Raw genomic sequence first — 72,089 nt, 5'->3', positions numbered from 1 at the left:
TCTCCACACAAACCCTTCCAGACTCGGCCTTCATAGTCAAGGCTTTCCAGAAAGCTGAAGCTTTTAGATATGGTCCAGCTGCAATTAACTATCAGTAATGGGCGGCATCGTGGCGCAGTAGTTAGCACTGCAGTCTCACAGCTCTAAGAACCGAGGTTCGATTCTGAGTACTGCCTGTGGGGAGTTTGCAAGTTCTCCCTGTGACCGTATGGGTTTTTGCCGGGTGCTCTGGTTTCCTCCCACAGCCAAAGACTTGCAGGTGATAGATAAATTGGCCATTGTAAATTGCCCCTAGTGTAGGTAGGTGGTAGGGAATATGGGATTACTGTAGGGTTAGTATAAATGGGTGGTTGTTGGTCGGCACAGACTCAAAGGGCCTGTTTCAGTGCTGTATCTCTAAATAAATAAATATTCCCACCTAAACACAGTCCATTCTATAACAAGGAACCTCCTCAGTAACATCACCATTTCCACACACATCCGCTTCCAGCAGTTTACAAACACCTTATTGCAGCTGTTTGGGGTATCTCCTGTGTTAAGATTGGAGTTGGAAAGCGGCCTTCACCCAGCAGTGTTACCATCACACATTGAATTTGCCAGACATCCTGTTGATCTGCCTTGTTCCCCTCTGTCTCTCTTGACTATTACATGGCACGGGTAGTATTTCAGAAAGATCTACAATGGAGGGAGTGCTGGGGACTCTGGGCCAATCCTGGAAGGATGGGGAAAACATCTTTAGAAATTCCCTGGAGAGAAATGTGATATGACAGGTCTCCAGGGACAGACCAAGGAGAGGATGTGTACATTGAATGGAAACATGGCAAAAAGAGTTGGGGATTCAGAACACAATCCTCTCTGATGGGTTACAGCCTCCCCTCGGGGTAAAGCAGCCTCAGTGGCCATGGGTGGGACAGGGAATATAGAGACAGAGAACCAGGACTCTGGTCACTCTCCAGTGATGGCTGCTGGAAAGTGTCTGTGGATTGGATGATGCCGGGGGCCCATGCAGAGGGGAAGGGGGTGGGGTGATGGAGTGAGGAGGTGGAGAGGGAGTGTTCGTGGTGTTACAGCCAACCCCCTGCCCAAACCAAACACCCACATCCCCTATCACAGCATTAGAATGGCCAATTCATGGAGGCGGAGGATGGCGATTCCCGTTGGATTAATTTCTAATGTTCGGCATCTTATACTGATAAAATCACCAGTTCTGAAGGAGGCCATTCTGTACTTATTCTCAGGTCATCGAGGGGTCATCTTTCCCTTTTCAGCTCCTGACTGCTGGTATTTTTGCTGTTAAATATGAATAAAATGCAATGTATGTTTGCAGCTGTTTCTGCCCTGTTGCAGTCATAGGAACATAGAAATGGGGGTAGGCCATTCAGCCCCTCTAGCCAGCTGCACCTTTCAATTAGATCCTGGCTCACCTGTATCTTAACTCCAGCTACCTGCTGTGATTTCATAAACCCTCAGACCGTCACTGGATAAACATCTCTCAATCTCAGGTTGGAAATTGTCAATTGACCCTCAGGTTTATCTCCTTTTTTGGGGAGAATTCCAGGTTCCCACTACCCTTTGTGTGAAAAAGTGCTTCCCGGCAATATTCCTGAAAGGTAGAACTCTAATTTTTGAGTTCTCCCTCTTTGTTGTGGAATTGCTTGTTTACAGCTCAGACCGAAGTCCACACCGCAGAACAAACAGCTAATCCTCTGATCCTGTCACTTCAGCTTTGGACTTGAAGTTCATGCCTCTTTCCATGATGATTCTTTGTGCCCTATCTCTGTAAATGGCTATGCCTGTTTTTTTGTGGGGTATGTCAAACATTCCTTTTCCCAGTCCTACTCAGGACCCCACCCCCAGCTCTTTTTCTGGTACAATGATGACTGTATCAGTGCCATTTCCTGCTCCTGCCCTGAACTGGAAAACGTCATCAAATTCGTTTCCAATTTCCACCTTTCTCTCATCTTCACATGATCCATTTCCGACACTTCCCTTCCTCGGCTTCTCTGTCTCCATCTCTGGGGATAATCCTGTTCACTAATATTCATGAGAAGCTCACGACTCCCACAGCTACCTCAACTACACTTCATCACACCTGCTTCCTGTAAGGACTCCATTCCATTCTCTCAGTTTCTCCATTTCTGACACATCTGTTCTGATGATGTAACCTTCAACAACAGCGCTTCTGATATGGCTTCCTTTTTCTTCAACTGAGGATTCCCGCTCACTGTGGTTGACTGTGTCTGACCCATTTCCTGAACTTCTGCCCTCACCCCTTCCCTTCGCTCCCAGAACAAGGGCTTCCCTTGTCCTCACTTTCCACCCCACCTGCCTGCACATCCACCATTTCCGCCACCTCCAGCCTGTTGCCACAACCAAATGCATCTTCCCCTCCCCTGTCAGCATTCAGAAGGATCCTTCCCTCTGTGACACGCTGGTCAACTCCTCCATTAATCCTGACACCTCCCATGCAAACGCAAGAGGTGTAATACCTGCCATTTTACCTCCTCTCTCCTCACCATCCAAGGCCACAAACAATCCTTCCAGGTGAAGCAGTGATTTAATTGTACTTCTTTCAATTTAGTATAGTGTATTTGCTGCTCACAGTGCAGTTGCTCTACACTGGGAAGACCAAACACAGATTGGGTGACCGCTTTGCAGAACATCTCTGCTCAGTCCGCAAGCAAGAACCCAAGCTTCCGGTTGCTTGCCATTTCAATTCACCACCCTGCTCTCATGCCCACATTTCTGTCCTTGGCCTGCTGTAGCATTCCAGTGAAGCAAGCTCGAGGAACAGAACCTCATTTTCTGACACATTTTTAGACATTTGACAGCCTTCCAGACTGAACATTGAGTTCAATAATTTCAGAGCAGACTGGCCCTTTTTTAATTATTTTATTTTATCACTTTTTTTAACCATGTGCCTGCCTTAAACTTGGTTTTTCAAGTATGTGCTTTTGGTCAGAACTGTTGTTTATTCTGTCATTAACACTCTCTCTGCACTAATACTTTGTCTTTCACTACACCATTAGCACACTCCCTTTGCCTTTGCCCCATGACCTCCTTGTCAGTTAATCTCTCTTGCCCTCTTACACACCTTCCCTTTTGTTCTCTTCCCCCTCCCCCCCCCCCCCCCCACCTTCACTAGCTTAAAACCTATTACATTGAGCGTGGGACCAATTCCATCCATCTTTTGTACTCTATGCAATTAATTTTGACATGCTTCCTGGTACATTATGTGACAGCGAGTTTAATTCTATATCTAGCTGTCTGTGCTACTGTGTCTGAGTATGAGATTATTTTAGTGTCAGTCTATGGAACTAAATCTGATTGTGTGATTCATTCTGTATGTCAATCATGAGTATTGTATGTGAATGTGTGGCAGCTTCTGTATCTATCTGCTACTGTGGCTGAATGTGGATACCATTCTGTATCTGTCAGTGTCTGGAACTAAATGTGACTGTGAGATTCATTCTGTATGCACCAGGCTTACAGTCAGAATGTGTGATTCATTCTCCATGTGTCAGTCTAAGGTACTATATATGCATGTGGTTTTAATTATGTGTCTGTCATTTTATGTGAGTCATTTTATGGTCTCACTGTATATCTGTCAATCTCTGGTTCTTTCTGTGACAGTGAGATTAATTCTCTATCTGCTGATCTCTGAAATTAATTGATTTTGTGATTCACTCTGTCTGTCAGTCTATGATACTGTGAATAAGTGGGGGATATATATGGTGTCTATCTGAAGTTGGTATCGAGTATGATTGTAGGATTCATTGTGTATCTATTAGTTTCCAGACTGAATGAGAAATAAGGTTCATTCTGTACGTGAAAATCTCTGGAATTCTATGGAAGTGAACTCGAATGTGCCTGTCTGTCTTTGACACAGTATCTGATTATGGGATTGACTCAATACCTTTCAGACTTTGGTACTATGCATATGTGTGGTTCAAGTTCTGCATGTCAGTCTCTGTTACTCTATGTGAGTGTGGATATCCTTTATGTATCTGTCAGTCTCTCGCAATGAATGCAAGTGTGGGATTAACTCTCTTTTCAACAGTATCTGGTACTGACTGTGAACATGTGACTCCTACAGTATCTGTCAGTGTTTTCTATTGTATGTGACTGTGCAATTCTTCTGATGTCTTTCAGTGCCTAGAAAAGTGTGTATGGGATTCATTATGTACCTGTCAGTATCTGGTACTGAATGAGATTGTGGGACTCATTGTGTTGTTTGTCAATCTCTGCTAATGTACGTGAGTGATATCTGTTATGCATATATTATTTTCTGGTACTGGAAGTGAATATTGTATTTTTACTTTCCCTGTTAGCCTCTAGTACTACGTATGAGTGTGGGTCTCATTCTGTATCAGTCAGTTTCTGGTACAGTCTGCGTGTGCATATCCAGGGCTCCTTTTGCATTTGGCAGTCTCTGGTACTGAATGTGTGTGACAATTTATTGTTTATGTGTCTGTCTCTAGGACAGTCCATTACAGTGGGATTAATTTTGTATCTCTCAGCTGCTGGTATTATCTGCAAGTGTACATTCTGTATCTATGTGACGCTGGTGCTGTATGAGTGTGGAATTCTTCTGGATCTGTACTTAATATGTATCACAGGGATGATATTGAGAACTATTTGTTTAACGCCATAATGTCTCATTATTTGCTGGTCACATTGGTATTTTAAAATATAAATCACTGCACATTTTAACTGTGTGTTTTACTCAGTTGTGGTCTGAGCTTTTTGGCCTAGTATTTAGTCTGTAACTCTGTGAACACATTTGTGAATGACAACGTATATTTCAAACTCACACATGGCATGCTCAGTATCATCAGAATCATTCAATTGATAAGATATCATTCAGTACAGCTCTTGCAGAGATTATTGGATTGGTATGTAATGTGTAGTGCAGTGTGCACTAATTGACATAATACTGTAACTTTCCTTTTGATACTGTATCAGATGTTTGTACGACATTGTAATCTGTCACTCAGTCTGCAGTCTGGGCTACATGCTAAGGATTCATTCTGTACCTTTCCATCAGCTGCTCCACCTGATATTTAATTTGTAGCTTAGGGTGCACTCTTGTGGGATTGATCCGGTGCTTTTCAATCTGATAGTCCATGTCTCCGTTATAAAGACGTCTGCAAACGCGACATGAAATCGTGTGACATTGATCACAAGTCGTGGGAGTCAGTTGCCAGCATTCGCCAGAGCTGGCGGGCAGCCATAAAGACAGGGCTAAATTGTGGCGAGTCGAAGAGACTTAGTAGTTGGCAGGAAAAAAGACAGAGGCGCAAGGGGAGAGCCAACTGTGCAACAGCCCCAACAAACAAATTTCTCTGCAGCACCTGTGGAAGAGCCTGTCACTCCAGAATTGGCCTTTATAGCCACTCCAGGCGCTGCTTCACAAACCACTGACCACCTCCAGGCGCGTATCCATTGTCTCTCGAGATAAGGAGGCCCAAAAGAAAGAAGTGGGTGTGATTTTGAACTAAGATTGATGTACCTAGCTTTCAGCAGTACTGAGTTGGGGTGAATTGGAAACAACTTCTGCCTCTCCTGCTTTGTTTGATTGTCTGCTGGATTGAAAATTCTCTCTGGAACTTGGGATCAGTGTGAGTCTGACTACTTCTGCTCTCTGTGACTGTGGAACTCATGGCCTGTCTGTGTCTCTGTTCTCTGGGAGTGATAATGTACCTACTCTGTGTTAGAAGGAGTGGACTGTACATATCCTTGTGCCAGGGAATCATCACAATCCTTCTGGTTCCTTCAAGTATTTGCCGACAGAAAGAAAGAAAAATATCTCTTGTAACTCAAGATCAATTGAAGTGGAAACTAGAAAAGACATGAATGTAATATTTCAATTAATAATCATTATGACCAACCACACAGGATGATCAGTAATACAAAGAGTGTCAGTGTCTGATTCCACTGCAGCACTCAGCTTCTGCTGATCAGGTTTTCTTTGGTAGTTTTATAACAATTTAGTGACATCCAGGAACAACCCAACATCTGCACTGCTCCATGAATGGGAATACCTGCTGGAGCAGGGATATTTGCACAAGTCAGGTTTTTAATTCCACCTGGCATTATAATGTAAGAACATAATAACTAGGAGCAGGATTAGGCCATTTTGCCACTCGAGTCTGTTCCAACATTTAATAAGATCATGGCAGATCTGATCATAGTCTCAACTCCACTGTCCTGCCTGCCCCCATAACACTTCACTCCCTTGTAAATCAACAGTCAGTCTAACTCAGCCTTGAATATATTCAATAACCAGCTTCCACCATCCTCTTGGGTAGAGAATTCCAAAGAACAACAACCCTTTGAGAGAAGATATTCCTCTTCAATTGCATCGAAAATGGCAGGCCCCTTATGTTGAAACTGCTCCCCCCAGTTCTTGATTCCCTTATGAGGGGAAACATCATCTCAGTAAATACCCTGTCAAGTGCCTTCAGTATCTTATATGTTTCATAAGATCACCTCTCATTCTTCTAAACTCCAATGAATGTAGCACAACCAGATCAAACTTTCCTCATAAGACAACACCTTCATCCCTGGAATCAACCTGGTGATGTTTGCCCGAACTACCTCCAATGCAAGTATTTTCCTCATTACATAAGGAGACCAAAACTGTATACACACTCAAGGTGTGGCCTCACCAACACGCTGGACAGTTGTAGCAAGACTTCCCTATATTTCTACTCCATCCCCATTGCAATAAAGGCCAACATTCCAATAGCTTTCCTAATTACTTGCTGTACTTCCATGCTAACTTTTTGTGATTCATATACAATGACACACCCAGATCCCTCTATACCACAGCTTTCTGCAGTCTCTCTCTATTTAAATAACATTCTGCTTTTCTCTACATCATACCAAAGTGGATAACCTCACATTTTCCCACAATATACTTCATGTGCCAAATTTTTGTCCACACGCTTAACCTGTCTTTATCCCTTTGCAGACTCTTTGTGTCCTCCGCACAACTTGCTTTCCCACCTATCTTTGTATCAACAGTAAATTTAGTTACAATACACTGGATCCCTTCATCCAAACCATTAATATAACTGTAAGTAGTTGAGGCCCCAGCACTGATCCCTGTGGCACCCCACGAATTACAGTTTGCTAACTTTAAAATGACCCATTTAACCTAATTCTCTGTTTCTTGTTAGTTAGCCAAACCTCTATCCATGCTAAAGTATTACTCCTCAACACCATGAGCTCTTACCTTGTGTAGTGACATTTTACCTAGCACTTTATCGAATGCCTTTTAAAAATACAAATACACGACATCTACTGGTTCCTCTTCATCTACCCTGCTTGTTACATCCTCAAAGAACGCTAAGAATGTTGACAAATCTGATTTCCCTTTCATAAATCCATATTGACTCTCATATCCATACTCCTCACAACTCACTTTCCTCCCCAGCTTTGTGTCGTCTGCAAACTTGGAAATGTTCCCTCACCCAAGTCATTAATATATATTGTGAATAGCTCGGACCCTGTGGTACCCCACTCGTCACTGCCTGCCACCCGGCAAAATAGCCATTTATTCCTACTCTCTGTTTCCTGTCTGTCAACCAATTCTCAATCAATGCCAGTATATTACCCCCAATCCCATGTGCTTTAATTTTGCACACTAACCTCTTATGTGGGATCTTATCAAAAGCCTACTGAAAATCCAAATACACCACAACCACTGGTTCTCCCTTATCTATTCTACTAGTTATAACCTCAAAAAACTCCAGTAGATTTGTTAAACATGATTTCCCTTTCGTAAATCCATGCTGTCTTTGTCCAATCCCGTTTATGCTTTCCAGGTGTTCTGCTACCACATCCTTTATAATAGACTCTCGCATTTCCCCCACTACTGATGTAAGGCTAACTGGTCCGTAATTCCCTGTTTTTTCTCTCCCTCCTTTTTTATATAGTGGGGTTACATTTGCCACCCTCCAACCTGTAGAACATTTAGAAAATTATAGTACAATCATGCGCTCCAATGTGATTTGGACAAGTTGGGTGAGTGGGCAAATGCATGGCAGATGCAGTATAACATGGATAAATGTGAGGTTATTCACTTTGGTTGTAAAAAGAGAAAGGCAGATTATTATCTGAATGGTGACAGATTGGGAAAGGGGAAGGTGCAACAAGACCTGGGTGTCCTTGTACACCAGTCGCTGAAAGGAAATATTCAGGTACAGCAAGCAGTTAGGAAGGCAAATGGTATGTTGGCCTTCATTGCAAGAGGATTTGCGTACAGGAGCAAGGAAGTCTTACTACACTTATACAGGGCCTTGGTGAAACCACATCTGGAGCATTGTGTGCAGTTTTGGTCTCTTTATCTGAGGAAGGATGTTCTTGCCATGGAGGGAGTGCAAAGAAGATTTACTAGGCTGATTCCTGGGATGGTAGGATTGAAGTATGAGGAGAGATTGGGTTGACTAGGCCTATATTCACTAGAGTTTAGAACAATGAGAGGGAATCTCATAGAAACCTATAAAATTCTAACAAGACTAGACAGGCTAGATGCAGGGAGGATGTTCCCGATTGCTGGGGAGTCCAGAACCAGGGGTCACGGTCTCAGGATACGGGGTATGCCATTTAGAACCGAGATGAGGAGAAATTTCTTCACTCGGAGGGTGATGAACCTGTGGAATTCTCTACCGCAGAAGGCAGTGGAGGCCAAGTCATTAAATATATTCAAGAAGGAGATAGATATATTTCTTAATGCTAAAGGGATCAAGGGATATGGGGAGAAAGCGGGAACAGGGTACTGAATTAGACGATCAGACTTGATCATTTTTGAATGGCAGAGCAGGGCCGAATGGCCTCCTCCTGATCCAATTTTTCTATGTTTTCTGCGATGACTGACTTAATCATTGGTTCCAGCATTTTGTCAATGGCAGACATTAGGCTAACAGGCCTATCGTTGCCTGCTTTCTCTTTACCACTTTCTTGAACAGGGACATTACATTTGCAGTTTAATATCCACTGGAACTGTTGCAGGATCTAGGGAATTTAAGAAGATTACAACCAATGCATCCACTATCTATGCAGACACTTCTTTTAAACCTTAGAATGTAGGCCATCAGATCCAAGGGATTTGTCAACCTTTAGTCCCATTAATTTTCCAAACATTTTTTTTTCTCGCGATGGTGATTGTTTTAAGGTCCCCCCTCCTTACTCCCCTTGATTTTCTACTATTCTTGGGATGTTTTTTGTGTCTACTTCTGTGAAGACAGATGCAAAATTCTTGTTCAAAGTATCTGCCATTTCCTTGTTTCTCTTGGATCAATCGTTCAACGGAAACCGACAGCTGCTGTTTAAAATGTTTCCTTGACACTTCTCACCTGGTGCCAGCAATAGGTGTTGTTTGCATAACTGTCCCCATCCCTACTGTCCGGCTCTGTTCCCTCTATTCACTGCTCAATAACAACACAGTGTGAAACTGGAGCTAAACCAGGAACATGCATTACAGGTTTGAGGAGAGAAAACAACAATGATTTTCAATAGCAGCTTCTTCCCATTCTGCCTCCCTCACCTTGTCCACAAACAGCCAGAGAAAGACTTCTCCATCCGTCAGCAGTGCAAGGAAGTATTGTCAATTGTGGCTGCTTGAGCTCTGGGTTTGGAACTTGAGCAGCAGCTGGAGACACTGCTGTGCATTCGTGAGAAGAGAGTTACATGGAAAGCATGTTTATAGATGTGGTCACCCCACAGCTTAAGAGTACGCAGGGAGAGACGGAATGAGGGACCACCAGGCAGTCAAAAAGAATCAGGCAAGTAGTGCAGGACACCCTGAGCGTATCACACTCTCCAACAGATATTCAGTTCTGAATACGGAGGACAGTGATTAGATTAGATTAGAGATACAGCACTGAAACAGGCCCTTCGGCCCACCGAGTCTGTGCCGAACATCAACCACCCATTTATACTAATCCTACGCTAATCCCATATTCCTACCAAACATCCCCACCTGTCCCTATATATTTCCCTACCACCTACCTGCACTAGTGACAATTTATAATGGCCAATTTACCTATCAACCTGCAAGTCTTTTGGCTTGTGGGAGGAAACCGGAGCACCCGGAGAAAACCCACGCAGACACAGGGAGAACTTGCAAACTCCACACAGGCAGTACCTGGAATCGAACCCGGGTCCCTGGAGCTGTGAGGCTGCGGTGCTAACCACTGCGCCACTGTGCCGCACTGTGGTGCTTCATCTGGGGAGTGCAGCCAGAGCCAAATCCATGGCACCATGGGTGACTCAGCTGCAAAGGTGGGTACAGGGAAGATTGGAAAAGCCATCGTGATAGATGATTCAATAGTGAAGGGAACAATCAGGTGTTTCGGTGGCCACAGACGTGAATCCAGGAATGGTGTGTTGCCTCCCTGGTGCCAGGTTCAAGGATATCATTGAGCAGTTACAGAGCATCCTGAAGGGGGAGGGTGAACAGCCAGCAGTTGTGGTCCACATCGGAACCAATGACATCAGTAGAAATATGGATGTTCTCCTGCAGTCAGATTTTATGGAGCTAGGTAAGAGATTAGCAAGCAGGGCATCAAAAGTAGTAATCTCCAGATTATTCCCAGTGCCACGCGCAAGTGAGTACAGGAATAAAAGGATAAGACAGATGAACGTGTGGCTGGAAAGATGGTGCAGGAGGGAGGGTTTTAGATTCTTGGGACAGGTTGGACGGATTGCAGTTGAACAGAGCCTGGATGGAGTTCCTTGCGGGACATTTTACTTGTGCTGTTGGCGAGGGTTTAAACTCATTTATCAGGGGGATGGGAACCGGAAGGTAGAGTCAGATGGGACAAAATCGGAAATGAAAATGGAAGTCAGAAAATTAATGGATGAGTCTGGAAGAAAGAGGAAACAAAGGTTAGAAAATTTAAAAAGAGTTTGGCAGTGCTCAAGCATATCTATTTCAATGCAAGGAGTATAGAAAATAAAGCAGATGAGCTGAGGGCACAAATAGACATGTGGCAGTATGATATCACAGCTATTACAGAAACATGGCTTAAGGAGGGACAGGAATAGCAGCTCAACATTCCTGGTTACAGGGTTTTCAGATGCGATAGGGAGGGAGATAAGAAAGGAGGGGGAGTGGCAATTTTGCTTAAAGTAAGTATTACAGCTGTGAGGAGGGATGATATGTTGTAAGGTTTATCAAATGAGGCCGTATAGATTGAGCTAAGGAACAAAAAAGGGGCAATCACACTGCTGGAAGTGTGCTATAGACCCCTAAACAGTCAGCGGGAGATAGAAGAGCAGATATGCAGGCAAATCTCTGAGAAGTGCAAGAACAATCGAGCAGTAATAGTCGGGGATTTTAACCACCCCAACATGAACTGGGATACTTTAAATATGAAAGGAATTGAGGGAGCAGAATTCCTGAGGTGCATTCAGGAGAACTTTTTTTTAGCCAATATGTAGCAAGTGCAACAAGAGAGGGTGCAGGCTTAGATGTAGTTTTCGGAAATGAAGATAGGCAGGTGGAAGGAGTGGCAGTGGGAGAGCATTTTCGTGGTAGTGATCATAATTCAGTCAGTTTTAACATAATTATGGAAAGGACAAGGATAGAACAGGAGTTAGAGTTCTCAATTGGGGCAAGGACAACTTTAATAAACTGAGGAGTGAGTTAGCAAAAGTGGACTGGAAACAGGTACTTGAAGGTAAATCAATGTCAGAGCAGTGGGAAGAATTCAAAGGGGAGATTCAACGGGTTCAGAGTCAACATGTTCCCACAAAGAAAAAGGGTGGGAAGGACAAATCTAGAGTCTCATGGATTTTATAAGGTAGTATTATAAGGCAGCAACGGAAAGTTTATGCCCGACACATAGAACTCAATACTACTGAAAGCCGAGAGGTGTATAGAATGTGGAGGGGGGGAAATCAACATTGAAATTAGGAAAGCGAAGAGAGGGCATGAAAGAATATTGGCAATCAAAATCAAGGTGAGCACAAAGATGTTTTATCAATACATTAACAGAAAAAGGATAACTAAGGAAAGAGTAGGGCCCATAAAAGATCATGAAGGTAACCTATGTGTAGGGGCAGAAGATGTTGGCATTGTTCTTAATAAATACTTTGCAATTGTCTGCACAAAAGAGGGGGATGATGCAGAGTTAAGGAAGAAGGGTGTGAAGTATTGGATGTGATCAACAGAGGGAGAGAGGACATATAAATGGGATTAGCGTATTTGTAAGTTGATAAATCACCAGGGAAAGATGAAATATATCCCACTCTGTTAAAAGAAGCAAGAGAGGAAACAGCGGAAGGTCTCACCATTGTTTTCCAGACCTCACTGGATACAGGTGTGATGCTGGAGGATTGGAGGACTGCTAACATTGTACATAGAACATTACATAGAACATTACAGCGCAGTACAGGCCCTTCGGCCCACGATGTTGCGCCGACCTGTGAAACCATCTGACCTACACTATTCCATTTTCATCCATATGTCTATCCAATGACCACTTAAATGCCCTTAAAGTTGGCGAGTCCACTACTGTTGCAGGCAGGGCGTTCCACGCCCCTACTACTCTCCGAGTAAAGAAACTACCTCTGACATCTGTCCTATATCTATCACCCCTCAACTTAAAGCTATGTCCCCTCGTGTTTGTCATCACCATCCGGGGAAATAGACTCTCATTATCCACCCTATCTAACCCTCTGATTATCTTATATGTCTCTATTAAGTCACCTCTCCTCCTCCTTCTCTCTAACGAAAACAACCTCAAGTCCCTCAGCCTTTCCTCGTAAGACCTTCTCTCCATACCAGGCAACATCCTAGTAAATCTCCTCTGCACCCTTTCCAAAGCTTCCACATCCTTCCTATAATGCGGTGACCAGAACTGCACGCAATACTCCAGGTGCAGCCGCACCAGAGTTTTGTACAGCTGCAGCATGACCTCGTGGCTCCGAAACCCGATCCCCCTACTAATAAAAACTAACACACCATATGCCTTCTTAACAGCCCTATTAACCTGGGTGGCAACTTTCAGGGATTTATGTACCTGGACACCAAGATCTCTCTGCTCATCTACACTACCAAGAATCTTCCCATTAGCCCAGTACTCTGCATTCCTGTTACTCCTTCCAAAGTGAATCACCTCACACTTTTCCGCATTAAACTCCATTTGCCATCTCTCAGCCCAGCTCTGCAGCCTATCTATGTCCCTCTGTAACCTACAACATCCTTCGGCACTATCCACAACTCCACCGACCTTCGTGTCATCCGCAAATTTACTAACCCACCCTTCTACACCCTCATCCAGGTCATTTATAAAAATGACAAACAGCAGTGGCCCCAAAACAGATCCTTGCGGTACACCACTAGTAACTAAACTCCAGGATGAACATTTGCCATCAACCACCACCCTCTGTCTTCTTTCAGCTAGCCAATTTCTGATCCAAAGCACTAAATCATCTTCAATCCCATACTTCCGTATTTTCTGCAATAGCCTACCGTGGGGAACTTTATCAAACGCCTTACTGAAATCCATATACACCACATCCACTGCTTTACCCTCATCCACCTGTTTGGTCACCTTCTCAAAAAACTCAATACGGTTTGTGAGGCACGACCTACCCTTCACAAAACTGTGCTGACTATCGCTAATGAACTTATTCTTTTCAAGATGATTATAAATCCTATCTCTTATAACCTTTTCCAACATTTTACCCACAACCGAAGTAAGGCTCACAGGTCTATAATTACCAGGGCTGTCTCTACTCCCCTTCTTGAACAAGAGGACAACATTTGCTATACTCCAGTCTTCCGGCACTATTCCTGTCGACAATGACGACATAAAGAGCAAGGACAAAGGCTCTGCAATCTCCTCCCTGGCTTCCCAGAGAATCCTAGGATAAATCCCATCTGGCCCAGGGGACTTATCTATTTTCACACTTTCCAAAATTGCTAACACCTCCTCCTTGTGAACCTCAATCCCATCTAGCCTAGTAGTCTGTATCTCAGTATTCTCCTCGACAACATTTTCTTTCTCTACTGTAAATACTGACGAAAAATATTCATTTAACGTTTCCACTATCTCCTCTGATTCCACAAACAACTTCCCACTACTATCCTTGATTGGCCCTAATCTAACTCTCGTCATTCTTTTATTCCTGATATACCTATAGAAAGCCTTAGGGTTTTCCTTGATCCTATCCGCCAATGACTTCTCGTGTCCTCTCCTCGCTCTTCTTAGCTCTCCCTTTAGATCTTTCCTGGCGAGCTTGTAACTCTCAAGCGCCCTAACTGAGCCTTCACGTCTCATCCTAACATAAGCCTTCTTCTTCCTCTTGACAAGCGCTTCAACTTCTTTAGTAAACCACGGCTCCCTCGCTCGACAACTTCCTCCCTGCCTGACAGGTACATACTTATCAAGGACACGCAGTAGCTGCTCCTTGAATAAGCTCCACATTTCTATTGTGCCCATACCCTGCAGTTTCCTTCCCCATCCTATGCATCCTAAATCTTGCCTAATCGTATCATAATTTCCTTTCCCCCAGCTATAATTCTTGCCCTGCGGTATATACCTGTCCCTGCCCATCGCTAAGGTAAACCTAACCGAGTTGTGATAACTATCACCAAAGTGCTCACCTACATCTAAATCTAACACCTGGCCGGGTTCATTACCCAGTACCAAATCCAATGTGGCATCGCCCCTGGTTGGCCTGTCTACATACTGTGTCAGAAAACCCTCCTGCACACACTGGACAAAAACTGACCCATCTAAAGTACTCGAACTATAGTATTTCCAGTCATTATTTGGAAAGTTAAAGTCCCCCATAACAACTACCCTGTTACTCTCGCTCCTGTCGAGAATCATCTTCGCTATCCTTTCCTCTACATCTCTGGAACTATTCGGAGGTCTATAGAAAACTCCCAACAGGGTGACCTCTCCTCTCCTGTTTCTAACCTCGGCCCATACTACCTCAGTAGACGAGTCCTCAAACGTCCTTTCTGCCGCTGTAATGCCCTCCTTGATTAACAAAGCCACACCCCCCCCTCTTTTACCATCTTCTCTGTTCTTACTGAAACATCTAAATCCCGGAACCTGCAACATCCATTCCTGGCCCTGCTCTACCCATGTCTCCGAAATGGCCACAACATCGAGATCCCAGGTACCAACCCATGCTGCAAGCTCACCCACCTTATTCCGGATGCTCCTGGCGTTGAAGTAGACACACTTTAAACCAAGTTCTTGCTTGCCAGTGCACTCTTGCGTCCTTGTAACCTTATCCCTGACCTCACTACTCTCAACATCTTGTACACTGGAACTACAATTTAGGTTCCCATTCCCCTGCTGAATTAGTTTAAACCCCCCCGAAGAGCACTAGCAAATCTCCCCCCCAGGATATTGGTACCCCTCTGGTTCAGGTGAAGACCATCCTGTTTGTAGAGGTCCCACCTACCCCAGAAAGAGCCCCAATTATCCAGGAAACCAAAACTCTCCCTCCTACACCATCCCTGCAGCCACGTGTTCAACTCCTCTCTCTCCCTATTCCTCGCTTCGCTAGCACGAGCAACAATCCAGAGATAACAACTCTGTTTGTTCTCGCTGTAAGCTTCCACCCCAGCTCCCTGAATTTCTGCCTTAAATCCCCATCTCTCTTCCTACCTATGTCATTGGTGCCTATGTGGACCACGACTTGGGGCTGCTCCCCCTCCCCCTTAAGGATCCCAAAAACACGATCCGAGACATCACGAACCCTGGCACCTGGGAGGCAACACACCAACCGTGAGTCTCTCTCGTTCCCACAGAACCTCCTATCTGTTCCCCTAACTATGGAGTCCCCAATGACTAATGCTCTGCTCCTCTTCCCCCTTCCCTTCTGAGCAACAGGGACAGACTCTGTGCCAGAGACCTGTACCCCATTGCTTACCCCTGGTAAGTCGTCCCCCGCAACAGTATCCAAAACGGTATACCTGTTGTTGAGGGAAACAGCCACAGGGGATCCTTGCACTGCCTGCTGGTTCCCTCTCCTTCCCCTGACGGTAACCCATCTACCTACTTCTTTTACCTGAGGTGTGACTACCTCCCTATAACTCCTCTCAATAGCCCCTCCGCCTCCCGAATGATCCGAAGTTCATCCAGCTCCAGCTCCCTAACGCGGTTCTCGAGGAGCTGGAGTTGGGTGCATTTCCCGCAGATGCAGTCAGCAGGGACACTCTTGGCGACCCTTACCTCCCACATTCTGCAGGAGGAACATTCAACTGCCTTAACCTCCATTCCCTCTATTCTAAATTCCCAACAAATCTACTGAAAAACCAAAAAAAAAGTCAAAACTTGTTAGCTTATCAATCCGATGGACAGAACTTTTTAAATAAAAAGCTTACCTTATCAACACACCAGAGTCCTTTTTTTTTGGTTAGAGGAGGAGGATGGGTGGGAGACACTACCCGAGTAGTGTTTCGGGTAAAGCAACCGCCCAAATATGTAAACTCACTTACCCAGCAGTCCCCTGGTCCGCCGAAACAAAAGGTAATTAACTTTAACTTTGAACTGAAACTGACCTCTCAGCTGTTAGCTCGCTCGCACTATCAGCTCCCGAAAAAGCCGCTGTACCAAAGGGAAAATCAATTCAAACTGCCCAAATATATATGTTTTTACTTACCCAGCAGTCCCCTGGTCCGCCGAAACAAAAGGTAATTAACTTTAACTTTAAACTGAAACTGGCCTCTCAGCTGTTAGCTCGCTCGCACTATCAGCTCCCGAAAAAAGCCGCTGTACCTCTGTTTAAAAAGGGGTGAGGGATAGACCGAATAATTACAGGACAGTCAGTCTAAACTCAGCAGTGGAAATATTATTGGAATCTATTCTGAGAGACAGGATAAAATATCACTTAGAAAGGCGCAGATTAATCAAGGATAGTCAGCCTGGATTTGTTAAGGGAAGATCTTGTCTGACCAACTTGATCAAAATTTTGAAGAATTAACCAGGAAGATAGATGAGGGGAGTGCAGTTGATGTGGTCGACATGGATGTAAATGTAGGTGGCATGATCAAAAAGTTTGCAGATGACACAAAGATTGGCTGTGTGGTAAATAGCGAGGAAGATAGCTGTAGGCTGCAGGAAGATCATCATGGTCTGGTCAGATGGGCAGAAATTTGGCAAATGGAATTCAATCCAGAGAGGTGTGAGGTGAGGCATTTGGCAAAGGAATAAACGATGAATAGGAAAATGCTGACAGGTGTAGAGAAAGTGAGGGACCTTGGAGTAAATGTCCACAGATCCCTGAAAGTAGCAGGCAGGTCGATAAGGTGGTAAGAAGGCAATATGGAATCCTTTCCTTTATTAGCCGAGGTATAGAATATAAGAGCAGGGAGGTTAAGCTGGAACTGTATAAATCATTAGACAGGCCACAGCTTGAGTACTGTGTGCAGTTCTGATCACCTCATTACAGAAAGGATGTAATTGCACTAGAGAGATTACTGAGAAGATTTACGAGGATGTTGCTGGGACTGGAAAAATGCAGCTATGAGGAAAGATTGGATAGGCTGGGGCTGTTCTCCTTGGCACAGAGAAGGCTGAGGGGAGATCTGACTGAAATGTACAAAATTTTGTGGAGTCTGGATAGAGTTGAAGTGAAGGGCCTGTTTACCTTAGCAAAGAGATCAGTGACTAGGGGAATAGATTTAAATGATTGGTAGAAAGATTACAGGGAAGATGAGGAAAAGTTTTTTCAGCCAGAGGGTGGTGGGGGACTGGTGGAATTGATACTGTATTTCAGTTTGATATTTTATCACTTTTTAGAATGTTATGTAATATTTTGATCCATCTGCATGCATGGAATTGACACTCTATTTCAGTTTGATATTGTATGAGTTTTTAAGAATGGTATGTAATGTTTAGATCATTCTGCACTGATGGAATTGATTCCGTATCTTTCAATTTCACAGTGTGGGTGAGGTCTGAACTGGTATCTAATTTGTGTCTCAGGTTACAATATCTTTCAGCACCTTTGAAACTTTCACTGAAATGAATGTTGGACTTGTATGTAACTTGTATCTCAGGGTACACTATGGGGATGTTTAAACATCCTTTATAATGAATGGGTGTGACCTTTGGGTATGATATTTAATTTAAATCTCAGGGTACATCATTAGGTTAGATTCTGTGCCATTCAATAAGTAACGTGTACCAATTCTATCTGATATTTAATTGCTAGCTAAGTCTGCATTATATTTAGATTGACACATTGCATTTCAATCTGCTGGTGGGTGTGATTTTGACCTGGGATTGAGGTATCTGACTGTCAGTGGGACTCAATTGGAGTGAAATGGAAACAACTTCTTTCTCTCCTGCTTTGTTTGGTTGTTGGATTGAAAATGTGCCTCTGGAACTCAGGATCCATGTGGGCCTGACTACTTCTGCAGTCTGAGACTAGGGAACTGATGAATTGTCTGTGCCTCTGTACTCTGAGTGATAATGTGTGTGAGAGGAGCTGGCTGCACTGTTCCTTGTGCCTCGAGTGCAGCAACCATCACATTCATCACAATATCTTCAAGTATTTGTCTGAATGAAGAAAAAAAATATATCTGATAACTCAAGAACAGATGCAGTATAAAATATAAAAGAGGTCAATTTAATTTCTCATTCAATAATCATTACGAACACCCACAAATGAAAACCAGTGTCAGTATCTGCCTCAGCTGAAGTACTGAAGCTCCCAGCTCCTGCATCACAAGTGTTCTGGGCAGATCCATCCAGACAAAACACTGCACTGGGATCGTCCCAACTGCTCTAAGCTCTACATATATTTCCAGCCATCCTGCTTCATATGCAAAAATTTTAAAAAATGAAGCCCGATTATGCATATCCCTCAATTTCTTTCTCTCCATACACTTGTTCACTTGCTCCACCTCCCCTTAAGTGCATCGATACTATTCACCCCAACCTCTCCCTGTGATAACAAATTCCAGATTCGAACCATTCACTGCATAAATACATTTTTCATGAATTCCTCATTGGTTTTATGAATGATGATTTTATATTTTTGGCTCTTGTTTCAGACACCACCACAAGTGGAAACATGTCTCAGTGTATTCTATAAAAGCCCTTCACGATTTACTCACTTTTTTCATTTGTTTGTGGAATGTAGGCATCACTGGCTATGCTAGCATTTATTGCCAATGCAAATTGCCCTTGACAAAGTGGTGGTGAGCTGCCTTCTTGAGCCGCTGCAGTTCTTGAGATGTTGGAACACCAACAGTGCTGTTTGGAAGGGAGTTCCAGGATTTTTACCCAGCGACAATGAAGAAATGGCAATATAGTTCCAATTCAGGATGGTGTGTGGCTTGGAGGGGAATTTGCAAGTGGTAGTGTTCCCTTGCAACTGCTGCCCTTGTCCTTCTCAGTAGTAGAAGTTCCGGGTTTGGAAGGTACTGTCAAAGGAGCTTTCGTGTGTTGCTGCAGTGCACCTTGTAGATGGTACGCACTGCTGCCACTGTGCATCAATGGTGAATGGGGTGATTGTTGAAGGTGGTGCTTGGGGGCAATCAAGCAGGCTATTTGAGTGTTGTTGGAGCTGCACTCATCCAGGCAAGTGGAGAGTATTCCATCATACTCCTGACTTGTGTCTTGTGAATGGTGGATAGGTTTGGGGAGACAGGAGGTAAGTTACTCACCACAGAGTTCCTAGCCTCTGATCTGCTCTTGTATGCACGGCATTTATGTGGCTGGTCCAGTTCAGTTTATGGTCAATGGTAACCCCCAGGATGTTGATGGGGGGGATTCAGTGATGGTAATGCCATTGAACATCAAGTGGAGATGATTAGATTCTCTCTTGTTTGAGATGGTAATTGCCTGGCACTTATCTGACGGGAATGATACTTGCCACTTATCAGCCCAAGTATGGATGTTGTCCAGGTCTTGCTGCATCTGGACACGAGCTGCTTCAGTATCTGAGGAGTCATGAATGGTGCTGTACATTGCGCAATCATCAGTAAACATCCCCACTTCTGGCCTTTTGATGGAGGGAAGGTCGTTGATGAAGCAGCTGAAGATGGTTGGGCCTAGAACATGAGCCTGAGGAATTCCAGCTGTAATGTCCTGAGACTGAGATGATTAACCTGAACAACCACAGCCATCTTCCTTTGTGCTAGGTATGACTCCAACCAGCAGAGAGTTTTGCCATGATTCCCATTTACACTAGTTTTGCTGGGGCTCCTTGGGTCACAGGTTGCCTTGATGTCAAGGGCAGTCACTCTCACCTCACAATGCAATGTTTCTTTAACTCGAAAATAAAAGCAAAATTCTGCAGATGCTGGAAATCTGAAATAATAAGAAACAAAAGTGCTGGAAATACTCAGCAGTTCAGGCAGCGTATGTGGAGAGAGAAACAGAATTAATGTTTCAGGTCTGTGTCCTTTCATCTGACAATATGTTTTATGTCCTGGTATGTAATGGTCAGGTTCATTCAGTTTGCAGTAATGGAATTAATAATGTGTCTTCCACTCTGACTATTTGTGAGATTTGTGGAGTGGTGTGTAACATGGAGCTCAGTCTGCAGTCTGGGTACATTATTGAGATTAATTCTGTACTTTACAATCAGGTACTGTTTGTCCGTTCTATCTGACATTGAATTTGTAGTTCAGGCTGCTCTCTTGTGAGAGTGACACAGTGCCTTGCAATCTGATAGTGGATGTGATTTTGGACTGGGATTGATGTATCTGCCTGTCAGTGGGACTGAGTTAGGGTGAAATGGAAACAACCTCAGTCTTTCCTGCTCTGTGTGACTGTTGGATTGAATAAATGTTTCTGGAACTTGGGATCAGTGCCGGTCTGACTACTTCTGCTGGCGGCGATTGTGGAACTGATGTCTCTGCTCTCTGTGAGTGATACTGTACTTACTGTGTGTGAGGAGCTGGCTGCACGTCCCCTTGTGTCGAGGAATCACGACATTTATTCTGCTTCGATCAAGTATTTGCCTGTAGAAACAAAATGTATTTATTATAATTCAGGAAGAGATGTGGTAGAAGATACAAAAGTGACCAAAACAATTAATTTCAATTGATAATCATTATGAACAATCACAAAGGAAAGCCAGCAACACAAACAGAGTCAGTGTCTGATTCCACTGCAGTCCTGCAGCCCCCAGCTACTGCATACCAGGGGCGTTGGCCATTTTACAACAATTTAATGACATCCGGAAACAATCCACTGGGCCATGAATGGGACTGACCGACGGAGCAGGGACTTTTACACAGGTCAGATTTCCAGTTCCCGCTCCCATGGTCTAACCGTTCAAGTGAAACCAAACAGCCGCTGTTTAAAATGTGTCCTTCACACTTCTTACCTGGTGCCTATAATAGATTCTCTTTGTGTAACTCCCCACATCCTGACTGTCCGCTTCTGTTTCCACACTTCACTGTCCAATAACAAGAAACTGTGGGATCAGGCTGGATCGCTCTCTTTGCGCTGGCACGGACAGGATAGGCCGAATGGTCTCATTCTGTGTCGGAAATTTTCCATGTTTCTGTTTGCGGAATTGTTGCAGAAATCTGCGCCTGCGCTCCCCTCCCCCAGCACTGCCTGTGAGCGGAAGAAGATGGTTTAAAACAACCGCGAATGAAAAGATCCCGGTCTTGGGGGAAGGCAGCAAACAGCAGTCTCCTTCCAGCAGCACGTCGCTTTGGGAGCGTGTCCGCAGATGGAATCAGAGATCAGCATCGAGTCCGGGGCAAGTTCAGGGGGAGGCGGGGGCTGTTTGTCAGAGGCGGAATGGAGAATCAACTGGTCCCGGAACATGGAGTGAGTGGGGGAAGGGAGAGGCCATTCTCGGGTTGTGTGTGGACAAGGGGATGGAGACAGAATGGGAAGAACCTGTTACTGCAGTGCAGTCAAATAGTGATAATATTTGTATGGCTGGAGTTCGTTTGTGGGCGTTCATAATTATTATTCGAGAGATTAAATTAATTGAAATCCTGTATCTTCTACCTAACCTGTATTTGAGTTATAAACATACTTTTGTTCAAACAGGCAAATAATTGAATGAACCAGAATAAATGTGGTATTTCCTCCACCGAGTTGCAAGGAAGTGTGTCACCAGCTCCTTCTCACACACAGTCCGTACATTATCACTCACAGAGCGCAGAGACACAGACAGGTCATCAGTTCCACAGTCTCAGACAGCAGAAATAGTTCCAGAGACACATTTTTAGTCCATCAATCAAATGGAGCAGGAGAGACAGACCTCGTTTCCATGTCACCCCAACTCAGTACCACTGACAGGTAGATACACAAATCCCAGTCCACATTCTCACCCACTTTCAAATTAGCAATGTGTCATTCCCACAATAGAGCAACCTCAGCTACAAATTAAATACACATAGAACTGGCACATGGTTCACGTTTCAAAGTTACAGAAATAATCTCAATAATGTGCTCCGAGATTCAAGTTAAATACCAGCCTAATATTTACACGGGTTTTGACTTTATTATCAGTATTAATTCCCATAATGTGTCCAGACATATACATTAGATACAAATCTCAAGTGCATAATCAGATTACAGAGATACAAACTCAGATTCCACTTTAAAACTCATCCGGATTGTGAAACTAAAAGATACAATATAAATTTGATGAGTATAGTTTGAGCTATAAATTACGTACCAGTCCTAAAACCTCATATAGTGTCAGATGGAAGATACTGTACAATTCCAGACTGAGCTCATTTTACATGCAAGTCCAAGATTCTCACTCAGAGTCAGACTGAATGGCACTGATCAAATTGATTAGTACAGCCTGAGTTGCACTTGCACACCAATCCTGTATCAGATTGTAGGATACACTATCTTTCACTATTGTGTTTACAGTGACAGATATTTAATACTAGGCAAAACCTCAAACACATTGTCTGCTGAAAACCTACCACATCAGTGGCCTGTTGCTGAGCTGACATTTCATGTAGAATGAATTCAGACTTGCAAACAGTCCCAGGGATGGAAGGTTATATAATGAATCCCACACTCACACAGAGTACCAGATACTGACAGATAGAGAGTGATTTTGAAACACATGCTCAGTGCCAAATGCTGAAAGGTATAGGTTGATTACTCCACTCACTCACAGTACCTCAGCCTGAATCATCTAAAGCAACCTAACACACAAATAGTAGCACTGAGAGATTGTCCAAAACTCAGAGTACCAGACATTGACAGACACAATCTAAAAACTACACACACATGGATATAGTATTGGCTAACTCACAGGAAACAGAGAGTGGGGGTAAATGGGGCATTTTCAGATTGGCAAACTGTAACTAATGAAGTGCCACAAGGATCAGCGCTGGTGCCTCAACCTTTATGGTCTATATTAATAACTTGCATGAAGGGACCAAGTGTATTGTTGCCAAATTTATGGATGGTACAAAGATAGGTAGAAAAGCAAGTTGTGAGAAGGACACAACATGTCTGCAAAGAGATATAGCTAGGTTAAATCAGTGGGAAATGTTTGGCAGATGGAATATAATATGGGAAAATGTGAGATTGTCTCCTTTGGCAGGAAGAATAGAAAAACAGAAGATTCTTGCAATAGAGACTGCAAAATGCTGCTGTACCAAGGGATCTGTGTGTCCAGGTACATGAATTACAAAAAAGTTAGCTTGCAGCTATACTACTAGTTAGAAAAGCAAATGGAATGTTGGCATTTTTAGCAAGCGGAATGGAGTATAAAAGTAGAGAAGTTTTGCATTAGTGACATCCCAACTAAAGTACTCCACACAGTTGTGGAGTCATTGGAGTCATTGCATTGGAATCAATTCAGAGAATTCACTTGGCTGATTCCTGGGATGTTGGATTGTCTTATGAGAAAAGCTTGAGCAGGTTGGGCCTATACTCACTGGAGTTTAGAAGATTGAGAGGTGATCTTATTGAAACCTATAAGATTCTCAGTTGATGGACAGGTAGATGCTGAGAGGATGTTTCTCCTTGTGGGGGAATGTAGAATTGGGGGCCACAGTTTCAAGATAAGTGGTCTCCCATTCAAGAAGGAGATGAGGAGGAATTTCTTCGCTCAGAGGGTTGTTCATCTTTGGAATTCTGCTCTCCAGAGGACTGTGGAGGCTGGGTCATTGAATATATTCAAGGCTGTGATAGACAGATTTTTGATCTACAAGGGAGTCAATGGTCATGAGCGCAGGCAGGAAAGTGGAATTTAGGCCACAATCAGAACAGCCATGATCTTATTGAATGGCGGAGCAGGCTCGATGGGCCAAATGGCCTTATCCTACTCCTATTTTGTCTCTTATTATCTTCTTACACACATACTCAACCAGTGTGTGGCAGATCTAGAATTACTCCCGCTTTCGTACATAATACCAGAGACTGAAAGGTACAGTATTAATCCCACAGATACATACAGTACGACTGACAGGTACAGAATGAATCCCATGCTCACACACAGCACCAGGGAATGAAAGATACATGTGATTCCCACCCTCACAGAACAATATCAGACTGAGTTACAGAATGATTTCCACATTCACATAGAGCACCACTGACTGCAAATTAATTCATCCCACAATCACACACACTACCAGAGGCTGATAAGTACAGAATGTATTGCACACTTTCACAAAGTACCAGTGAGTGACAGGTACAGAATGAATCCCAAATTCACAAACTGTACTAGAGAATGGCAGATCCAGTGCCAATGACCAATTCAGAATGAACTCCAAATTTACACATGACACTAGAGATGGAGAGATACAAAATTAATTCCACATTCACACTGCGCGAGAGACTGATAGTTACAAAATGGATCCAGAATGTGCAGACAGTGCCAGAGACTGACAGTTACAGAATGAATTAAACAGTCACATACAGTAACAGAAATGACAGAAATGGAATTGATACCACACATATACGCAATACCAGAGATGGAGCATACAGAATGAATCACACACGCACAACAGGAACAGAGATAGAGTTATACAGAATGAATCTCACACTCATGTACAGTACAACAGATTAACAGGTAAACCATCAATCTCAAACACACATACATTACCAAGGGTCAGTTCAGAATAACTACGAAACTCAGATAATGTATTAGAGGCTGAAAGATACAGATGAATACAAAACTCACACAAAAGATACTAATAGATACAGCCTGAAAACTGCACTCAAACACAGTACCAGGGACTGACAGATACTGAATGAATCCCACACTCATACTCAATACCAGAGACTGACAGATGCAGAATGGATGTCATACTAAACTTCTTCTTTGGCAGTTCTTCGGGAATGAGAATGACTCTCTTCCACTCCAGGGTTGTGGGACCTTAGGTAACTGAATAGTCCAATTCTTGATCCACACACTCGGCCACAGGTGGGGCAGATGGTGTTTGGTGAAGTGGGTGAATGGGATTCTCCAATTTCCAAATACTCCTTCCTTCTTCTTCTTTGGCCTCCTTGTCTCGGGAGACAATGGGCAAGTGCCTGGAGATGGTCAGTGGTCTGTGGAGCAGCGCCTGGAGTGGCTATAAAGGCCAATACTGGAGTGACAGACTCTTCCACAGGAGCTGCAGAAAAAATTGGTTGACGGGGCTGTTCCACAGTTAGCTCTCCCCTTGCACTTCTGTCTTTTTTCCTGCCAACTGCTAAGTCTTTTTGACTCGCCACACTTTAGCCCCGCTTTTATGGCTGCCTGCCAGCTCTGGCGATCGCTGGCAACTGACTCCCACGACTAGTGATCAATGTCACAGGACTTCATGTCACGTTTGCAGACGTCTTTAAACCGGAGACATGGACGGCCAGTGGGTCTGATACCAGTGGCGAGCTCGCTGTACAATGTGTCCTTGGGGATCCTGCCATCTTCCATGCGGCTCACATGGCCAAGCCATCTCAAGCGCCGCTGACTCAGTAGTGTGTATAAGCTGGGGATGTTGACCGCCTCGAGGACTTCTGTGTTGGAGATACGGTCCTGCCACCTGATGCCAAAGATTCTCCGGTGGCAGCGAAGATGGAATGAATTGAGATGTCGCTCTTGGCTGACATATGTTGTCCAGGCCTCGTTGCCGTAGAGCAAGGTACTGAGGACACAGGCTTGATATACTTGGACTTTTGTGTTCTGTGTCAGTGCGCCATTTTCCCCACACTCACTTGGCCAGTCTGGACATAGCAGTGTTCTCGCACCCACACTGTTTGGGATCTTCTTCTCCCTGCTGCTCTCACATGCGTTCAAGTCTTCAGAAGAAAAAATTTTCCTCCACACAAGACCAAACTACGGAAAGTCCTCATCAGGGAACTCCTCTTTGCTGACAATGCTGCATTAACATCTCACACTACATTGTCTGCAGAGACTTACTGACAGGATTGCGGCTGCCTGCAACGAATTTGGCCTGACCATCAGCCTCAAGAAAACGAACATCATGGGACAGGACGTCAGAAATGTTCCATACATCAATATCAGCGACCACGCTCTGGAAGTGGTTCAAGAGTTCACCTATCACCAGTAACCTGTCTCTCGACGCAGAAATCAACAAGCGCATGGGAAAGGCTTCCACTGGTATGTCCAGACTAGCCAAGAGAGTGTGGAAAAATGGCGCACTGACACGGAACCAGAGACTGAGAGCGACCGAATTACATAAAACAAACACAGTAGCAGAGAGCAACATAAATGGAATTAATTGCACACTCACAGGCAAGAGCAGAGACAGGACGACACAGAATCAGTCAATAAATGTCCTCCCAACAACAGCCAGCACATTTCCAGGGAGCTGTGCACTGGGACCGCCCCTTGCAAAATAAACTGGGGCTGGAGAGAATCTTTGTGAAATATACTTCCTGATTGCAGGAAGGGTGTTTGTGATTGGTTGCTAATGTTTAATTTGATTGGATGGCGAAAGGCACCAATTAGAGAATTATATTATAAATACATTGTGACATCTCTCCCAATCACCCAATCACAATCTTTACTTTCCCCCATCCCTCATTAGCATAGAGCTGTGGGATTGTCTATTTAATCCGCACTCGGAAGGGGTTTGGTTTATTTCTGTGTCTGAAATTGAAACTGAAGATGGTTGAGGAGAAGAAGAAAGCAGCTGCTAAGAAGGGCGCCAAGAAAGCTGTGAGTAAACCGTCAGCAAAGGGCGGCAAGAGGCGGAGAAAGTCGAGGAAGGAGAGTTACTCCATCTACATCTACAAAGTGATGAAGCAGGTTCACCCCGACACCGGCATCTCCTCCAAGGCCATGAGCATCATGAACTCGTTTGTGAACGATATTTTCGGGCGCATCGCGGGTGAGGCTTCCCGCCTGGCCCATTACAACAAGCGCAGAACCATCAGCTCCCGGGAGATCCAGACCGCTGTGCGCCTGCTGCTGCCCGGGGAGCTGGCCAAGCACGCCGTGTCGGAAGGGACAAAGGCGGTGACCAAGTACACCAGCTCCAAGTAAAACTGCACAATGGACTAAAAAACATCCCAAACACAACGGCTCTTTTAAGAGCCACCCACAATCTCTCTGAGAAAGCTACATCATCCCTGGTATCGATTTGTTTTTTTTAATATGCAGAGTCTGGTACTTTCTAATTGCCTTTGTGATCTCTGTTTTCACCCCATGGATTCTGGGTCATTCAGTTTCACTGAGATCTTTGTGTCTCTACTTAATAATGCCGCGTAAATTAATTACTGATCACTGACCCCAAGTGCGCTTTGATTTCGGACGCGCATTCATATTCGGCCCCTTACTGTTTTTCGTTCATAAAAGCTGACAGATCAGTTCTCAGTCACTTGTTTCCCTTGTTCAAGCTCGGCCTCAATAATTAATAAGTACATTATCTGGAAACCCCGCTGTTGTCGGAACCCTCATTTCAACACCTGACAGTAAAAATCTTCTCTCCGCTTTTGTCTCCCACAAATAGGTTCAATCTAGAATCAGTGATGTGGTATCTTGACAAAGATTGACCTGAAATGTGTCCGCTTGCAGAATGCTGTGTAACCGCCGCTTCCAGACTGTTTCAAAAAGGACGGAGAATAAACCCGAATAGATACCGGATTGGAAAAGTGTATCTGGAACTTGTGACAAAGTGTAGAATAATACAAGTTTAAAATCTTTGCTGTAAAAGATCTTTGCTGACAAATATCACTGAAATGTTCTGATCATGTTCTTTTTAAGAATGAAAGCAAATTTTTCCTTTGTCAAAACCGTTGTTTCCGGCACTGATATTGGCGGTTTTTTAAAAATTGATGTATCAGTAATAATCGGCCAATCGGAGGCAATAGCTTCCTGTGTTTCTGTTCATTATCGGAGTTTGGTTTAAACTGACTGGGTGTCGGGTTCCAGCCAATTACTGCTCAGGGCGGTTCCTCACAGAGTTTAAAAAGGCGGATGTGCAGCAGATTCAGTATTAATAGTCTGTGTGTCTCAGATTGTGCAGAACCGTTGAGAAAATGGCCCGGACAAAGCAGACAGCGCGTAAATCGACCGGAGGGAAAGCTCCTCGCAAACAGCTGGCTACCAAAGCGGCCCGGAAGAGCGCTCCAGCCACGGGTGAAGTAAAGAAGCCTCATCGCTACAGACCCGGCACTGTGGCTCTGAGGGAGATCCGCCGCTACCAGAAATCCACTGAGCTGCTCATCCGCAAACTGCCCTTCCAGCGCCTGGTCAGAGAGATCGCTCAGGACTTTAAGACAGACCTGCGCTTCCAGAGCTCGGCCGTCATGGCCCTGCAGGAGGCCAGCGAGGCTTACCTGGTGGGGCTCTTTGAGGACACCAACCTGTGCGCCATCCACGCCAAGCGAGTCACCATCATGCCCAAAGACATCCAGCTGGCCCGCCGCATCCGCGGGGAACGCGCCTAAAACCCGGCTTCAGTAACAAGTGTAACAAGGGCTCTTTTCAGAGCCACCAAATCAGCAAAGGAAAGAGCTGCCATCTCTGTTCATCATCAAACCCATTAGATTGGAGGGGCGGCCACATGGTTTCTGGTAAAGGCCTGTAGGACTGAGAGCTGATCTGGAATTTAGAAAGCAGCGTTACCGGAGACTCATTGCTGTTCAGCACAATTTCACCCCGTCTCCTGGGATTCGTTCGCTGGCATTTGGGGAAAAGAAATAGATCCCAGTTTTATTTGGAAGGAATTAATGGAGCCAGCTCCGTTCACATGAGGGTTATTTACAAACATTACCCAATGAGTTCGCTAATAGTTGAATCCCTTGGAGATCGGTACACAGGACATGTAAGGCAGCTCGGTCACTCTGACTCGAACCGCCAGATGGTTGCAGACCCTGACACTGCGGGGACAGAAACCCCGACTCTCTCCCGCACCCGGGGGAGTAGACAGCTTTGTGTCCGGAGAACCGGGAGGGCCGGGGAGAAGGTACATATTAAAGCGCTGCAATGGACTCCGCTCCTGTGTGTGCACAACTCTCACTGATTCCGTCCTCTGGGAACAGTGCGGTCCAAACAGATCAGGTTAGGAGAGAAACACACAGCCCGAGAATGGCCTCTTCCTTCCTGCATTTACTCTGTTCTGGGAGCAGATTCTCATTGAGAAGCCGGAGAGAGAAAAAAAACAGAATTCAAACTGTCGAAATGAAAAACAGACCAGAATTAACGCAGACACTTCCATTATTAAATTAATTCATCAGTTCCGAACCAGTTCTCATTAATGCACTGGGATACTCTCGGGATTTATGAAATTCCAGGTGGCGGGATTTATTAAATTGTTGATTCTGACACCCTGCAGTTCAGTTCTTCACTTAACTAGAAGGGGAAATGTGTGAGCAGAGAAACAGCGCAATCCAGAGAGAGAACTGAAAACACACCTGGACAGATGTGAAACAGGTCAATACTCTTGTTACAATAACTCCATCTCTGATTCCCTCCTAACAGTAACCAGCCCTTCACAGAGACTGTGGGTGGCTCTGAAAAGAGCCTTTGGTTTATTAGATGACATTTTGGCCGCTTTACTTTTTCTGGGAGCTCTGAGCGCTGGTTTTCTTAGGCAGCAACACGGCCTGGATATTCGGCAGCACCCCGCCCTGAGCGATGGTCACCCCTCCCAGCAGCTTGTTGAGCTCCTCGTCGTTGCGGACGGCCAGCTGCAGGTGTCTGGGGATGATGCGGCTCTTCTTGTTGTCCCGGGCTGCGTTACCGGCCAGCTCGAGGATTTCAGCGGTCAGATACTCGAGCACAGCAGATAGATAGACCGGGGCTCCCGCACCCACACGCTCTTCATAGTTACCCTTTCTCAGGAGTCTGTGAACACGGCCCACCGGGAACTGCAGTCCAGCCCGGGAGGAGCGAGACTTGGCCTTGGCCCGAGCTTTCCCGCCGGTCTTTCCTCTTCCAGACATTTCCACTGTCTCACAAATACTTTCACGAAGAATGGTTAATTTCCGCAGCATTTACTGTACTTATAGACTGAGAACTCATCTCATTGGTCGGTACTTAATTCACCTCATTTGCCTATATTCTTCACCAATCAGGACACTGACAAACGGAAGAGGGCGGGATTTACCCGCCACACGACCAGAAGCAGAGAATTTGTCAATTTCAAAAAGCCCGCCAATTTCATTTCCGGAAAAGAGCGGATTAAAATAAATGTCAAAGTATTAAAAATCCCTTCTCTTTTTTTTGTTTTATTCAATTCTTTCCGTCACCAATCACAAGCGCGGTTTAAAAATGTTGTTTAAATTGTGGTTCATTCTACAATCGTTTACAAACTGTTCCAGGTGGGAATAAATCCCTGTTCACAGCATTTCCCTGAAGGAAAACACTCAGTTTAGTCTTCAATCAGAGCCCAGTGTCCTTCTCTGAAAAGAGGAAGCCGGATCTGCTTAATCTGCTCTGTTCCTGTTCCGGCGAGTTGCTGTGAATAAAACGATGAATTAGTTCACATTTCAGGAATAGAGTGAAGGGACTAAGGTCTGACCTTTGCAGCTAAAAACAGCTGTTAATGCAGTCATTCAGGAGCTGTGCAATAATAACAGCTTTATGCAAAAAAGAGAAGGTGGATGAGCGGATTATGTGTCCGTGTACAGTTTATGGGACAGGAGACACAGGAACAGCAGTGGGAACGTTATTATGTTATACATTGTTTTAAAATAATTTAATGGAGATGTCGGATGCAGCTTTCTCAGAGAGATTGTGGGTGGCTCTTAAAAGAGCCGTTGTGTTTGGGATGTTTTTCAGTCCATTGTGCAGTTTTATTTGGAGCTGGTGTACTTGGTCACCGCCTTTGTCCCTTCCGACACGGCGTGCTTGGCCAGCTCCCCGGGCAGCAGCAGGCGCACGGCGGTCTGGATCTCCCGGGAGCTGATGGTGCTGCGCTTGTTGTAATGGGCCAGGCGGGAAGCCTCACCCGCGATGCGCTCGAAAATATCGTTCACAAACGAGTTCATGATGCTCATGGCCTTGGAGGAGATGCCGGTGTCGGGGTGAACCTGCTTCATCACTTTGTAGATGTAGATGGAGTAACTCTCCTTCCTCGACTTTCTCCGCCTCTTGCCGCCCTTTGCTGACGGTTTACTCACAGTTTTCTTGGCGCCCTTCTTAGCAGCTGCTTTCTTCTTCTTCTCCTCAACCATCTTCAGTTTCAATTTCAGACACAGAAATAAACCAAACCCCTTCTGAGTGCGGATTAAATAGACAATCCCACAGCTCTATGCTAATAAGGGATGGGGGAAAGTCAAGATTGTGATTGGGTGATTCGCAGTGATGTCAAAGTATTTTTACTGTAATTCTCTAATTGGTGATTTTCCCCATCCAATCAGAATAAATATTTGCAACCAATCACAAACACCCTTCCTGCAATCAGGAAGGATATTTCACAAAGATTCTCCGGCCCCAGTTGATATTGAAAGAGCCGCTCCCTGTGGACAGCTCCCTGGAAATGTCCTGGCTGTTGGTGGGAGGACACTTATTGATGATTCTCTGTCGTTGTGTCTCTGCTATTGCATGTGAATGTGTAATTAATTCCACTGCTTTTAGTCTGTGGTACTGTGTTTGCACATGTTATGTAATTCGGTAGTTCTCGGTCTCTGGTGCTGTATGGATTCCTTCTCTATCTGTCAGACTCTGGTACTGTGTTTGAGTATGACATCCATTCTGTATCTGTCAGTCTCTGGGATGGTACGTGAATTTGGGACTTACTCTGAATCTGTCAGTGGTTCTGTATGTGTGGAATTCAAGCTCTATGTGTCAGCATCTCACAATATGTTCACGATTTATTTGTCAGTCTCTGGTAAATTTGGCAGTCACTGAATCTGCAAGTGGTACTGTAGGAGTGTTTGTGATTGATTTTGTATGTGTCAGTCTTTGGCACTACATCGGAGTGTGGGATTAATTCTGTATCTCTCAGCCTCTGGTAGTGTGTGTGATTGTGGGATGAATTAATCAGCAGTCAGTGGTGCTGTATGTGAATGTGGAAATCATTCTGTAACTCCATCTCATATTGTCATGTGCGAGTGGGAATCACATGTATCTTTCGATACCTAGTGGTGTGTGTGAGCATGGGATTCATCCTGTACTTGTCGGTGGTACTGTTTGCATCTGTGGGATTGATTCTGTACCTTGCAGTCACTGGTATTGTGTATGAAAGTGAGATGAATTCTAGATCTGCCACACACTGGGTGTGTGTGTAAGAATATAATAACATCCGAAATAGGAGCAGAAATTGGCCATTTGACCCATCAAGCCTGCTCTGCCATTCGATAAGATCATGGCTCTTCTGATTGTGACCTTAATTTCACCTTCCTGCCTACGCCCATAACCAATGATTCCCATGTTGATCAAAAATTTGTCCAACACAGCTTTGATTCAATGACTCGGCCTCCAGAGTCCTCTGGGGAACAGAATTCCAAAGATGAACAACCCTCTGAGAGAAGAAATTCCTCTTCATCTCCTTCTTGAATGGAAGACCACTTAGCTTGAAACTCTCGCCCCTACATTCCCCCACAAGGAGAAACATCCTCTCAGCATCTACCTGTCCAGCCCACTGAGAATCTTATAGGTTTCAATAAGATCACCTCTCAATCTTCTAACTACAGTGGGTATAGGCCCAACCTGCTCAACATTGTCTCATAAGGCAATCCTTCATCACAGAAATCAGCCTAGTGAACCTTCTCTGAATTGATTCCAATGCAAGTATATCCCTCCTTAAGTAAGGAGACCAAAACTGTATGGAGTCCTTTAGTTGGGATGTCACTAATGCCCTATACAGTTATAGTAAAACTTCCCTACCTTTATACTCCATTCCCCTTGCTAAAAATGCCAACATTCCATTTTCCTTCCTAATTACTTGCTATACCTTCATGCTAACTTTTTGTAATTCATGTACCTGGACACCCAGATCCCTCGGTACAGCAGCATTCTGCAGTCTCTCTCTATGTAAGTAATATTCTGTTTTTTCTATTCTTCCTGCCAAATTAGACAACCTCACATTTTCCCACATTATACTCCAACTGCCAACCTTTTGCCCATTGACTTAACCGATCTATATCTCTTTGCAGACACTTTGTCCACCTCATAACTTGCTTTCCTATCAATCTTTGTCACATCCATAAATTTGGCAACAATACACTTGATCGCTTCATGTAAGTTATGAATATAGACCATACATAGTTGAGGCACCAGCACTGATCACTGTGGCACTCCATTAGTTACAGGTTGCAAAAATGAAAATGCCCAATTTATCCCCACTCTCTGTTTTTCCTGTGAGTTAGCTAATCCTAGATCCATGAGTGTATAGTCTTCAGTTTGTATCTGTCAGCATCTAGTGCTCCATGTGAGTTTTGGACTCTTTCTCAATCTCTCAGTGCTGCTATTTGTGTGTTAGATTGCTTTAGATGACTCAGGCTGAGGAATTGTGAGTGAGTGCAGTCATCAACCGATGCCTTTCAGCACCTGGCACTGAGCATGTGTTTCAGAATCACTCTCTATCTGGCAGTGTCTGGTACTCTGTGTGAGTGTGGGATTCATTATATAATCTTCCGTCCCTGGGACTGTTTGCAAGTCTGGATTCATTCTGCATAAAATGTCAGCACAGCAACAGGCCACTGATGTGGTAGGTTTTAAGCAGACAATATGTTTGAGGCTTTGCCTAGTATTAAATATCTGTCACTGTGAACACAATAGTGGAAGATAATGTATCCTCCAATCTAATACCGGATTGGTGTGCAAGTGTAACTCAGACTGTACTAAGCAATTTGATCAGTGCCATTCAGTCGGACAGTGAGAATTTTGGACTTGCATGTAAAATGAGCTCAGTCTGGAACTGTACAGTATCTTCCATCTGACACTGTATGTGGTTTTAGGACTGGTATGTAACTTATGGCTCACTATACAAATCAAATTTATATTGTATCTTTTAGTATCACAATCCAGATGAGTTGTAAACTGGAATCTGAGTTTGTATCTCAGGTTATACTGTATTTCATAATCTCTCAATCTGATTATGCAGTTGAGATATGGACTAGTGTCCAAATGTAGGTGATGCAGTGGTTAGCACCGCAGCCTCACAGCTCCAGCGACCCGGGTTCAGTTCTGGGTACTGTATGTGTGGAGTTTGCAAGTTCTCCCTGTGACCATGTGGGTTTCCGCCGCGTGCTCCGGTTTCCTCCCAGCCAAAGACTGTCAGGTTGATTGGTAAATTGGCCATTGTAAATTGCCCCTAGTGTAGGTAGGTGGTAGGAGAATGGTGGGGATGTGGTCGGGAGCATGGGATTAATGTAGGATTAATATAAATGGGTGGTTGTTGGTCGGCACAGACTCGGTGCGCCGAAGGGCCTGTTTCAATGCTGCATCACTAAATAAAAATAAATACATTATGGGAATTAATACTGCAACTTCTAAACTCATAACATGTAAATATTTAGCTGGTATTTAACCTGAATCTCAGAGTACATTATTGAGGTTAATTCTGTAACTTTGAAACGGGAACCATGTGCCAGTTCTATATGTATTTAATTTGTAGCTGAGGTTAGTCATAGAGTCAGAGTTATACAGCATAGAAACAGGCCCTTCATCCCATCGTGTCCATGTTGGCCATCAAGCACCTATCTATTCTAATCCTATTTTCGAGCACTTGGCCTGTAGCCTTGTATGCTATGGCATTTCAAGTGCTTATCTAAATTATTGTTAAATGTTATGAGGGTACCCTGCCTCTACCACCCCTTCAAGCAGTGCGTTCCAGATTCCAACCACTCTCTGGGAGAAAAGGTTTTTCCTCAATTCCCCGCTCAACCTCTTGCCCCTTACCTTAAATCCATGCCCCCTGGTTATTGACACCTCTGCTAAGGGAAAAAAAAAGTTTCTTCTTATCTACCGTATCTATGCCACTCATAATTTTTTATACCTCAATCAGGTCCCCCCTCGGCCTTCTCTGCTCTAAGGAAAACAACCATGGCCGATCCAGTCTCTCTTCACAGCTAAAATGTTCCAGCTCAGGCAACATCCTGGTGAATGTCCTCTGCATCCTCTCCAGTGCAATCACATCCTTCCTATAGTGTGGTGCCCAGAACTGTACACAGTACTCCAGCTGTGGCCGAACAAGCATTTTATACATCTCCATCATAACCTCCCTGCTCTTATATTCTATGCCTCAGCTAATAAAGGCAACTATCCCATATGTCTTCCTAACCACCTTTTCTACCTGTGCTGCTGCCTTCGGTGTTCAATGGACAAGTATACCAAGGTTCCTCTGACCCTCTGTACTTCCTGGGGTCCTTTCATCCATTGTATATTCTCTTGCCTTGTTAGTCCTCCCAAAATGCATCACCTCACACTTCTCAGGATTAAATTTTATCTGCCACTGCTCTGCCCATCTTACCAACCCATCTATATCATCCGTAATCTGAGGCTTTCCTCCTCACTATTTACGACACCAATTTTCATGTCATCTGCGAACTTACTGATCACATCACCTATATTCACATCTAAATCGTTAATGTACACTGCAAACAGCAAGGGTCCCTGCACCAATCCCTGCGGTACACCACTGGTCACAGGCTTTCAATCGCAAAAACAACCCTCGACCATCACCCTCTGCCTCATGCCACTCAGCCAATTTTGGATTCAATTTGCCAAATTACCTTGGATCCCATGGACTCTCACCTTCTTGACCAATCTCCCATGTGGGACCTTATCAAAAGCCTTACTGAAGTCCATGTAGACTACATCAACTGCTTTAACCTCATCTACACACCTAATCACCACCTCATAAAATTCAATCAAGTTTGTTAGACACGATCTCCCCTTGACAAAGCTATGCTGACTATCCCTGATTGATCCCTGCCTCTCCAAGTGGAGATTAATCCTGTCCCTCAGAATTTTTTCCAATAGTTTTCTTACCACTGATGTTAGACTCACTGACTGGTAATTACCTGGTTTATCCCTCCTCCCCTTCTTGAATAATGGTACCACATTCACTGTCCTCCAGTCCTCTGACACCTCTCCTGTGGCCAGAGAGGATTTGAATATTTGTGTCAGAGACCATGCAATCTCCTCCCTTGCCACACATAGCAGCCTGGAATACATCTCATCTGGGCCTGATGATTTATCCACTTTTGAGCCCGCTAAAACCGCTAACACCTCCTCCCTTTCAATGCTAATTTGTTCACGTATATCACAATCCCCCTCCCTGATCTCTACACCAAAATCATCCTTCTCCATAGTGAACATAGATGAAAAGTAACCATTCAAAACCTCATTTACATCCTCTGGCTCCACATACAGATTGCCACGTTGGTCCCTAATGGGGCCTACTCTTTCCCTGATTATCCTCTTGTCCTTAATATACTTATAAATGCCTTGGGAATTTCCTTTATCTTGCCCACCAGTGTTTTTTCATGCCCCCTCTTCGCTCTCAATTACTTTTTTTTAATGTATCCTCCCTGCACTTTCTATACTCCTCTAGGGCCTTTGCTGTTTTCAGCTCTCTGAATCTGCCATAAGCCTTTTTTTTCCCTTATTCAATCCTCGATATCCCTTGACATTCAGGGTTCCCTGAACTTGTTGGTCCTACCCTTCATCTTTACGGGAACATGTGGGCCCTGAACTCTCACTATCTCCTTTATAAATGACTCCCGCTGGTCTGATGTAGACTTTCCTAGAAGTAGCTGCTCCCAGTCCACTTTGGCCAGATCCTGTTTTATCATATTGAAATTGACCTTCCCCCAAAACAGTACCTTTATTTCCAGTTCATTTTTGTCCTTTTCCATAACTGCCTTAAATCTTAGAGTTCTGGTCACTATCCATGAAATGCTCCCCCACTGACACTTCTACCACTTGTTCGGTTTCATTCCCCGAGATTAGGTCCAGTACCACTTTCTCTTGTACGACTCTCTACGTGCTTGGTCAAAAAGCTCTCCCGAATGCACTTTCAGAATTCCACCCCCTTTGACCTTTTGCATATGACTATCCCAGTTAATATTGGAGAAGTTGAAATCCCCTATTATTACCCTATTATTTTTACACACCTCTTAGATTTCCCTACATATCTGCTCCTCTATCTCTCCCTGACTGTTTGGAGGCCTGTAGTACACTCCCAGCCAAGGGATTGCCACCTTTTTGTTTTTAAGTTCTACCAATATGGCCTCATTTAAAGAACCTTTTAATATATCATCCTTCCTTACTGCAGTAAATGATTCCTTGGTCAATAGTGCAATGCCACCTCCTCTTTGACATTCCCCCCACCCCCTCCCCCTCGCCCCCACTCCAGTCCTTGTCATGCCTGAAGATTCTATACCCTGGAATATTAAGCTGCCAGTCCTGCCCTTCCCTCAACCATGTTTCTGTGATAGCAATAATATCATATTGCCATGTGTTAATCAACGCCCTCAATTCATCTTCGGAGTTCCGAAGAAGGGTCACTGACCTGAAACGTTAACTCTGCTTCTCTCTCCACAGATGCTGCCAGACCTGCTGAGTATTTTGAGCATTTCTTGTTTTTATCCCTCAATTCATCTGCCTTACTTGGAAGACACCTTGCGTTAAAATAGATGAAATCCAGCCTTGCATTATTTGCTTGCAATATTGTGGGATTGACACAGTGATAATTTGATAGTGAGAGAGAATTTGGACTGGGATTTATGTATCTACCTGTCAGTGGCACTGAGTTGGAGTGACATGGAAACAACGTCTGTCTCTCCTGCTCTGTTTGATTGATGGATTGAAAATGTGTCTCTGGAACGATTTCTGCTCTCTGAGACTGTGGAACTGATAACCTGTCTGTGTCTCTGTGCTGTGTGTGTGATAATGTACGGACTGTGTGTGAGAAGGAGCTGGTGGTTGGGCATTGCCTGTGAATGGCTCTGTGGTGTAGTAGACAGCACGTCACTGTTATATTAAATATACGTCACCATCCAGTTGGTGAAACCCTCCATTCTTTAACCATTGCACTGCCCCATGACAGGTAGATGGGGGAGGGGTGCGCAGGCGCAGATTTCTGCAACAATTCACCAAACAGAATCAAAAAGTTCCAGCACAGAATTAGGCCATTTGGCCCATCGTGTCCGCACCAATGCAAAGGCAGCAATCCAGTCTAATCCCATAGTTTGTTATTGGACAGTGGGATGTGGGGAGTTACACAAAGAGAATCTATTATAGGCACCAGGTGAGAAGTGTGAAGGACACATTTTAAACAGCGGCTGTTTGGTTTCGCTTGAACGGTTAGACCATGGGAGCGGGAACTGGAAATCTGACCTGTGTAAAAGTCCCTGTTCCGTCGGTCAGTCCCATTCATGGCCCAGTGGATTGTTTCTGGATGTCATTAAATTGTTGGAAAATGGCCAAAGCCCCTGGTATGCAGTAGCTGGGTGCTACAGGACTGCAGTGGAATCAGACACTGACTCTGTTTGTGTTGCTGGGTTTCCTTTGTGATTGTTCACAATGATTATTAATTGAAAAATTGTTTTGGTCACTTTTGTATCTTCTACCACACATCTTCCTGAATTATAATAAATATTTTCCTTTCTACAGCCAAATACTTGAAGGAAGTAGAATAAATGTAGTGATTCCTCGACACAAGGGGAAGTGCAGCCAGCTCCTCACACACAGTAAGTAGATTATCACTCACAGAGAGCAGAGACATCAGTTCCACAATCACCGACAGCAAAAGTAGTCAGACCGGCACTGATCCCAAGTTCCAGAAACATTTATTCAATCCAACAGTCACACAGAGCAGGAAAGACTGAAGTTGTTTCCATTTCACCCCAACTCTGTCCCAGGTAGATACATCAATCTCCGTACAAAATCACACCCACTATCAGATTGCAAGGCACTGTGTCATTCTCACAAGAGTGTAGCCTGAACTACAAATTCTATGTCAGATGGGAAACAGGACCTGATTGTAAAGTACAGAATTAATCTCAATAATGTAAGACTGCAGACTGAGCTACATGTTACACACCACTCCACAAATCTCATAAATGGTAAAAATGGAAGACATAGTCTTCCATTACTGCAAACTGAACACAAGTAGTTGGAGGAGTAGGCCATTCAGCCCCTCAAGCCTGGCTCGCCATTCAATAAGATCATGGCTGATCTCTCCCAGGCCTCAACTCCTCTTTCGGGCCTGCTCTGCTTTACCCTCGACTCCCCGAGATTTCAAAAATCTATCTGCCACCTCCTTAAATACATTTAGTGACCTAGCCTCCACAAGTCTCTGACGTAGAGAATTCCAGAGATTCACCACCCTCAGAGAAGAAATTCATTCACATCTCAGTTTTAAATGTGTGCCCCCTTATTCTGTAACAATGTCCCCTAGTTCGAGATTCCCCCACCAGTGGAAATATATTCTCAACATCTACCCTGTCAAGCCCCCTTAGAATCTTAGATGTTTCAATAAGATCACCTCTCATTCTTCTAAACTCCAGTGAATAAAGGCCTAACCTGTTTCGCCATTCTTGATAAGACAACCCCTGCATTCTAGGAATCAGCCCAGTGAACCTTTTCTGAACTGCCTCCAATGCTAGTATATCCTTCCTTAAATATGGGGACTAAAACTGCATGCAGTACTCCAGGTGTGGCCTCACCAACACCCTGTACAGTTGTAATAAGACTTTCCTATTTTTAAACTCTCACCCGCTAGCAATAAAGGCCAAAATTCCATTTGCCTTCCTAATTATTTGCTGCACCTGCATGCTAACGTTTTGTGTTTCCTGCACAAGAACACCCAGATCCCACTGTACTGCAGTATTTTGTAGTCTTTCTCCATCTAAATAATAATCTGCCTTTTTATTCTTCCTACCAAAGTGGATGACCTCACACTTTCCCACATTGAACTCCATCTGCCAAGTTTTTGCCCACTCACTTAACCTATCTATATCCCTTTGCAGATTCTTTGTGTCATCATCACAACATGCCTTCCCACGTATTTTTGTATCGTCAGCAAATTTGGATACTCTACACTCTGTCCCTTCCTCCAAGTCATTAATATAGATAGTAAATAGTTGAGGCCCAAGGACCGATCCTTGTGGCACCCCACTAGATACGGCTTTCCAACCTGAAAAAGACCCATTAATCCCGACACTCTGCCTTCTGTGTGTTAGCCAATCCTCAATCCATGCTAACACATTACCCCCAATACCCTGAGCTCTTATTTTGTGCAATTACCTTTTATGTGGCACCTTAGTGAACGCCTTCTGAAAATCCAAATACACTACATCTACTGGTTCCCCTTTATCCACTCTGCTTGTTATATCCTCAAAGAACTCTAACAAGTTTGTCAAACATGATTTCCCTTTCATAAAACCATGTTGACTCTGTTTGATTGCATTATGTTTTTCCAAATGTCCTGCTATTTCTTCCTCAATAATGGACTCCAGCATTTTTCCAATAACTGATGTTAAGCTAACTGGTCTATAGTTTCCTGCTTTCTGTCTCCCTCCTTTCTTGAATAAGGGCGTCACATTAGCGGTTTTCCAATCCGCTGACACCCTACGGAATCCAGTGAATTTTGGTATATTATGACCAATGCCCCTACTATCTCTGCAGCCATTTCTTTTAAAACCCTTGGATGGAGGCCATCAGGTCCTGGCGACTTGTCTGTCTTTAGTCCCATCAGTTTGTCCAGCACCTTTTCCCTTGTGATAGAGATTGTTACAAGTTCCTCCCTCCCATTTACACCTTGCTCATCTATTATTGTTGGGATGTTTATAGTGTCTTCCACCATGAAGACCGATGCAAAATATTGGCTTAAATTATCTGCCATTCCCCTGTTCCATGTTATTAATTCCCCAGTCTCATCCTCGAAGTGTCCCACATGTACTTTAGCTACTCTCTTCCTTTTTATGTTCAAGGATATTCGATGTTCCGGACGAATAGGCAGAAAGGAAAAGGAGGTGGGGTAGCTTTGTTATTAAAGGAAGGGATCAGTGCAGTTGTGAGGAATGATATAGGTGTAATAGATGGTGATGTAAAATCAGTTTGGGTGGAAATAAGGAATAGCAAGGGAAAGAAATCACGGGTGGGAGTGGTCTATAGGCCCCCGAGGAGTTGCTCTTGCTGTTTGTTTGTTGCCAATTTACTCTCAATCAATTTTCTCTCTCTATTTGTTTTTTAGTCATCTGCTGCTGGTTTCTAAAAAATTCCCATTCTTCTGGCCTGGCACTAGCTTTTGCTGCTTTGTATGCCTTTGTTTTTGATTTGATACTCTCCTTAACTTCCTTTGTTATCCACGGATGGTTCATCGTTCTCTTCGAGTCCTTCCTTCTGACTGGAATAAATGTTTGCTGAGTGTTATGAAATATCTGCTTAAAAGTCTGCCACTGTTCATCTACTGACTTCCCCTGTAGTCTATTTTCCCAGCCTGATGATCAATGGCATTACCATCACTGAATCCACCACCATCAACATTCCTGGAGGTTACCATTGACCAGAAACTGAACTGGACCAGCCACATAAATGCTGTGGCTACAACAGCAGGTCAGAGGCTAGGAATTCTGTGGCGAATAACTCACCTCCTGTCTCCCCACACCTTTCCACCATTTACAAGGCACAAGTCAGGAGTGTGCTGCAATACTCTCCACTTGTCTGGATGAGTGCAGCTCCAACAACACTAAAGTAGCCTGCTTGATTGCCCCCATCCACCACCTTCAACATTCACCACCGATGCACAGTGGCAGCAGTGTGTACCACCTACAAGATGCATTGCAGCAACTCACCAACGCTTCTTCGACAGCACCTTCCAAACCCGCAACCTCTACTATCTAAAAGGACAAGGGCAGCAGATGCATGGGAACACCAAGTTTCCCTCCGAGCCTCGCCATTCCTTCATTGTCGCTGGGTAAAAATCCTGGAACTCCCTTCCAAACAGCACTGTTGGTGTTCCTACATCTCAAGGATTGCAGCGGCTCAAGAAGGCAGCTCACGACCACTTTGTTTAGGGCAATTTGGAATGGGCAATGAATGCTGGCATAGCCAGTGATGCCTACATCCCATGAACAAATGAAAAAAGTGAGGAAATAATGAACGGCTTTTATAAAGTACAAGGAGACATGTTTACTTTTGTGGTGGTGTCTGAAACAAGAGCCAAAAATATAAAATCGCCATTCATAGAACCAATGAGGAATTCATGAAATATGTATTTATGTAGTGAATGGTTAGAAGCTAGGATTTGCTATCACAGGGAGAGGTTGAGGCATTTATTTTAATGCAAGAAGCCTTACAGGTAAGGCAGATGAACTCAGAGCATGGATTAGTACACGGGATTGTGATATTGTAGCTATTACAGAATCGTAGTTGAGGGATGGGCAGGACTGGCAGCTCAATGTTCCGGGGTACCGATCCTTCCGGCGTGACAGAGGTGGAGGTAAGAGAGGAGGGGGAGTTGCACTATTGATTAGGGAGGACATCATGGCAGTACTTAGAGAGGATATCCCGGGGTGAATGTCCAGTGAGGCCATATGGGTAGAACTTAGAAATAAGAAAGGGGTGATTCCTTTGATGGGATTATACTATAGACCCCCCAATAGTCATAGGGAAGTGGAGGAGCATATAGGTTGGGAAATCACAGATAGGTGTAGGAATTATAGGGTTGTAATAGTAGGTGATTTTAACTTCCCTAATATTGACTGGGACTGCCTTCGTACTAAGGGATCAGATGGGAAGAATTTTTTAAAATGTGTCTAGGATAGTTTTCTGAAGCTGTATGTGGATGGCCCTACTAGAGAAGGGGCTACACTCGACCTCCTCTTAGGAAATGAGGATGGGCAGGTGGTTGATATGTCAGTGTGGGAGCACTTTGGGACCAGTGACCATAACTCTATTAGCTTCAAGACAGTTATGGAAAAGGATAGGACTGGTCCTCAGGTTGAAGCCCTAAATTGGGGGAAGGCTAATTTTGATGGCATCAGACAGGAACTCTCAAAAGTTGAATGGGAGAGGCTGTTTACAGGTAAAGGGACGTCTGGCAAGTGGGAGGCTTTTAAAAGTGAGATAGGAAGAGTTCAGGGCCAGCATGTTCCTGTTAGATGGAAGGGCAAGGCTGGCAAGTTTAGGGAACCTTGGTTGACGAGGGATATTGAGGGTCTGGTCAGGACAAAGAAGGAGGCATATGTCAGGTATAGGCAGCTGGGATCGAGTGAGTCCCTCGAGGAGTATAGGGGATGTAGGACTACACTTAAGTAGGAAATTAGGAGGGTGAAAAGGGGCCATGAGATTTCCCTGGCAGATAAGATAAAGGAGAATCCTAAAAGATTCTATCAGTATATTAAAAGTAAAAGGGTAACGAGGGAGACAGTAGGTCCCCTGAAAGATCAGTGCAGCAATCTATGTGTGGAGCCACGGGAAATGAGCGAGGTCTTAAATGAATATTTCTCATCCGTATTTACCGTGGAGAAGGTCATGGAAGCTAGTGAGTTCAAGGGAGGGAACAGCGATATCCTGGAGCATATCAACATTACAAAGGAGGAGGTGTTGGAGGTTTTGAAGTGCATTAAGGTGGATAAATCCCCAGAGCCTGGACCAGATATTCCTCGGATGCTATGGGAAGCAAGGGAGGAGATTGCTGGGGCCCTGGCAGAGAATTTTGTATCATTGTTAGCCACGGCTGAGGTACCGGAAGACTGGAGGATAGCTAATGTTGTGCCTTTATTTAAGAAGGGCAGCAGGGATAAGCCAGGGAACTACAGGCCGATGAGCCTTACATCAGTGGTGGGAAAGTTAATGGAAGGGATTCTGAGAGACAGGATTTATATGCATTTTGAAAGGCATGGTTTGATTAGGGATAGTCAGCATAGCTTTGTGCATGGGAAATCGTGTCTCACGAATTTGATTGAGTTTTTCGAGGAGGTGACCAAGAGGATTGACAAGGGCAGAGTGATGGACATTGTCTACATGGACTTTAGCAAGGCCTTTGACAAGGTCCCGCATGGTAGGCTGGTCCGGAAGGTTTGAACACATGGGATACAGGGTGAGCTAGCAAATTGGATACAAAATTGGCTGGGTGATGGGAGGAAGAGGGTGGTTGTGGAGGGTTGTTTTTCAGACTGGAGGCCGGTGACCAGCGGTGTGCCACAGGGATCGGTGCTGGGCCCTCTGTTTGTCATATATATTAATGACTTGGATGTGAATGTAAGGGGTATGATTACTAAGTTTGCAGATGACACCAAAATTGGTGGCATAGTGGACAGTGAAGAAGGTTGTCCAAGGTTACAACAGGATATAGATCAACTGGGAAAGTGGGCAAGGGATTGGCAAATGGAATTTAACACAGACAAGTGTGAAGTGATGCATTTTCGGAAGTTAGACCAGGGCAGGACATATACAGTGAATGGCAGGGCCCTGGGAGTGTTGTTGAACAGAGAGACCTTGGGGTGCAAGTACATAGTTCCCTGAAAGTGGAAACACCGGTAGACAGGGTGGTGAAGAAGGCGTATGGCACGCTTGACTTCATCGGCTGAGGCATTGAGTACAAGAGTTGGGACGTCATGTTACAGTTGTACATAACGTTGGTTGGGCCACATTTGGAGTACTGTGTGCAGTTCTGGTCGCCACACTACAGGAAAGATGTGATTAAGCTAGAGAGGGTGCAGAAAAAATTCACAAGGATTATTGCAGAAAATAAAAGCTCATGGTGTAGGGGGTAACATATTGGCATGGATAGAAGATTGGCTCGCTAACAGGAAACAGAGTAGGCATAAAAATGGGTCATTTTCTGGTTGGCAAGGTGTAACGAGTGGTGTGCCTCAGGGATCTGTGATGGGGCCTCAACATTTTACAATTAATAGAAATGACTTTGATGAAGGGACTGAAGGAATGGTTGCTAAATTTGCTGAAGACAAAGATAGGTCGGAAAGTAACTTATGAGGAGGACATAAGGAGGATACAAAGGGGTACAGATAAGTTAAGTGAGTGGGAAAAGACCTGGCAAATGGAGTATAATGTGAGAAAGTGTGAAATTGTCCACTTTGGAAGAATAAAAAAGAAACAGATTATCTCGATGGTGAGAGATTGCAGAGCTCTGGGATGCCGAGGGATCTGGGTGTCCTGGTGCATGAATCGCGAAAGGACAGTATGCAGGTACAGCACGTAATTAGGAAAGCTAATAGAATGTTATAGTTCATCGCAAGGGGAATTGAAAACAGAAGTGCGGAAGTTATGCTGCAGTTATACAGGGCATTGGTGAGACCATATCTGGAGTACTGAGTACAGTACTGGTCTCCTTATTTAAGGAAGGATGTAAATGAGTTGGAGGCAGTACAGAGAAGGTTTACTGGACTAATACCTGGACTGGGGGGGGGGGGGGGGGGTGGTGGTTTATGAAGAAAGATTGGACAGGCTAGGCTTGTATCAGCTGGAATTTAGAAGAGTAAGAGGCGACTTGATTGAAACATATCAGATCCTGAGGGGTCTTGACAGGGTGGATGTGGAAAGGATGTTTCCCCTTGTGAATCTAGAACCAGGGGTCACGGATTATAAATTAGGGGTCGTCCATTTAAGACAGAGATAAGGGGAAATTTTTTCCATGAGGGTCGTGAGTCTTTGGAATTCTCTTGCTCAAAAGGTGGTGAAAGCAGAGTCTTTGCATATTTTTAAGGCAGAGGTAGATAGATTCTTGATAAGCGAGGGGATGAAAGGTTATCGGGGGTAGGTGGAAATGTAGAGTAATCAGTTCAGCCATGAACTTATTGAATGGCGGAGCAGGCTCGAAGGACCGAGTGACCCACTCCTGCTCCTAATTCGTATGTTTGTATGTTTGTACGTATGACAACATTAGTATTCAGAAATCTATCGATTTCTGTCTTGAATATGTTCAATGATTGAGCCTCCACAGCCCTCTGGGATAGAGAATTCCACAGATTTGCTACCCTCTGAGCAAAGAAATTCCTGCTCATCTCAGTCTCAAATGGCCTGCCCTTATTCTGAGACTGTGTCCCCTTGTTCCAGCCTCACTAGCCAGAGGAAACATCCTATCCATATCTACCCCGTCATGCCCTGTAAGAATGTTGTAAGTTTCAATGAGATCACCTCTCGTTCTTGGAAACTCCAGAGAACACAGGCCCAGTTTCTGCAGTCTCTCATCATAAGGCAATCCCGCCATACCAGGGCATGAGTCTGGTGAACCTCCGTTGCACTCCCTCTATGACAAGTATATCCTTCTTTAGATAAGGAAACCAAAATTGTACAGAATACTGCAGGTGCGGTCTCACCAAGGCTTTATACAATTGAAGCAATACATCTTTACTCATGCACTCAAATCCCCTTTCAATGAAGGCCAACATACCATTTGCCTCTTAATTGCTTGCTGCACCTGCACACTAGCTTTTAGTGACTCATGAGCAATGACACCCAGGTCCCTTTGGACATCGACACTTCCCAACCTCTCACCATTTTAGAAATACTCTGCCCTTCTGTTTTTTCTACCAAAGTGGATCACTTCACACTTGTTCAAATTATATTCCATTTGCCACGTTCTTGCCCATTCACTTAGCCTGTCCAAATCCCCTTGAAGCCTCCTTGCATTCATTCTGTACCTTTCAATCAGGTAAATTTTGTCTGTAATAAAAACAAGAAGTGCTGGAAATACTTAGTAGGTCTGGCAGCATCTGAAAGGTCACTGACCTGAAACGTTACTGACCTGAAACGTTAACTCTGCTTCTCTCTCCACAGGTGCTGCCAGACCTGCTGAGTATTTCCACCATTTCTTGATTTTATTTCAGATTTGCAGTATTTTGCTTTTAAATTTTGCCTGTTCTATTTCAGATTTTATATTTAAAATTTGGCCATGGTGACAGAGTTTATTTAGATCTGATAGTGGGTTTGTTTTTGGACTGTGATTGATGTATCAACCTGTCAGCTGTACTGAATTAGAGTGAAATGGAACCAACTTCTGTCTCTCCTGCCGTTGTTTGACTGTTGGATTAAAAATGTCTGTCTCGACTTTGGGATCAGTGTCTGTCTGACCACTTCTTTTGTTTGTTCCAGTGGAACTGATGAGCTGGCAGTATCTCTGTGCTTTGTGAGTGATCCTGTACCTACTGTGTGTTGGAACGAGCTCGCTGCACTTTTCCTTGTGTCCAGGAATCACCACATCCATTCAGGTTCCTTCATGTATTTGCCTGCAGGAATGAAAAGTAACTCTTAACCCTTAAGATAAAAGCAAAATACTGCAGATGCTGGAAATCTGAAATAAAAACAAGAAGTGCTGGAAATGCTCAGCAGGTCTGGCAGCAGCTGTGGAGAAAGAAGTAGAGTTAACATTTCAGGACAGTGACCCTTCTTCAGAACTGGCAAATATTAAAAATGTAAAAGGTTATAAGCAAGTAAAGTGGGGGTGGGGCAAGAGATAACAAAGGAGGTGTAGATTGGACTAGGTCACAGAATAGCTGACCAGAAGGTCATGGAGCAAAGGCAAACGATATGTTAATGTGTGCTGAAAGATAAAGCATTAGTACAGATAGGGTGTTAACGGACTGAAAATTGAACAGCAGCAAGTACAAACATGAAAAAAAACAGTGGGTAAGCAAACTGAACAAACTACAATGAAATGAAATGAACAAAAGAAAAAAAATTGTAAAAAATAAAAAATAACTAAAAATAAAAAAAAAAGTGGGTAAGCAAACTGAACAAACTATGAAGTAAAATAAAAACAAAAAATATATTAAAAAAGGAAAAAAAAAACTAAAAATAAAAGTAAAATGGGGGGCCCGTCATGCTCTGAAATTATTGAACTCAATGTTCAGTCCGGCAGGCTGTAGTGTGCCGAATCGGTAAATGAGATGCTGTTCCTCGAGCTTGCGTTGATGTTCACTGGAACACTGCAGCAAGCCCAGGACAGAGATGTGAGCATGAGAGCGGAGGGGAGTGTTGAAATGGCAAGCAACCGGAAGCTCAGGGTCCTGCATGCAGACTGAGCGGAGGTGTTTCGCAATGCAGTCACGCAGTCTGCGTTAGGTCTCCCCAATGTACAGGAGACCATATTGTGAGCAGTGAATACAGTAGACGACATTGAAAGAAGTACAAGTAAATCGCTGCTTCACCTGAAAGGAGTGTTTGGGGCCTGGGACAGTGAGGAGAGAGGAGGTAAATGGGCAGGTATTACACCTCCTGCGATTGGAGGGGAAGGTGCCATGGGAAGGGGACGAGGTGGTGGGGGTAATGGAGGAGTGGACCAGGGTGTCACGGAGGGAGCGATCCCTTCGGAATGCTGACAGGGGAAGGGAGGGGAAGATTTTTTTATTTTTTTTATTGCCAAAATATTCGTATTCATAAAATTCTGTAAAAATTACATTACCAGTTTCAAACAGCACCAAGTCAGAAAATACAAACAGTGCAAATGAGGTCCGTTTGCTTCATTACAATCATCAGTTGCCTCACAACCCTCCCATTTCACATTTGTCATGCCAATTACATTTTTACATTTTACAGCAAATGAAAATTTTCCCGATACATTTCAAAGGGTTTCCCATGGATCCAGCCCCTCAGTTCAGCTTGATGGGGGGGACCTTCCACTGTGGTCTTTCCCCATTGAGCCTTTGCCGCGGCTGCCCCAAGCTTTAGTGCGTCCCTCAGCACGTAGTCTTGGACCTTGGAATGTGTCAGTCTGCAACATTCGGTGGTGGACAACTCTTTGCGCTGGAAGACCAGCAAGTTTCGGGCAGACCAAAGGGCGTCTTTCACCAAATTGATAGTCCTCCAGCAGCAGTTGATGTTTGTCTTGGTGTGTGTTCCTGGGAACAGCCCATGGAACACAGACTCCTGTGTTACAGAGCTGCTTGGGATGAACCTCGACAAAAACCACTGCATCTCTTTCCACACCTGCTTTGCAGAGATACATTCCAGGAGGAGGTGGGCAACCGTCTCTTCCCCACCACAGCCACTGCAGGGGCATGCTGCGGAGGGAGCGAGACTTCGGGCGTGCAGGAAGGATCTGATGGGGAGGGCCCTTCTCACCACCAGCCAAGCTACATCTTGGTGCTCGCTTGAAAGTTCGGGTGATGAGGGATTCCGCTAAATGATTTTGGCGGTCTGCTCAGGGAACCATCCGACAGGATCCACCGTCTCCTTTTCCCGTCGGGCCTTGAGGACATTCTGTGCAGACCAGTGCCTGATGGATCGGTGGTCAAAGGTGTTTTCCCGCAGAAACTGCTCCAAGAAGGATAGGTGGTACAGCACGGTCCAACTGCATGGAGCGTTCCGCAGCAATGTGACCAGGCACATCCTTCGCAACACCGGGGACAGATAGAACCTCAGCACGTAGTGACACTTGCAGTTTGCGTACTGGAGGTCTACACACAGCTTGATGCAGCCGCACACGAAGGTGGTCATCAGGATGAGGGCGACATTGGGTACATTTTTCCCGCCCTTATCCAGAGGTTTGAACATCATGTCCCTCTGGACCCGGTCCATTTTAGATCCCCAGATGAAGCGGAAAATGGCTCGGGTGACCGCCACAGCGCAGGAGTGGGGTATGGGCCAGACCTGCGCCATGTACAGCAACAACGTGAGAGCCTTGCACCTGATGACCAGGTTCTTACCCACAATGGAGAGAGATCGCTGCCCCCACACGCTCAACTTATGTTGTACCTTGGCTACTCGCTCCTCCCAGGTTTTGGTGCACGCCACGGCCCTTCCGAACCATATCCCCAGCACCTTCAGGTAGTCAGACCTGACGGTGATGGGGACAAAGGATCGGTCAGCCCAGTTCCCAAAGAACATGGCCTCGCTCTTGCCATGGTTAACTTTGGCTCCCGAGGCCAGTTCGAACTGGTCGCAGATGCTGATCAGTCTGCACACGGACAGCGGATCCGAGCAGAAGACGTACAGGGAGGTTTTAACCTGAATGACTCCACTGCCTGGGATTGTCACCCCTCTGATGTTCGCATCCTTCCTAATAGACTCAGCAAAGAGTTCAATACAGCAAACAAACAAGACAGGGGAGAAAGGACAGCCCTGTCTGACTCCAGATTGGATTGGGAAACTTTCCGATTCCCACCCATTGATTGAGACTGCGCTACTGATGTTTGTGTAGAGCAGTTTGATCCAATTGCAGATTCCCTCCTCAAACCCCATTTTGGAAAGCACATCCATCATGAAGGTGTGTGATATCCTGTCAAAAGCCTTCTCCTGGTCCAGGCTGATGAGGCAGGTGTCCACCCTCCTGTCCCGTACGTAGGCGATCGTATCCCTGAGTAGTGCGAGACTATCAGAGATCTTCCTGCCGGGTACAGTACAGGTCTGATCAGGGTGGATCACCAACTCCAGAGCAGACTTGACTCGACTGGTAATGACTTTCGACAGGATCTTGTAGTCAACGTTAAGCAGTGAGATGGGCCGCTGATTTCTGCCCTCTCCCCCTTCCGCTTGTAGATGAGGGTGATGATGCCTTTCCTCATGGATTCTGACATGCTGCTGGCCAGGAGCATACTCTCGTATACTTCCAGCAGGTCCGGGCCGACCTAGTCCCACAGAGCCGAGTACAGCTCGACCGATAAGCCGTCGCTTCCGGGAGTTTTACTCGTCTCGAAGGACTCGACGGCTTTGTCAGCTCATCCAGAGTTCGCGGCTTGTCCAGTCTCTCGCTCGTGCTGCCATCTAAGACCTCTGTGATAGATGACAGGAAGGACTGGGAGGCTCTGCTGTCTGTGGGCTTCGCGTCATACAGCCCAGCATAAAAGGATTTGCTGATCCTTAGTATGTCGGACTGTGAAGACGTCACCGAGCCATCTTCTTCCTTCAGGCTGCTGATAACAGAGCTCTCTCTGTGTACCTTCTGGAAGAAGTAACGCGAGCACGTCTCATCCTGCTCGATGGAGCGGACTCTGGACCAGGAAGATGATCCTGGAGGCCTCCGTGGCAAAGAGCGAGGCCTGCTGGCTCTTCACAAAGATGCGTTTGGGAGTGGCATCACGCTGTACTAATGCTTTATCTTTTAACACACCATTAACATATCGTTTGCCTTTGCTCCACGATCTTCTGGTCAACTATTCTGTGACCTTGTCCGATCTACACCTTCTCTTTCGTTATCTCTTGCCCCACCCCCGCTTTACTTGCTTATAACCTTTTACATTTCTAATATTTGCCAGTTCTGAAAAAGGGTCACTGACCTGAAACGTTAACTCTGCTTTTCTCTCCACAGATGCTGCCAGACATGCTGAGTATTTCCAGCACTTCTTGTTCTTATACCTGAAGAACTGGTGAGATAGAAGATACAAAAGATCAATGTAATCGTCCCAATAATAATCATTATGAACAATCACAAAATGAAAACCAGGAACACAAACAGTGTCAGTGTCTGACTCCACTGCAGTACTGCAGTATTCAGCTTCTGTTTACCAGGTGTTTGCAGTGGTTTTACGACAAGTTTGTGACATTCAGAAACAACACAAGCCCTGCACTGCTCAATGACTGGGACTGTCCGATAGAGCAGTGACCTTTACACAGTCACATTTCTATTTCAACGGAAAACAAGCAGCCACTATTTAAAATGTGCCTTTCACACTTCTCACCTGGTGTCTGCAATAAATGCTCTTTGTCTAACTGTCCACATCGTTATTTTGCGGCTATTTTCCCCCCACTGTTCACAATCCAACAAACAGTGAGAGACTGGAACTAAAGCAGGAAAATTCCCTCTCCTTTGGGTGGTGAAATTGTCAGTGATTTTCAATAGTGATTTCTTCCCATTGTGTCTCCCTGAGCCTGTCCAGACACTGTCCGAGAATGAACTCTCCCTTCCCCGTGTCCCCGGCTCACTCCATGTTCCGGGAGCAGCTCCTGCTCCACAGTGTCTGTTCCAAACACTCCCCGACTCCCCCTCAACTTCCCACCACTCAATGCTAATCTCTGAGCACATCTGCGGACACGCTCCCAAAGCAGTGGCTGCTGGAAGCAGATGCTGTTTGTTCCCTTCCCCCGGGCCCGGGAAGTGTCCATTCTTTTGGGCCTCCTTATCTCGAGAGACAATGGATACGCGCCTGGAGGTGGTCAGTGGTTTGTGAAGCAGCGCCTGGAGTGGCTATAAAGGCCAATTCTGGAGTGACAGGCTCTTCCACAGGTGCTGCAGAGAAATTTGTTTGTTGGGGCTGTTGCACAGTTGGCTCTCCCCTTGCGCCTCTGTCTTTTTTCCTGCCAACTACTAAGTCTCTTCGACTCGCCACAATTTAGCCCTGTCTTTATGGCTGCCCGCCAGCTCTGGCGAATGCTGGCAACTGACTCCCACGACTTGTGATCAATGTCACACGATTTCATGTCGCGTTTGCAGACGTCTTTATAACGGAGACATGGACGGCCGGTGGGTCTGATACCAGTGGCGAGCTCGCTGTACAATGTGTCTTTGGGGATCCTGCCATCTTCCATGCGGCTCACATGGCCAAGCCATCTCAAGCGCCGCTGACTCAGTAGTGTGTATAAGCTGGGGATGTTGGCCGCTTCAAGGACTTCTGTGTTGGAGATATAGACCTGCCACCTGATGCCAAGTATTCTCCGAAGGCAGCGAAGATGGAATGAATTGAGACGTCGCTCTTGGCTGGCATACGTTGTCCAGGCCTCGCTGCCGTAGAGCAAGGTACTGAGGACACAGGCCTGATACACTCGGACTTTTGTGTTCCGTGTCAGTGCGCCATTTTCCCACACTCTCTTGGCCAGTCTGAACATAGCAGTGGAAGCCTTACCCATGCGCTTGTTGATTTCTGCATCTAGAGACAGGTTACTGGTGATAGTTGAGCCTAGGTAGGTGAACTCTTGAACCACTTCCAGAGCGTGGTCGCCAATATTGATGGATGGAGCATTTCTGACATCCTGCCCCATGATGTTCGTTTTCTTGAGGCTGATGGTTAGGCCAAATTCATTGCAGGCAGACGCAAACCTGTCGATGAGACTCTGCAGGCATTCTTCAGTGTGAGATGTTAAAGCAGCATCGTCAGCAAAGAGGAGTTCTCTGATGAGGACTTTCCGTACTTTGGACTTCGCTCTTAGACGGGCAAGGTTGAACAACCTGCCCCCTGATCTTGTGTGGAGGAAAATTCCTTCTTCAGAGGATTTGAACGCATGTGAAAGCAGCAGGGAGAAGAAAATCCCAAAAAGTGTGGGTGCGAGAACACAGCCCTGTTTCACACCACTCAGGATAGGAAAGGGCTCTGATGAGGAGCCACCATGTTGAATTGTGCCTTTCATATTGTCATGGAATGAGGTGATGATACTTAGTAGCTTTGGTGGACATCCGATCTTTTCTAGTAGTCTGAAGAGACCACGTCTGCTGACGAGGTCAAAGGCTTTGGTGAGATCAATGAAAGCAATGTAGAGGGGCATCTGTTGTTCACAGCATTTCTCCTGTATCTGACGAAGGGAGAACAGCATGTCAATAGTCGATCTCTCTGCACGAAAGCCACACTGTGCCTCAGGGTAGACGCGCTCGGCCAGCTTCTGGAGCCTGTTCAGAGCGACTCGAGCAAAGACTTTCCCCACTATGCTGAGCAGGGAGATTCCACGGTAGTTGTTGCAGTCACCGCGGTCACCTTTGTTTTTATAGAGGGTGATGATGTTGGCATCGCGCATGTCCTGGGGTACTGCTCCCTCGTCCCAGCACAGGCATAGCAGTTCATGTAGTGCTGAGAGTATAGCAGGCTTGGCACTCTTGATTATTTCAGGGGTAATGCTGTCCTTCCCAGGGGCTTTTCCGCTGGCTAGGGAATCAATGGCATCACTGAGTTTCGATTTGGTTGGCTGTATGTCCAGCTCATCCATGACTGGTAGAGGCTGGGCTGCATTGAGGGCAGTCTCAGTGACAGCATTCTCCCTGGAGTACAGTTCTAGGTAGTGCTCAACCCAGCGGTCCATCTGTTTGCGTTGGTCAGTGATTATGTCCCCCGATTTAGATTTGAGGGGGGTGATCTTCTTGATGGTTGGCCCAAGAGCTCTCTTCATGCCATCATACATTCCTCTGATGTTTCCGGTGTCTGAGGCCAGCTGAATATGACTGCATAGGTGTTGCCAGTAGTCGTTTGCGCAACGCCTAGCTGTTCTTTGTGCAGTACTTCTGGCTGCTTTAAGTGCTGCGGATGTTAAATCGCTGGGGGCTTTCTTGTAGTTCAAAAGTGCAATGCGCTTAGCGGCTATGACAGGTTCCAGCTCTTCATTATGAGATTGAAACCAGTCTGCATTTCTCTTCGCACTTTTGCCGTAGGTGGTCAAAGCTGACTCATAGATGGCGTCTCTGATGTGGGCCCACTTGGTCTCAGCATCCCCTGTGGGAGTGTTTTGAAGGGCTGTTACAAGTGAATTTAGAAATTTTTGTAACAGCTGTGGGTGAGAAATTCTGCTCGTGTTGATGCGCGGGTGGCCCTTCTGCTTGGAATGATGCAACTTCTTTGGTCTGAGTCTAACCTTGCTGCACACCAGGGAGTGGTCGGTGTCGCAGTCCGCACTGTGGAAGCTGCGTGTGATTTGAACACTGTTTAAGGCGGCTCGCCTTGTGACAATGAGGTCTAGCTGGTGCCAACGACGTGATCTTGGGTGCCTCCATGAAACCTGGTGACAGGGTTTAGTGTGAAAGAACGAGTTGGTGATGCAGAGGTTATGATAGGTACACAACTCAAGCAGTCTCTGCCCGTTCTCATTCATCCTTCCAACGCCATAGCGCCCAAGGCAGGAGGGCCATGAGTCATGGTCGGCCCCAACCCTGGCATTAAAGTCCCCCAGCAGGAATAGGTGTTCGGTGTTGGGGATGCTGCTAATGATGTTATGGAGTTGTTCATAGAACTGGTCTTTAGCTTCAGGTGTGGAACAGAGTGTTGGAGCATAGATGCTGAGTAGGTGTACTGGACCAGAGGTGGTGAGCAGTCGGATGGACAGTATGCGTTCCGAGCCATTTGAGGGAGGCTCTATCATGCTGAGCAAGGAGTTTCTGATGGCGAAGCCCACTCCATGCTGTCTTGGTTCTTCAGGATCCCTGCCCTGCCAGAAGAAGGTGTAGTCTTGCTCTGCTAGAGAGCCACTCGCGGGGAGGCGAGTCTCCTGAAGTGCTGCAATGTCCACATTGAGTCTACTGAGCTCGTTGTTAATGATGGCGGTCTTCCGAGAATCGTTGATTTGTGTAAGGTCTTCCGACAGGCCAGGACACATAGTTCTGACGTTCCAGCTTGCAAAGCGAAGGGCTGGTACCTTCTTTCCTTTTTTCATGTTGTTTGGTGCGGTGTATCAGTCCACCTTTCGGGCAATGACCCTGAGCTCCAAGCACCCATTGAAGCAGGCAGACTGTGGCGGGACAGAACCTTATTGACCGGGGGCTGCCCGGTTTGAGGCGGGCGGTAGCTGTCCAGTGAGGTGCAATGACCTCTCCCACCAACAAAGGCAACCCGTGGCGCCCAGTTTCTACGCCAATTTATCTGGACTTATAACCCGTAACTGCTGCCTTCCGTGTTGTTTCAGTCGCTGTGAGGCAACTATGGAGTGACCTCTCCATGGCGCATGCCTGGGCAAATTTATGGAGGTTGAGAGTTGCCCAGTCGTCAAAACCCCCCTCTCGGCCTTTCTGGTGGGGTCCAAAGGAGTGCAGGACACGACGTTTGGCACCAGTATGGCTGCAGGAACTGCCGGAAACATGCCAAAGGTGACACATGACCGCCTACGGGGTTCCGCTCCGGATTTTCTGTTAGGGTTTACTCCCTTAGCCTTGGTCTCTCCCGAGACGCCCACAAGGCAGTGGGGTTGTTGGGGCCCCTACACAGGTGTAGGATGGTGCCGGTGGGAGGAGGGGATGCAAGGGGGAGGGGTAGAGGGAGGGGGTGGGGGGGGGGTGCAGGGGAAGGGGGTGCGGGGTGAAGATGGTGCGAGGGGGGGGCGGGCTGGGACGGGGTTGTGAGGGGGTGAGCTGAGAGGGTGGAGCAGGGAAGGGGACGGGGGAGGGGGGGTGGAATCTGGTGCAGGTAATAAGCCATTTCCTCAGTGCCCACCATCGACGTCCGGAAAGCTCATCCACGTCCTTCGGGAGGTGAAGCATCATTTGGCAGACTTAGAGGTGATTACATTTGCTAAGGGTTTTTTTTTGCAGTGGTTTAAATAAAGGCATGCAGCATTGCCGACAGTGCGCTGCAGATGCTCTCCGAGCCATCTCCCGCGGGCGCTTTGAAGTTGCGGCCGGGGGGGGGGCCGTTCGTGGATGTTTTGGGTGTTCGGGGCACCTTTTCACAGGACTTCTCTCGGGTCCCGCAGCTCCTTCTTCACCTCAATGGACTTACCGCATGCCGTGGCTGCAGACACTCTGGACTGTGAAGACAGCAGGATCGGAGATTAAAGTATCGGCAGCTGTTCTCGTCAGTTTCATCCGGATCAATTTCATTGAGAAAACAAAGAGCAGGTGTGGCTGGGGGAGGGCAGTGGGCCCAGGTAACATACACTAAACTAACTGTTAACTTTTAGATAGGGCTAAAATGAACTGATTTAAAGAGCCAGGGGAATTTAAACAGTTTAAGAGGGCAGATTGGGGGAGAAAACGTTAGGGATGGGAGCAGATGGCCATGGATAGAGTTGAACAGCAAGGGAGCTTCCTAGGGAGCTTCCAGCCCAGGAGCCATCTTGAAAGCTACAAGTGTCCATTAGCAGCTGATTTAAAGCATCTTCCCCTGATTGAGTGAATGGCCTCACAGACTGGTTTGGGGAAAGGCTGCGCATGTGCTCCACTCCTCATTGTGACGTCCCACTGGGGGCGGGGCTACATCGCGCGTGCGCAGATCCCTGCAGCAATTCAGCATTCAAACATCAATGGGAACTTTCCCCATTTCACCCTCATCAAAGTCCCAAAGAAAGTGAAGAGGGGCTTGGACTGGAGGGAGGGAGGGGCGGGGTAGGGGGAACCTAGAACCCAGAAAGCTGCCCACTTGCCCCATTTAGATGCTCAATTTGCGGTCATTCCCTGCAGGGGGTTTGTTATTATTGAGCCCCTCCTGGTAAAACAATCCGATAGAAAGAAGGGAGAAAGGAGGGAGCCGGTGTGTTTGCTGGGACCTTGAAAAATTCATTTCAGCAGCAAAAGTCCCGGGTTATATTAACCCGAGTGAAACACGCTCTCAGTGAGAGGAAAACCGAACGGCCCTTTTCATCTTTTCATTCAAAACTAAAGAGACCCGGAAGTGTCTTAGACTCGGGGGAGGTGCCAGAGGACTGGAGAATTGCCAACGTTACACCCTTCCCCTTCCCAGCTCCACTCTCTCAGTTCCCCAACCACGCCGCACCCCCCTCCCCCCTCACAACCCCTTCCCAGCCCCCCCTCGCACCATCTTCCCCCTGCACCCCCTTCCCCTGCACCCACCCCCACCCCCTTACAGCCCCCTTCCCAACTCCCCCTCGCACCCCCTTCCCTCCACCCCTCCCCCTCGCACCCCCTCCTCCCACCAGCATCCTCCTACACCTGTGTAGGGGCCCTAACAACCCCACTGCCTTGTGTGCGTCTCGGGAGAGACCAAGGCGAAGGGAGTAAACCCTAACAGATAATCCGGAGTGGAACCCCATAGGCGGTCATGTGTCACCTTTGGCATGTTTCCGGCAGTTCCTGCTCTGCACTCCTTTGGACCAGAAATGCCGAGAGGGGGGGTTGACACCTGGGCAACTCTCAACCTCCATACATTCGCCCAGGCATGCGCCATGGAGAGGTCACTCCATAGTCGCCTCACAGCGACTGAAACAACACGGAAGGCAGCAGTTATGGGTTATAAGTCCAGCTAAATTGGCGTAGAGATTGGGCGCCGTGGGTTACCTTTGTCGGTGGGAGAGGTCATCGCACCTCACTGGACAGCTACCGCCCGCCTCAAACCGGGCAGCCCCCAGTCAATAAGGTTCTGTCCCGCCACAGTCCACCTGCTTCAATGGGTGCTTGGAGCTCAGGGTCATTGCCCGAAAGGTGGACTGATACACCGCACCAAACAACATGAAAAAAGGAAAGAAGGTACCAGCCCTTCGCTTTGCAAGCTGGAACGTCAGAACTATGTGTCCTGGCCTGTCGGAAGACCTTACACAAATCGACGATTCTCGAAAGACCGCCATCATTAACAACGAGCTCAGAAGACTCAATGTGGACATTGCAGCACTTCAGGAGACTCGCCTCCCCGCAAGTGGATCTCTAGCATCCCCAACACCGAACACCTGTTCCTGCTGGGGGAATTTAATGCCAGGGTTGGGGCCGACCATGACTCATGGCTCTCCTGCCTTGGGCGCTATGGCGTTGGAAAGATGAATGAGAATGGGCAGGGACTGCTTGAGTTGTGTACCTATCATAACCTCTGCATCACCAACTCGTTCTTTCACACTAAACCCTGTCACCAGGTTTCATGGAGGCACCCAAGATCACGTCGTTGGCACCAGCTAGACCTCATCGTCACAAGGCGAGCCTCCTTAAACAGTGTTCAAATCACACGCAGCTTCCACAGCGCGGACTGCGACACCGACCACTCCCTGGTGTGCAGCAAGGTTCGCCTCAGACCAAAGAACTTGCATCATTCCAAGCAGAAGGGCCGCCCGCGCATCAACACGAGCAGAATTTCTCATCCACAGCTGTTACAAAAATTTCTAAACTCACTTGTAACAGCCCTTCAAAACATTCCCACAGGGGATGCTGAGACCAAGTGGGCCCACATCAGAGACGCCATCTATGAGTCAGCTTTGACCACCTACAGCAAAGGTGCGAAGAGAAATGCAGACTGATTTCAATCTCATACTGAAGAGCTGGAACCTGTCATAGCCGCTAAGCGCATTGCACTGTTGAACAACAAGAAAGCCCCCAGCGATTTAACATCCGTAGCATTTAAAGCAGCCAGAAGCACTGCACAAAGAACAGCCAGGCGCTGTGCAAACGACTACTGGCAACACCTATGCAGTCATATTCAGCTGGCCTCAGACATCGGAAACATCAGAGGAATGTATGATGGCATTAAGAGAGCTTTTGGGCCAACCATCAAGAAGATCGCCCCCCTCAAGTCTAAATCAGGGGACACGATCACTGACCAACGCAAGCAAATGGACCGCTGGGTTGAGCATTACCTAGAACTGTACTCCAGGGAGAATGTAGTCACTGAGACTGCCCTCAATGCAGCCCAGCCTCTACCAGTCATGGATGAGCTGGACATACAGCCAACAAAATCGGAACTCAGTGATGCCATTGATTCTCTAACCAGCGGAAAAGCCCCTTTGAAGGACAGCATTACCCCTAAAATAATCAAGAGTGCCAAGCCTGCTATACTCTCAGCACTACATGAACTGCTTTGCCTGTGCTGGGACGAGGGAGCAGTACCTCAGGACATGCACAATGCCAATATCATCACCCTCTATAAAAACAAAGGTGACCGTGGTGACTGCAACAACTACAGTGGAATCTCCCTGCTCAGCATAGTGGGGAAAGTCTTTGCTCGAGTCGCTTTAAACAGGCTCCAGAAGCTGGCCGAGCGCGTCTACCCTGAGGCACAGTGTGGCTTTCGAGCAGAGAGATCAACCATTGACATGCTGTTCTCCCTTCGTCAGATACAGGAGAAATGCCGTGAACAACAGATGCCCCTCTACATTGCTTTCATAGATCTCACCAAAGCCTTTGACCTCGTCAGCAGACGTGGTCTCTTCAGACTACTAGAAAAGATTGGATGTCCACCAAAGCTACTAAGTATCATCACCTCATTCCATGACAATATGAAAGGCACAATTCAACATGGTGGCTCCTCATCAGACCCCTTTCCAATCCTGAGTGGCGTGAAACAGGGCTGTGTTCTCGCACCCACACTTTTTGGGATTTTCTTCTCCCTGCTGCTCTCACATGTGTTCAAGTCTTCAGAAGAAGGAATTTTCCTCCACACAAGATCAGGGGGCAGGTTGTTCAACCTTGCCCGTCTAAGAGCAAAGTCCAAAGTACGGAAAGTCCTCATCAGGGAACTCCTCTTTGCTGACAATGCTGCTTTAACATCTCACACTGAAGAGTGTCTGCAGAGTCTCATCGACAGGTTTGCGGCTGCCTGCAACAAATTTGGCCTAACCATCAGTCGCAAGAAAACGAACATCATGGGACAGGACGTCAGAAATGCTCCATCCATCAATATTGGCAACCACGCTCTGGAAGTGGTTCAAGAGTTCACCTACCTAGGCTCAACTATCACCAGTAACCTGTCCCTAGATGCAGAAATCAACAAGCGCATGGGAAAGGCTTCTACTGCTATGTCCAGACTGGCCAAGAGAGTGTGGGAAAATGGCACACTGACACGGAACACAAAGCTCCGAGTGTATCAAGCCTGTGTCCTCAGTACCTTGCTCTATGACAGCGAGGCCTGGACAACGTATATCAGTCAAGAGCGACATCTCAATTCATTCCATCTTCGCTGCCTCCGGAGAATCCTTGGCATCGGGTGGCAGGACCTCCAACACAGAAGTCCTCGAGGGGGCCAACACCCCCAGCTTATGCACACTACTGAGTCAGCAGCGCTTGAGATGGCTTGGCCATGTGAGCCGCATGGAAGTTGGCAGGATCCCCAAAGACACATTGTACAGCAAGCTCGCCACTGGTATCAGACCCACCGGCCGTCCATGTCTCCAGTTTAAAGACGTCTGCAAACGTGACATGAAGTCCTGTGACATTGATCACAAGTCGTGGGAGTCAGTTGCCAGCGTTCGCCAGAGCTGGCGGGCAGCCATAAAGGCGGGGCTAAAGTGTGGCGAGTCGAAAAGACTTAGCAGTTGGCAGGAAAAAAGGCAGAAGCGCAAGGAGAGAGCCAACTGTGTAACAGCCCCGACAACCAATCTTATCTGCAGCACCTGTGGAAGAGCCTGTCACTCTAGAATTGGCCTTTATAGCCACTCCAGGCGCTGCTCCACATACCACTGACCACCTCCAGGCGCTTACCCATTGTGTCTCGAGATAAGGAGGCCAAAGAGAGAACACCCTTGTTCAAAAAAGGTTGTAAAGATAAGCCCAGCAACTATCGGCCAGTAAGTTTAACTTCGGTGGTGGGAAAACTTATAGAAAAGAAAATTCGGGACAAAATCAATAGTCACATGGAGAAATGCGAGTTAATTAAGGAAAGCCAGCATGGATATGTCTTAAGGGAAAATTATGTTTAACTAACTTTCTGGAGTTTTTTGAGGAGGTAACAGAGAGGGTTATTGAGGACAATGCTGTTGACATGGTGTACATGAACTTTCAAAAAGCATTAGATACTCATGGAATAAAAGGGACAGTAGCAACATGGCTGAGTGACAGGAAACAAAGTGTGGTGATCAATGGATGTTTATTTGGGCTGGAGGAAGGTTTGTAGTGGAATTCCCCAGGGATCAGTGTTGGGACCCTTGCCTTTCCTGATATATATTAATGACCGAGACCTTGGTGTACAGGGCAGAATTTCAAAGTTTGTGGATAATATGAAACTTGGAAGCATTGTGAACTGTGAGGAGGATAGTGTAGAACTTCAAAAGGACATAGACAAGTTGGTGGACTGATGGCAGATGAAGTTCAATGCAGAGAAATTAGGTGATTCATTTGGTAAGAAGAACATGGAGAGACAATATAGAATAAAGGGAACAATTCTAAGCAGGTGCAGGAGCAGAGGGAGCTGGGGGTATAAATAACCCATAAATCTTGGTAACAGAGAGTGTGTGGATCTCCTGGCACAGAATGTTTAATGGATACAGTCCTCAGATCCGACAAGGAACCCCTGAACATCCACAGTAAAGACAGAGTGGATGAGGAAATCTAAGAGCCGGGAGCTGAAACTCAGGGACGGCCGAGCTCTCCTGTCATTGAGCTCGTGTGTCTGCTCTGCTCACCGCAGAATCACAGAATTGTTACAGTGCAGAAGGAGGCCATTCGGCCCATCATGTCTGCCCCGGCTCTCTGAAAGAGCAATTCCCTCAGTCCCATTCTCCTGCCTTCTCCCCATATCCCTGCACATGCTTCTTTTTCACTTAACTGTCTAATTCCCTTTTGAATGCTTGGAGGCAGAACCTGCCTCCACCACTTTCTCAGGCAGCGCATTCCAGACCTTAACCACTCGCTGTGTGAAAATTTTTTCCTCATGTCACTTTTGCTTCTCTTACCAAATACTTTAAATCTGTGCCCTCTCCTTCTTGATCCTTTCACGAGTGGGAACAGTTTCTCTCTATCTACTCTGTCCAGACCCCTCATGATTTAGAATACCTCTATCAAATCACCTCTCAGCCTTCTCTCCTCCAAGGGAAATCTGAAACATAAACAGAAGATGCTTGAAATACTCAGCAGGTCTGGCGGCATCTGCCAAAGAGGAACAGAGTTAACGTGAGTTAACGAAACAAACCTGAAACGTTAACGATTAACAGATGCCGCCAAACACACTGAGTATTTCCAGATTTTCTGTTTTTATTACGGCAACGCAGGTGATGGGAGGCTCAGCCTGGCTACACAATGTTACAAGAACGCTGAGTAACACCATCGACAGTGGGGCAGAGAGAAAAACACACAAAAAACCAGCAACAGAGTATGATAGGAATCAGAAAGTGAGCGACAGAGACAGACAACGAGACTGAGATGGAGAAAGAGAGCATTTGTATGGTGTGTTCCCTGTTGTCTAAAGGTATTTCCTGTTGTGTAAATATGTTTTCTGTTGTGTAAAGGTGTTCCCTGTTGGTGTGTCAAGGTGTTCCCTGTTTTATTTTCTGTTACTGACCATCTCCTCGCTTTGACCATTTGCCCTGGTTTTACCGTGGCCAACATCACCATCTGGTGGTGGAGAGAAGGCGCTGCAGGAAGGGGTTGACAAAGGGGAGAGAGAGTCGGCTGGTCCGTGTTTGCAGCTTGTGCAGCTTGTGTTCGTGTGAGCAAAAGAGTAATTTGTTGCAGATTGGTCGGTTGAGTGGAAGGAAAGCTGATGGCATTCAAGTGTTTTCAGAGACATGATGCGATTGTGGATAACACAATGTTTTAAAAGTGAGTTGTTTGCGTTACCAGGAAAAATAAATAGCAGAGAATGGTTTCGATCCATCGACCTCTGGGTTAAGGGCCCAGCACGCTTCCGCTGCGCCACTCTGCTGTCGATTAAATTCGTTCAAGCCACATATTACTGCGATGTCTTCGCCAAAGAGATGTCTTTTTTTCTTGATCTTTTTAAAATAATAGCCTTGTAGTCAGCTAGCTCAAGAATCCCGGACTCAGCAACACATGTGCTGACAGACTCACCCTCACTGCACAATGGTATAAGGACACTGAGTAACAGCACCAAGAATGGGGCAGGCAGAGAAAAACACACAGAAAAACAGCAAACGACTATTAGCATTCAGAAAGGAACAGACAGAAAAACGTAAAATAAAAGAAAGATACTGCGGACTCAAAAAGGCACTGAGCAAACCAGGAAAAGACGGTGAGAGATTCAGTCTGCGTGTTGGATTCAGTCTGTATCTCTCAGTCTCTGGTACGGTTTATGCGTGTTGGATTCAGTCTGTATCTCTCAGTCTCTGGTACAGATTATGCATGTTGGATTCAGTCTGTATCTCTCAGTCTCTGGTACAGATTATGCATGTTGGATTCAGTCTGTATCTCTCAGTCTCTGGTACAGTTTATGCGTGTTAGATTCAGTCTGCATCTCTCAGTCTCTGGTACAGTTTATGCGTGTTGGATTCAGTCTGTATCTCTCAGTCTCTGGTACAGTTTATGCGTGTTGGATTCAGTCTGTATCTCTCAGTCTCTGGTACAGATTATGCATGTTGGATTCAGTCTTTATCTCTCAGCCTCTGGTACAGTTTATGCATGTTGGGTTCAGTCTGGAGATGTCAGTCTCTGGTACAGTTTATGCATGTTGGGTTCAGTCTGTATATGTCAGTCTCTGTACAGTTTGTGTGTGTTGGATTCAGTCTGTATCTGTCAGTCACTGGTGCAGTTTATGTGTGTTGGATTAAGTCTGTATCTGTCAGTCACTGTTCCAGTTTATGCGTGTTGGATTCAGTCTGTATATGTCAGTCTCTGGTACAGTTTATGCATGTTGGATTCAATCTATATATGTCAGTCTCTGGTACAGTTTATGCATGTTGGATTCAGTCTGTATCTCTCAGTCACTGGTACGATTTATGCATGTTGGATTCAGTCTGTATCTCTCAGTCTCTGGTACAGTTTATGCGTGTTGGATTCAGTCTGTATCTGTCAGTATCTGGTACAGTTTATGCATGTTGGATTCAGTCTGTATCTCTCAGTCTCTGGTACGGTATATGCCTGTTGGATTCAGTCTGTATCTCTCAGTCTCTGGTACAGTTTATACATGTTGGATTCAGTCTGTATCTCTCAGTCTCTGGTACGGTTTATGTGTGTTGGATTCAGTCTGTATCTCTCAGTCTCTGGTACAGTTTATGCGTGTTGGATTCAGTCTGTATCTCTCAGTCTCTGGTACGGTTTATGCATGTTGGATTCAGACTGTATCTCGCAGTCTCTGGTACAGTTTATGCATGTTGGATTCAGTCTGTATCTCTCAGTCTCTACATTTTATGCATGTTGGATTCAGTCTGTATCTCTCAGTCTCTGGTACTGTTTATGCGTGTTGGATTCAGTCTGTATCTCTCTGTCTCTGGTACAGTTGATGCGTGTTGGATTCAGTCTGTATCTCTCAGTCTCTGTACGTTTTATGCATGTTGGATTCAGTCTGTATCTCTCTGTCTCTGGTACAGTTTATGCATGTTGGATTCAGTCTTTATCTCTCAGTCTCTGGTACGGTTTATGCATATTGCATTCAGTCTTTATCTCTCAGTCTCTGGTACAGTTTATGCGTGTTGGATTCAGTCTGTACCTCTCAGTCTCTGGTACGGTTTATACATGTTGTATTCAGACTGTATCTCTCAGTCTCTGGTACAGTTTATGCGTGTTGGATTCAGTCTGTATCTCTCAGTCCCTGGTACGATTTATGCATGTTGGATTCAGTCTGTATCTCTCAGTCTCTGGTACAGTTTATGCGTGTTGGATTCAGTCTGTATCGGTCAGTATCTGGTACAGTTTATGCATGTTGGATTCAGTCTGTATCTCTCAGTCTCTGGTACAGTTTATGTATGTTGGATTCAGTCTGTATCTCTCAGTCTCTGGTACGGTTTATGTGTGTTGGATTCAGTCTGTATCTCTCAGTCTCTGGTACGGTTTATGTGTGTTGGATTCAGTCTGTATCTCTCAGTCTCTGGTACAGCTAATGCGTGTTGGATTCAGTCTGTATCTCTCAGTCTCTGGTACAGTTTATGCATGTTGGATTCAGTCTTTATGTCTCAGTCTCTGGTACGGTTTATGTGTGTTGGATTCAGTCTGTATCTCTCAGTCCCTGGTACGGTTTCTGTGTGTTGGATTCAGTCTTTATGTCTCAGTCTCCGGTACGGTTTATGTGTGTTGGATTCAGTCTTTATCTCTCAGTCTCTCGTGCAGTTTATTTGTGTTGGATTCAGTCTTTATGTCTCAGTCTCTGGTACAGTTCATGTGTGTTGGATTCAGTCTTTATGTCTCAATCTCCGGTACGGTTTATGTGTGTTGGATTCAGTCGTTATCTCAGTCTCTGGTACGGTTTATCTGTGTTGTATTCAGTCTGTATCTCTCAGTCTCTGGTACGGTTTATGTGTGTTGGATTCAGTCTTTACGTCTCAGTCTCTGGTATGGTTTATGTGTGTTGGATTCACTCTTTATCTCTCAGTCTCTGGTACAGTTTATGTGTGTTGGATTCAGTCTGTATCTCTCAGTCTCTGGTACGGTTTATGTGTGTTAGATTCAGTCTTTATCTCTCAGTCTCTGGTACGGTTTATGTGTGTTGGATTCAGACTGTATCTCTCAGTATCTGGTACGGTTTATGTGTGTTGGATTCAGTCTGTATCTCCCAGTCTCTGGTACGGTTTTTGTGTGTTGTATTCAGTCTGTATCTCTCAGTCTCTGCGATGTTTTATGCCTGTTGGATTCATTCTGTATCTCTCAGTCTCTGGTACGGTTTATGTGTGTTGGATTCAGTCTTTATCTCTCAGTCTCTGGTACAGTTTATGCATGTTGGATTCAGTCTGTATCTCTCAGTCTCTGGGACAGTTTATGCGTGTTGGATTCAGTCTGTATCTCTCAGTCTCTGGTACTGTTTATGCATGTTGGATTCAGTCTGTATCTCTCTGTCCCTGGTACAGTTTATGCGTGTTAGATTCAGTCTGTATCTCTCAGTCTCTGGTACAGTTTATGCATGTTGGATTCAGTCTTTATCTCTCAGTCTCTGGTACAGTTTATGCGTGTTGGATTCAGTCTGTATCTCTCAGTCTCTGGTACAGTTTATGCATGTTGGATTCAGTCTGTATCTCTCTGTCTCTGGTACAGTTTATGCGTGTTCGATTCAGTCTGTATCTCTCTGTCTCTGGTACGGTTTATGCATGTTGGATTCAGTCTTTATCTCTCAGTCTCTGGTACGGTTTATGCATGTTGGATTCAGTCTTTATCTCTCAGTCTCTGGTACAGTTTATGCGTGTTGGATTCAGTCTGTACCTCTCAGTCTCTGGTACGGTTTATACATGTTGTATTCAGACTGTATCTCTCAGTCTCTGGTACAGTTTATGCGTGTTGGATTCAGTCTGTATCTCTCAGTCTCTGGTACGATTTATGCATGTTGGATTCAGTCTGTATCTCTCAGTCTCTGGTACAGTTTATGCGTGTTGGATTCAGTCTGTATCTGTCAGTATCTGGTACAGTTTATGCATGTTGGATTCAGTCTGTATCTCTCAGTCTCTGGTACAGTTTATGTATGTTGGATTCAGTCTGTATCTCTCAGTCTCTGGTACGGTTTATGCCTGTTGGATTCAGTCTGTATCTCTCAGTCTCTGGTACAGTTTATGCATGTTGGATTCAGTCTGTATCTCTCAGTCTCTGGTACGGTTTATGTGTGTTGGATTCAGTCTGTATCTCTCAGTCTCTGGTACGGTTTCAGTGTGTTGGATTCAGTCTTTATGTCTCAACCTCCGGTATGGTTTATGTGTGTTGGATTCAGTCTTTATCTCTCAGTCTCTGCTATGGTTTATGCGTGTTGGATTCAGTCTGTATCTCTCAGTCTCTGGTACGGTTTATGCGTGTTGGGTTCAGTCTGTTTCTGTCAGTCTCTGGTACGTTTTATGCGTGTTGGTTTCAGTCTGTATCTCTCAGTCTCTGCTATGGTTTATGCGTGTTGGATTCAGTCTGTTTCTGTCAGTCTCTGGTACGTTTTATGCGTGTTGGATTCAGTCTGTATCTCTCAGTCTCTGGTACGGTTTATGCGTGTTGGATTCAGTCTGTATCTCTCAGTCTCTGGTACGGTTTATGTGTGTTGGATTCAGTCTGTATCTCTCAGTCTCTGGTACGGTTTATGTGTGTTGGATTCAGTCTGTATCTCTCAGTCTCTGGTACAGTTTATGCACGATGGATTCAGTCTGTATCTCTCAGTCTCTGTTACGGTTTATGTATGTTGGATTCAGTCTGTATCTCTCAGTCTGTGCGACAGTTTATGCATGTTGGATTCAGTCTGTATCTCTCAGTCTCTGGTACAGTTTATGTGTGTGGTATTAAGTCTGTATCTGTCACTATCAGATACTGTATGAGAGTTTGGGTCACATTCTGATTTTGTCAGTAGTACTTTACATTGCCTGTTGCCAGTGTTGTAGTTATACTGGAACAATTTGCTAGGGGTTCGGCTAGTTCTGGAACACAAGTCTTCACTACTCCAGCCAGAATGTTGTCAGGGCCTATAACCTTTTCGGTATCCAGCGCTTTCAGTTGTTTCCTCATGTCACAATTGGCTGAAGACTGGCATTTGTGACTCCTGGGGATCTCAGGAGGAGGATCATCCACTCAGCACCTCTGGCTAAAGATGGTGTAAATGAGCAGCCTTGTCTTTTGCACTGATGTGCTTGACTCCCACATCATTGTGGATGGGAATGGTTGTGGAGCCTCCTCCTACGGTTGCTTGTTTCATTGTCCACCACCATTCACAACTGTCTGTTGCAGGACTGAAGAGCTTCGATCTGATCTATTGGCTGTGGGATGGCTTAGCTCTGTCTAACACATTTTGCTTTTGCTACTTAGCATGTATGTAGCCCTGTGTTGTAGCTTCATCAGGCTGGCACCTCATTTTTATGTAGGCCTGATGCTGCTCCCGGCATGCTCTCCTGCACTCTTCATTGAACCAGGGTTGATTCCATGGCTTGATGGTAATGGTAGAGAGAGGAATATGCCTGGCCAGAGGTTACAGATTGTGTTTGAATACCAATTTGCTGCTGCTGATGGTCCACAGTTCCTCATGGATGTCCAGTTTTGAGCTGCTAGATCTGTTCTGAATCTATCACATGGAGCATGGGTGGCACAGTGGCGCAGTGGTTAGCACCGCAGCCTCACAGCTCCAGGGGCACGGGTTCGATTCTGGGTACTGCCTGTGCGGAGATTGCAAGTTCTCCCTGTCTGCGTGGGTTTTCACCGGGTGCTCTGGTTTCCTCCCACATCCAAAAGACTTGCAGGTGATAGGTAAATTGGCCATTGTAAATTTCCCTTAGTGTAGGGAGTTAATCGGGAATATGGGATTACTGTAGGGTTAGTATAAAAAAATGGGTGGTTGTTGGTTGGCACAGACTCGGTGGGCCGAAGGGCCTGTTTCAGTGCTGTATCTCTAAATAAAAAAAAATAAAGTACCACACTACATGATGGAGGGAGTCCGCAGTGTGAAGATGGGACTTTATCTCCACAAGCACTGTGTGGTGGTCATGCTTATCAGTACTGTCATGGACAAATGCATCTGCAACAGGTAGATTGGTGAGGACAAGGTCAAGTAGGACTTTCCCCTCTTGTTGGTTCTCCACCTGCATTGGCCCAGTCTGGAAGATATGTCCTTCAAGTTGCCCACCCAGAGTACATTCTGTGCCCTTGCTACCCTCAGTGCTTCTTCCAATTGGTGTTCAACATGGAGGAGTACTGATTCTCCAGCTGAGGGAGGGTAATTAGCAGGAAATTCTGTTGCCCATGTTTGACCTGACACCATGAGACTTCATTGAGGACTCCCAGGGCGACTCTCTCCTGACTGTATACAATTGTACCGCCAGCTCTGGTGGATCTGTCCTGCTGGAAGCACAAGACATGGTAATGGTTGAGGGCTGCTTTTGCGATTGGAAGCCTGTGACCAGTGGTGTCCCACAGGGATCGGTGCTGGGACCCTTGATCTTTGCAGTGTACATTAATGATTTAGATGTGAATACAGGAGGTACGATCAGTAACTTTGCAGATGACATGAAAATTGGTGGTGTTGTAAATAGTGAGGAGGGAATCCTTAGATTACAGGGAGATATATATGGGCTGGTAAGAAGGGCAGAGCAGTGGCAAATGGAATTTAATCCTGAAAAGTGTGAGGTAATGCATTCTGGGAGGACTAACAAGGCTAAGGAAATGCACAATGGATGGTCGGACCCTAGGAAGTCCAGAAAGTCAGAGGGACCTTGGTGTACTTGTCCATAGATCACTGAAGGCAGCAGCACAGGTAGATAAGGTGGTTAGGAAGGCATATGGGACACTTGCCTTTATTAGCCGAGGCATAGAATATAAGAGCAGGGAAGTTATGATGGAGCTGTATAAAACGCTAGTTGGGCCTCAGCTGGAGTACTGTGTACAGTTCTGGTCACCACACTATTGGAAGGATGTGATTGCACTGGAGAGGATGCAGAGGAGATTCACCAGGATGTTGCCTGGGCTGGAGCATTTCAGCTATGAAGAGAGACTGAAAAGGCTAGGGTTGTTTTCCTCAGAGCAGAGAAGGCTGAGGGGGGACATCATTGAGGTGTACAAGATTATGAGGGGCATTGATAGGTTAGATCGGAGGAAACTTTTTCCCTTAGCGGAGGGGGTCAATAACCAGGGGGCATAGATTTAGGGTAAGGGGCAGGAGGTTTAGGGGGGATTGAGGAAACATTTTTTCACCCAGAGGGTGGTTGGAATCTGGAACGCAATGCCTGAAGAGGTGGTGGAGGCAGGAACCCTCACAATATTTAAGAGGTATTTAGATGACCACTTGAAACGCCATAGCATACAGGGCTGTGGGCCAAGTGCAGGAATATGGGATTAGAATAGTTGGGTGCTGTATGGCCGGCACGGACGCAATGGGCCGAAGGGCCTGTTTCTAGATAACTCTATGACTCTATGACATACCCATGGATGGTGGTGGAAGAGTCTGGAACATTGGCTGCAAGGTATGATTCAATATTCTCTATGAGTGTGGGAATCATAATACATCTCTTAGTCTCTAATAGTGTGTGTGAGTTTGGAATCCATTCTATCTCAGTCAGTCAGTGGTACTGTATGGAGTGTAGAATTCAGTCTGTCTTGTTCTGTCTCCATTGCTTTATGTGAGTGTGGGATTATTTCAATATCTGTCAATCTCTGGCACGATGTGTGAGTATTGGATTCATTCTGTATCTCTCAGTTCTGGTACTGTATATGTATGCAGTATTTCATCTGTATCTGACAGGCTCTGGTACTGTGTGTGTAGGATACAGGCAATACCTGTCAATCTCTGTTAGTGTATTTGAGCATAGTATTCAGTCCGTATCTGTCTGTCTCTGGACCTGTGGATAGGATTGGAGTTAATTTTGAATGTGTCAGTGGTACTGCGTGTAGGTATAGGATTCATTTTGTATCTGGTACTGCATGTGAGTGTGGAATTGATTTTGTTTCTCTCAGTCTCTGGTACAGTTTGTGAGTTTGGAACTCATTCTGAATTGGTCATTGACACTGTATGTGTGCTTACGATTGGTTTTGTATCTGTCTATCTCTAATACTGTATCTGAGTGTGGAAATCATTCTGTATCTCTTATGCTTGGATAATGAATGTGTGTAGGATTCAGGCTGTACCTGTCAATCTCTGATGATATGTGTGCATGCAAGATTCATTCTGTATCGTTGTGTCTCTGGTACATTGTATGGGTGTGGGATTCATTATGTCTCTGGGACATTTTGTGAGTCTGGATTCATTCTAAACAGAACATAAACCACTGACAGGGGCCATTTGTCCCAATTGCTTGAGGGTCCTCCCTCCACCCATTCTACATCAATTCTCACAATCTGCATCTCCCTGAAATCCTTTCTACCTCAGACACTTATCGAGCTTTTCCTTAAACCCCTCTCTGCACTTCACCATAACTGCTCCAGGTGATAGCAGCTTCCAAATGTTAAACGTTCTTAGGGAAAATACGTTCTCCTGTTTATTTTTGATTTATTAATGACTGTTTTATATTTTTGGCCCCTCACTTTGGAAACCTCCACAAGTGTAAACATCTCCATGTCTACCCTATCAATCCACTTCCTAATTCCTCATATTGCCCTGTTTCTGCAACACTGACAGATCCTATGAATTTCTGCCACTCTGTTGCAGGTCTCACTCCCGGCCACTAGATATCACCACACTGCGGTACAACGAAGTTTGCAGATCAAAGAAAAACACAACAGAGAAGAATTGTTCATATTCTGGTGGACGGGTAGGTTTACAAACACTAGGGGCTGGTTTTTGTTCTCATCCTGATGGCGCATTTTGTGGTGGGAGGTGGGGAGGCGAAGAATCAGGGCAGAATCACCCACCACCATGGAACCCGACGTCGGGAATCCTGGTTCAGATTCTCCTGGAGGCGGGATCGTCTGACGACAACCTTCCTACTCAATGGCCTCCCTGCGGGATGGCGGGGGTGGTCCCTCC

General features: G+C 45.6%; 1 protein-coding gene and 1 non-coding gene across 3 annotated transcripts; one reads left to right on the top strand and one right to left on the bottom strand.

Moving 5' to 3' along the window:
* The first annotated feature begins 27,041 nt into the window (after positions 1 to 27,041).
* On the top strand, positions 27,042 to 30,118 carry LOC137364167 (histone H3-like). 2 transcript variants are annotated; one of them, XM_068027559.1, is made up of 2 exons: positions 27,042 to 27,271; positions 27,893 to 30,118. In XM_068027559.1, exon 2 carries the CDS (start codon positions 28,422 to 28,424, stop codon positions 28,830 to 28,832), a length of 411 nt encoding a protein of 136 aa, XP_067883660.1. In that variant the 5' UTR covers positions 27,042 to 27,271; positions 27,893 to 28,421; the 3' UTR covers positions 28,833 to 30,118. The 2 variants fall into 2 exon arrangements, with proteins under 2 accessions (XP_067883660.1, XP_067883661.1); XM_068027560.1 differs by lacking the exon at positions 27,042 to 27,271 and adding an exon at positions 27,329 to 27,422.
* A 33,250-nt stretch (positions 30,119 to 63,368) lies between these two features.
* On the bottom strand, positions 63,369 to 63,440 carry trnak-cuu (transfer RNA lysine (anticodon CUU)). Its single transcript has one exon. It is a non-coding gene; the product is annotated as a tRNA-Lys (tRNA).
* Positions 63,441 to 72,089: the final 8,649 nt, after the last annotated feature.

Source organism: Heterodontus francisci, unplaced genomic scaffold (genome assembly GCF_036365525.1).
Source record: "Heterodontus francisci isolate sHetFra1 unplaced genomic scaffold, sHetFra1.hap1 HAP1_SCAFFOLD_632, whole genome shotgun sequence".
Lineage (NCBI taxonomy): Eukaryota > Metazoa > Chordata > Chondrichthyes > Heterodontiformes > Heterodontidae > Heterodontus > Heterodontus francisci.
Note: the sequence above shows the minus strand (reverse complement) of the source record. Positions and strands in the feature narration are given on the sequence as shown.

What these genes read in the sequence shown, in the direction of transcription:
- LOC137364167 (XM_068027559.1), top strand. Translation starts at nt 28,422, where the DNA reads ATGGCCCGGACAAAGCAGACAGCGCGTAAATCGACCGGAGGGAAAGCT.